This window comes from Ascaphus truei, chromosome 6 (assembly GCF_040206685.1).
Source record: "Ascaphus truei isolate aAscTru1 chromosome 6, aAscTru1.hap1, whole genome shotgun sequence".
NCBI classification, from domain to species: domain Eukaryota; kingdom Metazoa; phylum Chordata; class Amphibia; order Anura; family Ascaphidae; genus Ascaphus; species Ascaphus truei.
Genome location: NC_134488.1, coordinates 114,811,832 through 114,872,779, shown reverse-complemented (window position 1 = coordinate 114,872,779; position 60,948 = coordinate 114,811,832). Strand labels below are relative to the sequence as shown.

The window sequence follows — 60,948 nt, the reverse complement described above, 5'->3', positions numbered from 1 at the left end:
AGAACAGACTGGATTAAAAAGTGGCACATTTATAGAATACCCTCTTTATGTATATGTATTTATATTTGCTTTTTCCCATAAAATGTGCCTTATAGAAAACGCCCGAGCAAAGCCGGAGTGGTCGTGAAAGCTTCCAATTATATTTATTTGTACTTTTTTTTTTTTTTTTAAAGTTTGTTAATAAAATCAGCGTTTCTCAAGCGGGGCGCCATGTCATCTAAAAGGTGTGTTAGACTTACCTGTTGGAGTCACCATGGAAAGTCGTCTTTTGAAGTCGGGGTGTTTAAAAATCACTTAAAACTGAGTTGCACATACATACCGTAGTAAACACTATATTTACAATTGCCATTATAATGTAACAATTCGGCATTTTATTGTCACTTGTAACCGGTGTTATATCATGTATTATTTGTCATCGTAACTCTGTGCCCAGGACATACCTGAAAACGAGAGGTAACTCTCAATGTATTACTTCCTGGTAAAACATGTTATAAATAAAATAAAAAAATATAGGCACTTGAATGGTGACTAATTACTGTTGGAGTACTTTAAGGCTGAGTCCCCGCTGGCGCTGAGCGCGCTCATGCTTAGAGAGCGCTCCAAACATGAGCGCCGGGTGTCCTGCTTGTACGCGCGGGGGGTCGTTGCATGTAGTGGAGCGCGCGGGTAAGTAAAGTTTTTTTGTTTACCTTAGCGCCGATCGCGTGTGAGCGTGTGCCCGCGCACAATGCGTGAGCGGGGACTTATATAGATATATGTATGTAAGTTCCTGCCGCAAGCGCCGCCCGCTCAGCGCTAGCTAGCGGGGACTTAGCCTAATGATGACAAAAGAGGTGGAGATAATACATTGCACTTAAAAATGTATCTTTATTTTATTTTCTTAAACACAATATTTGTTTCGCTGACAAATTAAATGGATGGCATCCAGAAACACCTCCCCTCCTTAGCCTGGGTGGGCTAATGGATACAGCAGACCCCCAGACCTATGCTTTGTGTTATTATAGCCCTGGCAGCATGTCCCAGCAGGAACACTTCTGGGTTAAAGTCTCACCCACTGAGGTAGAAAAGCTTGTTTTTCCCCAAAGGCTGCAAAGGGGCCAGGAGAATGAATGAAGAGGAGGAAGAAGGGGTGCGGTGATTAAAGAAGGGGCTGGTATTGGGAGAAAGTCAAAAAAGGATTTGCTGCGCCGCATCCCAATGGGCCGCCCCTCTGTTAGCAAAGCATTCACTCCTCAGATAGAGGAGCACTTGGCACTGGGCACTTGGAGACACAGTAACTGATAACTTCAGCCCAGAAGGGAGTCCCCAGAACAAGTTACACAGGGCTGGCAACTTTCTCTCCTCATCACAGGACACAGTCACCAGCAGAAAGGTAAGGAAGGCAGCTTCACTCATCCCTTTGGTATTTCTCCGAAGCAGCTAAAACTACAGTCCCTAAAAGATCTCATCAGTAAGCAGGGGGCATCTCAAACTTCAACACCATGTTCACCCCGAAGATGGGTGCATTTTTAAAAAAAATCTCCTAGCTAAAATCACATTTATTTCATACTGCACAGGAGTGTTAATGGGGGACATGTGGGACGTTGTATGTATGTATTGTGATACTTTGCAAGCCCCTGGCACTTATACCATAGAGTAGTGAAGAGTTTCCTTTGTTCTCAGTTTCCCATGGGGAAGGCTGTGATTTAGGGGAATGTTGCCAGGCTCACTAGACGTTCTTCACACAATGATCCACCTAGCAGCATTGCATCCTCGTGGCCAGATTGGCTAAAAGGTGCGCTGGGCAGTGAACAAGGAAATGTCCTAAGGGGGTCAGGCTCTGCTCTGCAGGACCTTGTCCGAGCTGCCTGGTGAGCACACCGCTCGCGGGAGCTCACCGGACCCGGAGAGCCCTGCATATTAGGGTATGAAGCAGGGAGATGGGATGGAGCGGTATCCCCATGCTTAACAGTTTTAGAAAATCTGGAAAACAAGCGCAGGACCATTACTTTTAAGGCACTGCAACCACTAGGAGTCAGCAGCTTAATTCTGCATGCATGATCACAACCCATGGTGTAAACATGTAACAAATTAAACAACACACACAAATAACCTCCCCACACCCTCCTTTCCAAGATTGCCGTGCGGTACAGCAATAACTGCATTGAGTGCTTTACAAACAATTATGACTCATGCAGGTATTACAAATCTGAGAGAGCTGTACTGGCAGTGTAATAACTTAAGCACTGCATGCATTGGCTCCCTTCTCATTGTTTGCTTATTACTATATGCACTCATTACATGCTTATTATATGCACTCATTACATGCTTATTATATGCACTCATTACATGTTTATTATATGCACTCATTACATGCTTATTATATGCACTCATTACATGCTTATTATATGCACTCATTACAGTACTGTATGATGGATTCACCACCTGAAGCAAGGTGTGTATGTGGCTGGCACAAATTAAACACACACACGGTTATATTTTAAGTATCATTCCTTCTGGTGTGTGTGGGGGTGATAAGAACAATATGCTGGGGGAGGAATTAATTTCCATCATTCAGCTGCCTGAGGCAGAGAGAGTGAACTGAAGTCAGATGTGTTTTAATTAGAGTATGCATTGCAATCTGAACGCACACTACAGAATGTACCAATGATCAGCAGCCTGTGCACATTGTTTAATTGGTCGCTGGTTTTCATAATGCACAGCATTGCACAAGCTGCAGAGTATAGAGCCCCCCTCTCATAATGCACAGCATTGCACAAGCTGCAGAGTATAGAGCCCCCTCTCATAATGCGCAGCATTGCACAAGCTGCAGAGTATAGAGCCCCCTCTCATAATGCACAGCATTGCACAAGCTGCAGAGTATAGAGCCCCCTCTCATAATGCACAGTATTGCACAAGCTGCATAGTATAGAGCCCCCTCTCATAATGCGCAGCATTGCACAAGCTGCAGAGTATAGAGCCCCTTCTCATAATGCACAGCATTGCACAAGCTGCAGAGTATAGAGCCCCCCTCTCATAATGCACAGCATTGCACAAGCTGCAGAGTATAGAGCCCCCTCTCATAATGCACAGCATTGCACAAGCTGCAGAGTATAGAGCCCCTTCTCATAATGCACAGCATTGCACAAGCTGCAGAGTATAGAGCCCCCTCTCATAATGCGCAGCATTGCACAAGCTGCAGAGTATAGAGCCCCCCTCTCATAATGCACAGCATTGCACAAGCTGCAGAGTATAGAGTCCCCTCTCATAATGCACAGCATTGCACAAGCTGCAGAGTATAGAGCCCCCTTCTCATAATGCACAGCATTGCACAAGTTGCAGAGTATAGAGCCCCTTCTCATAATGCACAGCATTGCACAAGCTGCAGAGTATAGAGCCCCTTCTCATAATGCACAGCATTGCACAAGCTGCAGAGTATAGAGCCCCTTCTCATAATGCACAGCATTGCACAAGCTGCAGAGTATAGAGCCCCCTCTCATAATGCACAGCATTGCACAAGCTGCAGAGTATAGAGCCCCCCTCTCATAATGCACAGCATTGCACAAGCTGCAGAGTATAGAACCCCCTTCTCATAATGCACAGCATTGCACAAGCTGCAGAGTATAGAGCCCCTTCTCATAATGCACAGCATTGCACAAGCTGCAGAGTATAGAGTCCCCTTCTCATAATGCACAGCATTGCACAAGCTGCAGAGTATAGAGTCCCCTCTCATAATGCACAGCATTGCACAAGCTGCAGAGTATAGAGTCTCCCTCTCATAATGCACAGCATTGCACAAGCTGCAGAGTATAGAGTCTCCCTCTCATAATGCACAGCATTGCACAAGCTGCAGAGTATAGAGCCCCCTTCTCATAATGCACAGCATTGCACAAGCTGCAGAGTATAGAGTCTCCCTCTCATAATGCACAGCATTGCACAAGCTGCAGAGTATAGAGTCTCCCTCTCATAATGCACAGCATTGCACAAGCTGCAGAGTATAGAGCCCCCTTCTCATAATGCACAGCATTGCACAAGCTGCAGAGTATAGAGTCTCCCTCTCATAATGCACAGCATTGCACAAGCTGCAGAGTATAGAGCCCCCCTCTCATAATGCACAGCATTGCACAAGCAGCCGAGTATAGAGCCCCCTCTCATAATGCACAGCATTGCACAAGCTGCATAGTATAGAGCACCCTTCTCATATCGCACAGCATTGCACAAGCTGCAGAGTATAGAGTCCCCTCTCATAATGCACAGCATTGCACAAGCAGCCGAGTATAGAGCCCCCTCTCATAATGCACAGCATTGCACAAGCTGCATAGTATAGAGTCCCCCTCTCATAATGCACAGCATTGCACAAGCTGCATAGTATAGAGCCCCCTTCTCATAATGCACAGCATTGCACAAGCTGCAGAGTATAGAGCCCCCCTCTCATAATGCACAGTATTGCACAAGCTGCATAGTATAGAGCCCCCCTCTCATAATGCGCAGCATTGCACAAGCTGCAGAGTATAGAGCCCCCTTCTCATAATGCACAGCATTGCACAAGCTGCAGAGTATAGAGCCCCCCTCTCATAATGCACAGCATTGCACAAGCTGCAGAGTATAGAGTCCCCCTCTCATAATGCACAGCATTGCACAAGCTGCATAGTATAGAGTCCCCCTCTCATAATGCACAGCATTGCACAAGCTGCATAGTATAGAGTCCCCCTCTCATAATGCACAGCATTGCACAAGCTGCAGAGTATAGAGTCCCCCTCTCATAATGCACAGCATTGCACAAGCTGCAGAGTATAGAGTCCCCCTCTCATAATGCACAGCATTGCACAAGCTGCATAGTATAGAGTCCCGCTCTCATAATGCACAGCATTGCACAAGCTGCAGAGTATAGAGTCCCGCTCTCATAATGCACAGTATTGCACAAGCTGCAGAGTATAGAGCCCCTTCTCATAATGCACAGCATTGCACAAGCTGCATAGTATAGAGTCCCCCTCTCATAATGCACAGCATTGCACAAGCTGCAGAGTATAGAGTCCCCCTTCTCATAATGCACAGCATTGCACAAGCTGCAGAGTATAGAGTCCCCCTCTCATAATGCACAGCATTGCACACGCTGCAGAGTATAGAGTCCCCCTCTCATAATGCACAGCATTGCACAAGCTGCATAGTATAGTCCCCCTTCTCATAATGCACAGCATTGCACAAGCTGCATAGTATAGAGTCCCCCTCTCATAATGCACAGCATTGCACAAGCTGCATAGTATAGAGTCCCCCTCTCATAATGCACAGCATTGCACAAGCTGCAGAGTATAGAGTCCCCCTCTCATAATGCACAGCATTGCACAAGCTGCAGAGTATAGAGTCCCCCTCTCATAATGCACAGCATTGCACAAGCTGCAGAGTATAGAGCCCCCCTCTCATAATGCACAGCATTGCACAAGCTGCAGAGTATAGAGTCCCCCTCTCATAATGCGCCTCAGGGTTTTGCTTCCAGAGGTGCCTCCAGCGCATGTATTTGCATCAAAGAATTTAAGTGATCCTAGGCAAAAGATCTCAACACTTGTAGGGCTTTTTGGCATCAGTCTAGGACAGTGTTTTTCAACCAGGGTTCCTAAGAACGCTTGAGTTCCCCGGGCATCCCTAAAGGGTTTCTTGTAATTTCTAGGTAATTTTAAAATTGTACCAAATACAGAAGAATTTACAATGCATCTGATCTCAGACACGCTATTAGAGAGGGTTGGGGTTCCTTACAATGCATCTGATCTCAGACGCGCTATTAGAGAGGGTTGGGGTTCCTTACAATGCATCTGATCTCAGACGCGCTATAAGAGAGGGTTGGGGTTCCTTACAATGCATCTGATCTCAGACGCGCTATAAGAGAGGGTTGGGGTTCATTACAATGCATCTGATCTCAGACGTGCTATAAGAGAGGGTTGGGGGTTCCTCAGAATTTCACATAGGTTTCCTTAACCAAAAAAAGTTGGATACCCCTGGTCTAGGAACAGACGTACTGTATGAAGTAAAGCACGATGCTATAAAGCCAGTCAGAGGATAAGGGCTGAACAGTTTCCCCCTGCATGCAAAGCGCTCAGAAGTACAGCAGGTTCTCATTAGTGGGACCTCGCTATAATGAACGAACGAACAGGTTATGCGCGGGAAGGAAGGAGACTGCCTTTTACTCGCACACATTCACACAACTGTGAGCTACAAAGTGCATGTGCACACTGACAAGGGGATTTTTACACAATGTGCAAGATTTACCACTATACACAATTGGGCACATCTTATGTACAGAGCAGGAGGGCACGAGTTTTAGATTTGTGAACTTGGTGCAATTTACAGTCTGAAAAAGGGCAATCCCTCCAGGGACCAAAGTGAACTAATTCAAGGGCTCTCATCGGGGTAACGGATACCTCTTTTATTTGTTTTACCCAAATTTGACAATTTTTTATTTTAAATTAAGACTGGGGAGTCAGATTTCCTCTGGCTACCCCCTTGTGTGTGATGTTACAGGCTGTGCAAACACTTCATGAGTCTCCTTCCCCTGTCTAATAAGTGTCAATTTCACTTGATTCACAAAATCACTTGATTGACAAACACTGCCCTCTTCGGAGGCGCCTAAGAAATTCAACTGGCCGACTATGTGGGATTGCACCTTTAACAGTTAAAGTTGTTCTAAGGCTGAGTTCAGGGTGGATACAACTTGACGTGAGCGCACGATCGGCACACTGCAATGGTTTTAAACGAACCATGTCACATTGCAGCTTCTTGTGGCGGCAAAGTACAGTGTTGACGCTGCTTCATTTTGCAGCCATAACCGAAATTGATTTTTCGGGCTGCAGTCGCGTCACGTGAGGGGGTTCAGCGATCCAGCTCCGTGAAACGTTCGCCCCGCCCCCGCCCCGCCCCCAAACGCCGCGACCCAACTCCTGCAGCTAAGGCACAGATTGCTGGGCTGCAGGAGCACGCGGTGGAGGCGCGCACGGAAGCTTGCGTCCGTAGTATCCACCCTGAACTCAGCCTTAGAAGGGGACAGATTTGAAAGCTAGAAGGTAACCAGTTTGCTACATTGTGTATCTCTAATGAACTGTCTATTTTGTTTGCATATCTCCTGCCATAGGCTGAGCTTATAGTACTGGCTACAGCGAAGGCGACGCTAACCATGACATCACATGTCGCCATCGCTGTACCGAAAGTTGCACACTGGTGAGTGATGTCGCTGGTGGCAAGGGGTTATGTGATTGGCTGGTGCCAGTCACGTAGTGGACTCTTGCTGTGAACTACATTAAGTTGCTTTGTGGCTGCACGCCATCGCTGTTGCTAGTACTATAAACGCAGTCTAAGGCTACGGCCAGGGTGACGCTGAGTGCACATGCACGCTCAAACACACTACTACAATGTTTTAGTCCGGCGTGAGTGCGCACATGCCCGTGAGCTCACGGCGCTCAGCTGCCGGCAGAGACAAGTTAATTTGTTTCTGCCGCTCGCTGGCATGTCATGTAAGTAGTTCGCCCAATGAGGGCGAACCTGCAATGCGACATCATGGCCGCACCCCCCAACACGCACAAATAGCAAGACAGAAATCCCCCAAGAAAAATTAGCGCCAAGCTCGAGCGCCAGCGCATTCTCATTCACCCTGGCCGCAGCCTTATGCTAATATAAAGAAGAGGGAGGTCAAGCCACTTGGGATGCCCTTAAAAGGGGTCTAAAGTAAAGGAGAATAGCAAAAATGGGTGCTAAGGCTAATGGTCCGGTCAAGGAGTTACAGCCATAAGAATAAGGGTGTCAAGCACACCAAAAAATACAAATAAATGAGCAAAAAAAGGTAATTTAATGACTATAAAAAGTCAAGGATGCAGCCGTGACTTTTTATAATCATTAATTACCTTTGTTGCTACTGTAATGGATTTCTGGACCTTCCTGACCCACCCAATCTCACATTGGCCCCTGTGGTCTATCCAGTCTCCATTACATGGTCGTGTCTGGTGGTGCACCTGTTGGCAACAGGACTTCTGAGTCTCCCGCATGATGTTGTGTGGGGAATGTCAACCCAGACAGGCAGCTGAGGTAGTGTGCATGAGTCCTACCTACATACAGTGCAGCGCCTCCACCTCATAAGGATCTCTGCGTCCGCAAGGAGATGGTTCTGATGAAGAACGCCTCGGTGGTGCCTTCCTCTGTGGAGTAACCACCACCTGGTTTCCCTAACCTCCTCTGGTACCGCTACAGTGCCCTCACCTTCCTCTTGCTCTCCCCCTGAGGATATCCCTGAGGTACCGGTTGATCTTGAGTTGGACCCCAACCTTTTGGGCCTACTGGTGACCTTGACACTAATAGAGCTAGGGCAATCACTCGAACAGGATACCTGTTGCATATATCTTCCCCCACCCGACCCGTCATCCAACGTAAAACATTCCCCATAGTCCAAGTTCTCCCCAGTCCTTTCATCTGACGTGGCTCAGGACTCCCCAGACCACCCTTGGCTCGACTGTGACCCGTAAGCAACAGTGACAGGGGTAGGGGCTTTAACTATGGCCGGGGGTTGGGCATAAGGAAAGACAGCAGGCATCCGCGGGGCTACGACCCGCATCTCTCCACTACCTGGCCCGGTGCCATCGGACTGGCCTTCCGGTTCTTCCGTATCGCTGCTCCCAGGCTTCCGCAGGGCCTGCCAGCTTCTCCCGGATCCAGGCGATCGGGTACAGCTACTCGGTTGCGAGGACGCCGCCATCTTCCATCCGGCTCCGCTGTGCCCACCGGAAGTGATGTCATGGATCCCGCGGGACTTACCGCCGCCATCTTGCGTTGGGTTCCCAACCGGAACCTCTTCCTCCAGAACGACATCCGCTGCCGGAAGAGATGGTTCTGCTCTCCGCTCCGCTCGGGCCCGGACAAGTCCTTTCTCCGCCGTTGCCACCACCGGCGCCTGGGGAGGGTAAGGATGTCGCTTATTGCTCCATCGGCTCGGGATGGTTCCTTCTCCACCATCCGCGCTGGAAGTCACCACGGCTTTGGGACTCCGCCTCTCAGGTTGTTTCTGCACCGGCGACACGAGACTCTGCACCGCCGCGACACAGGTAAGTGCCGGTTCTTTCGCAGCACCGCTGTAGTGGTCCGCCGGTAGGCGCGTCACCACCGATGACGGGGTCGCTTGCTCCTCGTCCGAGGAGTCGAGCTCCGACTCAGGGAGTGGCACTCCCATCGGGGACTGCTGATGAGGTTCTCGGCTTCCACCTCGTGTACAGGCTCCTTTCTCCTCCGGCTCCGTCTTTATCATGAGGAGCAATCCCCATGCTCCGGGATCTACGGGTTCTCTCCAGGCCGCACCCGGGGCTTCAGCTGTTAGCATGGCTGTGTCCGCCCCCGCCTCCACGGTCTGTCTGGGCACAAGCGGTTGCACAGCCCATAAATAATGGATGCCGCACTGCGGGCATCTGGACGTGGTATTGACAGAACCACCCGGCAGCCGACACTGCATGCACAAACATTTGACAGTCTCTTTCCCCCCAGCTCTAAGCACCAGGAGGCCTCCTGGAGCCGAGTAGGGATGGGCAGAAATGTCCAAATCTTCCTCACTTTTGCAGGCCATATTGCTCACAGGAGACACTTTTTACAGTGGTCTTCCCAGTAGATCAGTTCCTCGCAACTGAAGGGCAGGGGCTGGTTTGTTAAATCCTCCTTCCGCCAGCTCCATCCTCATTAGACAAAGCTGGAAACCACTCCCCCTGGTTGATATTAGAGGCGGGTCCCACAAGTTCACAGGGTGACCCAGCACTGTGTCTGAGCTTGTTACTGTCCATGAGGGCGCGGCCACAGCTTTCGCGCCATACCTCCCATCAGGGTGGGGTTTTCCTTTTGGCGCCACTCCTGGCCAACTTTCTGCAATTTTAACATTTGCAGCATTTTCTGCACTCGGCCCACGCGGTCTCCCAGGGAAGCGGGAACCGCCATCTTGGTTTACATTGCCAATCACTTTAGCAACTGAGGTAGCTCTTTGCATAGCGCTCGCCGGCTGGCAAGCAGATCCCTCATTTCCTCCAAACACCACTACAATGTCCTCCATACTGTCCTCCAGGGTCTCACCCCACGGTCCCAAGCAGGACCAAAATGGCACGGCCACAGCCTTGCTGCCACTCCACAGCATGCTTGCCAAAGTCACTTCGGTAGCTTGCTCTTCAGTGGAACGCACACCACGTGCGCTCCCTCCATCAGCCTCCGTCCGCCATCTGGACCTTCCGCGCCGCGCGGATCCTCCATTCTTGCGGCCGCCATTTGGTTACTGTATTTGCTGTTATTGTACATGGAGCTCTGTGGGGCAGCTGCCATACCGATACAATAAAGATTGCCCGATGCACCACCTCGTGTACCTAATGTTGGTCTGACTCGTGTTGCACTACCTCAGGCTAGGCTCACACTCTCTGTGTATGCTGTGGCTAGCAAAAGCCTGTCCTGTTGACAGGTCTCTCAGCAGCGCCTCCAAATGTAATGGATTTTCTGGACCTTCCTGACCCATCCAATCTCACATTGGCCCCTGTGGTCTATCCAGTCTCCATTACATGGTCGTGTCTGGTGGTGCACCTGTTGGCAACAGGACTCCTGAGTCTCCCGCATGATGTTGTGTGGGGAATGTCAACCCAGACAGGCAGCTGAGGTAGTGTGCATGAGTCCTACCTACATACAGTGCAGCGCCTCCACCTCATCAGGATCTCTGCGTCCGCAAGGAGATGGTTCTGATGAAGAACGCCTCGGTGGTGCCTTCCTCTGTGGAGTAACTTCACACTCACACATGGGGTTTCTTGTGAACAAGGGCATCTTTATTGATGATTTAGGCAGACTGCCCCTCGCAGCAAACAGCTTAGCCGCTTATCTTCTTTAGCACTCTCATTTCAGAAGATCTGCCCTCCCAATGGAGTTGGATCACCTCTCCCTTCAGGGAGATCACCACCTGTGCGAGGTCCCTGGACACAGTGTAGGCCCTGCCAGCCTTACTGCTGCAGGTCTCACTACTTGCTGTTGAATCACTCTTTTAATTAGCACACGACCTTGAACATAAAAGCCTCTAACTTTGGGCAGTTCTGTGTCTTATATACCAAAGGAATGGCTCCACCTCCTGTGTCACTAACAATGAACACAAGGTCTGTTACCACTCCCATCATGTACATATGACACCTCACCAGGGTGTGAGGGCAAACCTCCATGATTGATGCTGGCAATCCTGTATACTTACCAGGTTTACTGCCAGCATGAGAGAGAACTGTATACCATTTTTAACACATGGCTACACTACTCATTGATTTTTTGGTGTGCTTGACTTTGCTTCTGCCTTCTGATAACATGAACAAAGTGATCGATATCAAGGTAGCAGACATTACATGAGCACTCTGTCCCACAGAATGGATCTATTGATTTTGTAATTTTTGTCCTCCCTTTATCAAGTAGAGCCAAATCGCGTTACTTTTAGCAACTAGAATATGACCCATGTACTCAAAATACTTACCCCATTTAGGGGCTGGTGTGTTTTCTTTTCCCTTTCTGGAAAATCAAAACAACTAGCAAATCTCATGGGCCAATAGGAAGCCACATTGGAGATGGTGTTGCGGCTTCCTATTGGATGACTGTTTCAATGGCCAACAAGTAACAGCGACAATTAAACAAGTATGTACAGTATCTCAGGACCTGGAGGGTCCACAGAGCTAACAAAAGCGCGGTCCAGCTATGGAGGACCTCACCTTTTGATGTGAAAAAGCCACAATGATTGGAATTAGCAGTATGGCTGCTTTAAACGGGTCTATGTATCATTTAAAAGTAGGTTCAATTCTGGGGTACAACAATTGTACTAGATATTGGAGATTTGCCCTTTACAGGTATTCTGGTTCTAAATGTTCAGGTTTTTGTTTTATCCAAAGCCAACTTGTTCTGCATCATGCAATATATGAACAAGTATATATTACATCATAGAATTACAATAAAATGAACCGTTGCATCAGCTGAAAGCAGGAATGACCAAATTAAAAAAAAAAAATCATTATTTTCAAATTCAGAAAAACCAGTAATAAAAATAATAATAATTCGAATTCCAATTCGTTTGCGGATGAGAGGGGGACAATTTTTAGTCTAGTCCCAAGCACTATATATACCAGGAAACCACCTTTCAAACACCCCTGTGCTTAAAATGGAGAACAGCTGGGGAATGTGCCACGTATATTTAAAGGACTCGTACCCCACAGCTAAAACATTTCCACAAGATCTATCCTGACAAGTCAGACATTTTGTGAGGAAGGTTGTATGGACAGGCCCAACAGAATCCACGCCCTCTTCTATGTAGGGCAGAAGTTCTAGCACGGAGCTAAACCAGCTGCTGGAAAACAATTGTCGCAACATACTTTTGAGCTCTGCTGCCACGTAGTACCGCTGAGGTCACTACTGGTGACATCATACTTGCGGAAGTTGGTCTTAACTTCCTGTTGGGCCCAACTTCCAACGCCGGTTGGCCTGCCCATAGCCCTCCCAGCCTTCTCCCCATAAAATACTGGGCAATTAAATGGAAAACAGGGACAATATCGCGTATATATACGGGACATCTGGCAACCCTAGTCATAATGACATCACTAAAGTACAGTGATCCAATACAGCGGAGTCTGCTTTAGCTGCTCCCTGGAAAAGGCGGAAACAGTCCTGCAAATCTTAATCACATACATGCAGGTCGGCTGGCAGCTGCTCTACAGGGCTGCCAAACAGTCTACTCCACTCAGCCTAATTACCTCAAAGTCCACCCTGCATCAAACAGTGCTCTAAGCAGAGACTCACAAACTTAGTGTCTTCATGTTTGGAGGACGAATGTAATGTCCAGTCAATGTAAGGCTGGGAACTACCCACATTGAGGGGAATATACAATTAGACAGCAACATTTGTTGCTATTCCACCATTGGTACATAGTATCAAGGCTTGGATACAGATCAGTATTTTTTCAACTGAATTTGCATCTTCTAGATCTGCAGCCAATTTATCACTAAACCACTGGGGAGATGTGCTGATCATTAGGGTCCTAATCTAAGCCCCCCTGTTTTGCCAGTATCGCTGTCACTTAATACCAAGCAATCGTGATAAGTTCGGCATTTTTTAGATGAACACCCCTGTTAGATTTCTCATGTACTGTATTCATTTTAGTATGCCTATTAAAGTTTGATTTGAGCATTTATCATATGTAATTCATTCCTTGTGGTGGAGGCCCCAGAAAGGGATCTCTGCATTCTTTCTGCGTTCTATGTACACCGTAGTACAATATGTTAATATTCTCTGAATATTTCCCAGATAGCACCTACCAATCTATACTAACATTTTGGGTGTTTTATAGCGGAGTTCCTCTCTCTTCATTTATTCTCTTTAGTTCAGTCTTATTAAATGTCCAAACGGATCTATAAACTCTCCCCTTGCAGCTTTAATCTTGTGAGCGCTTTGCTAACCTACGAAACCCCGCCGGATCTCCAAACAAAAAGGAGACGAGACAAAAAAGACACAGCGCACCGGGGATAAGTAAATAGAGAAATTGTATTCACAGATTCACGTTTGTGTTTGGCAACAGAGGCCGAGTGCACCGGGTCCCCGAACCAACCAAGGAACACTAAACTCCAGCAGCGGTCATCCACTGGCGCAAACCTCAACGCATTTCGCACACAGCAGTGCTTCCTCAGGACGATGTTCCTCGGTTGGTTCAGGGACTCTGTGGACTCTGTCACTGAACACCACCAATGAACCACGGGCTCTACCTGTTAGAGCTCCGTATCATGTTTTTAATTATAAGTTTCAGAAACAGTTGGGAATCTTTCAATACAATTTTCTTATTTACTTATCCCTGGTACGCTATGTGTTTTTGTCTTCTTTTGGAGATTCCGTTTTTGACAAATCTGTTGGTGGATAACAATGTATCCACCTGAATTTTTTTAGTGTCCAATGCGCCCGTGGATCAGATTTGGGTAAAAAAAAAAAAACGCGGATCAGATGTCGACAAGTTCACTTATCTAAAGAACTCACTCCTACAACGTGATTCTGTTTTTGAGGGTAAATGTCTCATTGGGCACTGCAACATTGTCTGGGTCTTAGTGGAAATAACCTAAAAGCTCATTCTACATTCTCTATGTATATCTAACCAGTGGGTAAACTGTGATGGTTTAGCATAGTAAAGAACATGGCATTTCTTATTCTTCAAGCTGAACTTAAAAAAAAGTATAGCAAGCTGAACTTAAATAAAGGTATATATGTATATATGTGTATATGTGTGTATATATAGTTACAAAGTTACATAGTAAATGAGGTTGAAAAAAGACATCCATCCATCAAGTTCAACCTATAGTAAATTTAGACAACAGATACTTTATCCTATATCTATACGTCCTTATTGATCCAGAGGAAGGCAAACAAAAAATCCCAGTGTCATATCATCCAATGATATCTCATAGGGGGAAAAAAATTCCTTCCTGACTCCAAGAATTGGCAATCGTATTAATCCCTGGATCAACATCCTTCCCACGTATACTTATTTGGTATATCACTGTATACCTTTCCTTTCTACAAAGATGTCCAACCTTTTTTTGAACAAATCTATTGTATCTGCCATCACAGTCTCCATGGGTAATGAATTCCACATTTTAACTGCCCTTACTGTAAAGAACCCTTTCCTTTGTTTGCTGGTGAAATCTCTTTTCCTCCAACCTAAAGGGATGACCCTGAGTCCTTTGTACTGCCCTTGGGATGAATAGTTCTTTTGAAAGCTCCTTGTACTGTCCCCGAATATATTTGTATATTGTTAAAATCTTATATATAAAATCTTTTAAAGATCCAATCATATGAAGCAGCATCTGTACAGTGTTAAAAGGAAGCAATTGGTCATTCAAATCAAATCACACCCATATACATATTTGAAAGTATTTTTTAAATTGATGTTTGTTATATTTTGTTTAACATTACAGCAGGAACTTTCATGAGGAAGGGGGGCAGGGTTTTCCGAATTTCTTCAACCTCCATTGTTCTTTGTAATAAAAATCAGAACTGGATGCCGTTTGCTCTGCAAATGAACCTACATTTGGCTTACCCTTTCCCCCCTCACCCCCACCCCCGCCAAACCCAGAGAAACCACTTTCATTTTTTTTAGAGTATTTATTTTAAAAGGTCCTCTACTTTGTATGTACGTATTTTTATTTTTATAGTGCCAACAATGTATTCAGCGCTTTACAAAGACAATTATAATACAATAAATGCATCAAAGTCAGAAAATAGAAAAGGAAATTGTAGGGCAAATACTAAAACATGGTCCAAAAACCTTTTTGTTCCAATAGTTATATCGGTTTAAGAAGTCTTTAAAATTGGAAGTGCAATATGAGTACTTCACTATTAGGGGAATACCTTTTTTATTTGCACTAACAATTGATATTATAGGACAAGCTTTCAAGAGCTCTCCTCTCTTCCTCAGGTCAGAAATACGGATTTACACAGATTCCAGGAGTTTTTAAGACAGATGTTAAAAAACCCCAAGATAATCTAAGGCAGATGAGGTAGAGAAGGAATGGCAGAGGGAATAGTAAATAAACAGACAGGGCAGTAAAATGTTTGAAATGTCTCGGATCGGCTAGTTGTTCCTTTGGTCCATGGATCAGTCTCAAAAAAGGCAAATCCACCACCTGGGATTTTTCCATTTATTTTAGAGCAATCCAAAATCCGTGGTCAGAATGTTAAAAATCCGGACACTGATCTGTGTGGGGTGTTGGGGAGTGGAATCTTTCTCCCTCTCCACGGACTAATCTGTGCATGGATGTTTTCAAATTCGTCCGGATTGTATCCAATGGTGGACTTGGATTATTTGCACGGAGGTTCAGTGCCCAATCCGGTGTGTGTGTGATTTGGTCTAGAACAAAAAGCCCACAAGAAATGGATTTGGACTGAGAGCATGTAGGACCATCCACCCATCAGTGAGAAGGGGGTGGGGGCAAAGGGATTACATTGTCCAACATTCAGGGAGAATTCCAAAGTGCGGGGAAACAGTTTCAGACGAGGAGAATCCGGCTTGTGCAGCCAACACAACACAGACAAACAATTTCTCCAAAGTGCAGGTTTCCTCTAGGACAGAGATAAATAGTAGATATCTACTCACAAGTTCATAATGCAGTTCTCCATTTAATGTGACAGCAAAGAACAGTGGAAAGACAACGTTTCAGGTCCCATACGGACCTTTCATCAGGTCCAACATTCAGGGAGAAAACATTACAAAACATTCTGACACCGGTGGTACATGCTCTAATTAAGCCCTCTCGCAAATGGAGTTGAGACTTGAAATCAATACTCCAGCATCCTGCAGCTGTGCCATACAACATTGCTATCAATTTAACTAAAGAGCTTTGACTTCTCAAAAACAAAACCCACCCATTGTTAAACAAGTTTGGAGATAAGCTCAGTAATAGCCAAACCATTATATTTATTATTCCAGGACTCCATTTCCACAGGCTCAGTACCACAAGATTGGCGTAAAGCAGATGTGGTGCCTATATTTAAAAAGGGAGCTAGATCACAACCGGGAAATTACAGACCTGTAAGCCTGACTTCAATAGTAGGGAAACTACTTGAAGGTTTAATACTGGATAATATTCAGGAATACCTAATGGAAAACAAAATTATTAGTAATAGTCAGCATGGATTTATGAAGGATAGATCTTGCCAAACTAACCTTATTTGTTTCTTTGAGGAGGTAAGTAGGAATTTAGACCACGGTAATGCAGTTGATGGGGTCTACTTAGATTTTGCAAAGGCTTTTGATACGGTTTCACACAAGAGGTTGGTGTTCAAAATAAAGAAAATTGGACTCAGTGATAATATATGCACCTGGATTGAAAACTGGTTAAAGGACAGACAACAGAGGGTTGTCATAAATGGAATTTTTTCAGGTTGGGCTAAAGTCGTGAGTGGAGTACCTCAGGGATCGGTACTGGGACCCCTGCTTTTTAACTTGTTTATTAATGACCTTGAGGTTGGGATAGAGAGCAAAGTCTCCATCTTTGCTGATGATACTAAATTGGGTAAGGTAATAGAATCAGAGCAGGATGAAATTTTTCTTCAGAAGGACTTGGAGAGACTGGAAACGTGGGCAGGTAAATGGCAAATGAGATTTTATACAGATAAATGTAAGGTTATGCACTGGAGTTGAGCTCCCCTGCTCTACGTCATTGAGAACATTTTAACAGCACAAGAAGTCATTTGTGCCACTACCTCAATGTAATAGAAAAATAGCTAGGATACTGGATAATAAATACAAGTTAGCCATACAAACAGCTCTGTGAGGTCGTGAGTGCAACTGGGGAAAGTTCAATCCCTTGCCAAACCACTTGTGAAAAGCATTACCTATTTGTGTCGCACTTTAATAGACCCATCAATTAATAACAAGGCCAGCTGGATATAAACTGGCATACTGTTCTTCAGTGCTGATGGGGACAGCAAACACATGCCTTTGAAAACGCCTTGCTGGCCTCTCCAGTGTTTAAAAAGTTACTTGCCTGCTAGAAGACAGAAGGGAACAGGCCAAGAAATTAATAACCAAGAGAAAATACAGTATGAACCAGCCCAAAACAACTCCGGGACGTGCAGTGTAAAAGTCAATAGCCGTAAAAGGACCTTGTTGCTCAACGCTGTTTACCGTCTGCCAAAAGGCCCGACAGCACTGATAAATTCCAGAGATGGATCTACTGTAGTCCCAGCCTGTAAAAAACATTGACCCTACAGTAACGTGACTAAACTTAACACATACATACATACCGATATGGGATCTTTCCATTGGCAAAAGGCACTTTCTGGTGCCGAGGGACACCTTACAGCCTGTTGAGTCAATGAGTTGTAAGGAGTCTTCCAATGCTGGAAGGAGTTTAAAGAGGAACCCCCGGGGGACACACTTTTTAAATAGTTTGAAGCAGGGGGTGTTCAGAGCTGAACCATGTTAATTTCAGCTCAGAAGGCTCCTTACTTCCCAAGATACTCACCTCAGAAGGGGAGCGATGGTAGCAGCCTAGAAGGGGCTTGTCAGGGCTATCAAAATCGTGGGTTTAAATGTCCTGTGGGCCAATAAGAAGCCGTGACATCATACCTGGTGTTTCTATTGGCCCAGGTGACACAGGACATTTAATCTGTGCAGAGATAGCGGCAGCACATACTGAGGTAAGTATCTTGGGAAGCGGTACTGGAAGCAACACGGTTCTGCTCCGGTGACCCCCTGTTCCCAACCTATTTATTAAAACCCCCCACAACAATGTGTCCCTAGGAATGCTCCTTTAAACAGCAGAGTATGGTTTGGTAAATACGTTTTTTTTATGGAGTACCATGGAAGTTCGAAGCCAGGAGGACACCACCCCGGTGTCTCCCTTTCCAGACCGCCCTGGTTTTCCTGTGACATGTATTGTTACTGGAGAGCTCTTGTCATAATTTGCCCTGTTGGCTTATTCTGCATATTTATATTTATCCTGAATTGCATAATATTACCCCTTATAGGATTTTGAGTTCTCTAGATAGGTGATCATGACAGCTTATTTTTTCTGGGTATGTATGTATGTCTTTATTTATATAGCGCCATTAATGCACATAGCGCTTCGTAGCAGTAATACACGTGACAATCATATAAATAACAAATAATATAAATAACACATAATGGGAATAAGTGCTTCAGACATAAAAGTAACATTTAGAAAGAGGAGTCCCTGCTCCGAGGAGCTTACAATCTAATTGGTTGGTAGGAAGAACGTACAAAGACAGTAGGAGGGCGTTCTGGTAACTGCGTCTGCAGGTGGCCAAGGTTAATGTATGAGGTGTTAATTATCAGCCACGGAGTTACTCATATGCTTCCTTAAGCAGGTGGGTCTTAAATGTGGATAGAGAGCGTGCTAGTCAGGTATTGATGGGAAGGGCATTCCAGAGGTGTGGGGCAGTTAGGGATAAAGTTTTAAGGCGGGAGAGGGCTATAGACACAAAAGGGGTAGAGAGAAGACTATGTACTAAGCAGTGAGCTTTTGCGTTCGGATAGGCATTTTGTGATCGTTCTTAAAAAAATGAAGCCAGAGGCGGGATTCACTAACAAGTGAAACACATTTTGTTAGGGCTGATCACAAAACTGCCCGATCGTGCGGAGCTGTTTTTCCCCCCTGTTATCGTGCTTAAACTTGTAAAGCACAATAGCTGATATGAAAAAAAGCCGCCTGTAAGAGCTGCATGGAGACGCTGCGTCTCCATGCCCGGCTCTTACAGGCGATCGAGCAGTATAAATATAAATTATAATACTAGTGTACATGAGCAGGTGGTCTCCTGAGCTGGACGGCATTGGTTTCAGCCTCGGGGACCCCCTACTTCATGAGATACGGGCCCCGGTATGGGTATCCCCTGTGCTTTTAAACCTCCTGTGCCACGTGACCGGGGGATTTAAATCCTGCAGGGGGATACCGGCACCCCATAACGGGGCCTGTATCTCATGAAGTAGGGGGTCCCCAAGGTTGAAACCAATGCGGTGATGAACAAAGAAAAGAAAGAAAGCTCCCTATAGTGTCTCACTAGAGAGCACCCTACACTTAAATTAAAAGTACTATTTTTTAATGAATTAATTAAAATATATTTATTGCAGCAAAATATACAACGAACCAAATGATTAAAACAAATTAAAAATGAGGGAGGTGTATGTGTGCTTATTGCTTAAGGCTCCGAAACTGAGGCAACCTGGTGGTCAGGTGATCGGGAATGACCAATCAGAGTCCAGCATTTGCCACCATTATAACTATACCCTAATGACTAACCTATTGAAGCCACAACGGTGAAACATATGTTGGGCAGGCCAGGCGCTACTACCAGGTGCGCAGGCTAGTTGGAGAGGTCTGGTGCTTTCCTCACTGTCAGAGCATTTCGGAGCCTTCGTCATGGGAAGCACAACGCTCTGACTATCTCCTAATTAGTTTATATTGTGAGTGTTAGACCCACAGAGTGTGGTCTGAGAGGGCTATGTTCATTCTTTTTTAAAGAGCATTTGGCTATCATATGTTATAGCTGTTCACCAGGACAGACCTATAGGCTCAGCTATTTCTGAGCCTGGTGGTCTGGTATCACTGTGTATGTGTATATAGTGACTGTATTCACAGTACTCCATTTTCAAGCAAAGCCATTGATACACAGAGCTCATTACCCTCTTAACAAACCAACACTCTCATCTACTTAGGAATAGTTGTCGGACGACCTAGAATTGTATTTAATAGCTACTACCACGGTTAGTATAATCATATAACCGTGGACATAAATAGTAATTAATAGCTATTTCATTATATACACTGACGTCTTTGACAATAAGCACACAGACACCTCCCTCATTTTTAATTTGTTTTAATCATTTGGTTTATTGTATATTTTGCTGCAATAAATATATTTTAATTAATTCATTAATAAATAGTACTTTTAATTTAAGTGTAGGGTGCTCTCTAGTGCGACACTATAGGGAGCTTTCTTTCTTTTCTTTGTTCATCACAGTATATATTCCCAGTCAGCACCACCCTAGTATTATTTATTGCAGTTCCAGTCATCACACAGGTTATCCATCTACCCTCCTCTGTGATGGTGTGCGAGATACACATTTGACCTCGTTCAGGGGTCATTTTCCTTGTGTGAAACCAATGCGGTCCAGCTCAGGAGACCCCCTGCTATCTACACTAGTATCAAAACACACATAACAATAAAAAACAATTCATTACCGTAGCGGCTATATTTCTATATATATATATACATATATATATATAGAAATATAGCCGCTACGGTAATGAATTGTATATATATATATATATATATATATAGAAAAAAGACACACAAAAAAACAAACAAACAAAAGTGATCTTCAAGGGAGTGGTGTTCCCCTCAAACAGGCTGCAAAGACTCTGGAGGACATTGTATTGGGACTGGTTTTTGTTTTTTTGTGTCAATTTATATTTTTTATATTAGTTTTTTTAAAATATGTATTAGTTGATGCATTTATATTGAATTAGCATAATATTGCACTTATTTATAACACTCATGGTCTAGTTTTACCTTAGCTTTGGAGATTTATTTTGCTATCTGTGTAGGTATAGAATTTGTAAGGGGCCACTTCAGACTTGTTTTATATATATATACAGCTGAACCCCCTTATAACGCTGTGCTTGGGGTCCAAAGAATCACATCGCGTTATAAGCGGATGGCTTTAGATATAATGTACAATTGTATGCATTGTACAATAAAGTATTTAAGATACCAATAATCGTGTTGTAAAGTATTCATAAATACAAAAATTGGGAGTCACGCTTGGATCGCGTTATAAGCGGATTTGCATTGTAACGGATCACGTTATATATATATACACAGCTCAACACTGAACACAGCTCAACACACACACACACACACACAATCAAAATTGCTCTATGCAATCTAAATCTATTGATCTATTTAGAAACGTATATATTTTCTAGTTATGTGGGACATTTAGAAGGCAAAGCATTCATGGTGTATAAATCACTGTATTCCTTTTATAGAGGGAGTTGCCCGCATGGCTTCTTGCCATACATCTACCAGTCAGGCAGGTGGAATATGGCCTTGGTTTTGCACGGTTATTGCTTTTAGTGGCTGGGCTAAGCTTGAGGAATTATCTGATCAGGTATAAATCCATAAGCCTGCTGACAGCAGGTTTTGTGTGAGAGGCACTTTGTTGTAGAGGAGATGAGTGTTAGAAGATAACAGGACTAGGCAGCTATTGCACCAGTGATCCCACCCTGGACTTCTCCATAACCAAGAGCCTGGGCTGCCCCTTGCTGCATCTCACCATGACCCTGACCAACGAGACACAGATAATCCTCACGGCTGTGGTGTGCTCCTGTTTGGCCTTTATTGTGCTGTTATGTCTCTGCTATTTCACCTGTCGGCTGGCAGGGTGAGTTACCAATGCAATGTAGCAAAGAGGTGCTTTAACCTGTGTGCGCTCATTTTGGGGTTGTGAATATGTACTTCTTCATCCAGCAGGAAAGGATGAGGAGAAAGGTGCAGTAGCAACCTGTATTGGGGATGGATTGTGGTGTATCAGATGAGATGACAGAGTGGAGTAGCAGCGAGACATTTAGGGCAGCGCTATGTGGTGTGGCTATTGGATAAGCAGGTAGTGTAGCATTAAGGAATAAGGCTGCGGTCCCAGTCATGTCTGTGACACGCGCGCCCGGTGGGGGGAGGCGCGTGCACAGCGCTAACCTCGATCTGCGGTCTCCAGGAGAGAGGGAAGCTTGCGACGGGAGGGGGCGTGGTCGGGGATTTGCGGGGGCCTGGCCATTACGTCACGTGGCTGGTTCGCCCTCATTGGGTGAACCGCCGGTGGGGGCGTGGCCACGCCTCTGTCGCAAGGTTTGAACTCAATTTCATTGAGTTGAAAAAACCCTGCAGTACGGCGCGGCTGCACCTTCAGCGTGACGGTGCGTACTGGGCCCAGCCCCATTGAGGGGCGGTGCTTACACGCACAGCGCACGCCGTGCCGTGTGCTGTGGCAGTTACTGGGACCGCAGCCTTAAGGTGTGTGTTGGTGGGAACGTTTTGGCTACTTTGTAGCAGGGTGAAGGTCAGGCTGTGCGCAAGAAGAAAATGTAAGGACCAAAACAGCCACATACTTAACATTTCAATGCAGAGTTTTATCATCAGCTTTATCATTTAGAAACAGTCTAGTGCAAGCAAACACACCCTGTTAGGAAAGAAACAGTTGCTCTGCATGCCTTTTGGCTAGTAAAATAAGCATCCGCCCTCAGGTCTGGTCATGTTAGATAAACCACATAGCTGAAGAGGTCAGCAAGATAGACATATACACAAAAGGCCAGAGATCAGCAAAAACATACTGAGCAAGTGTGAACACAGATTAAACCTCAAGTAAAGCATTCAATGGGGTTTATTTAACGAACACTGTAACATGCATGGAGCAAGTCTGAAATGTGACAAAGGTTTTCTCGCTCACAACTACCTTGCATCGTCAACATTCTTAAAACACATTTTAACGAAGCATATGGGTAGCTCCGCTGACTGATACTATACATCTCACATGCACTAACCATGACCCCCTGCAGACTCACTCACCAGAACACCCTCCTACTGTATAAGTTCTCCCCACTTACTAGTTATCACTTACATGGGAAGCTCTTCCTTTTCCTATTGTTTTGTCTGAAGCGCTTATTCCCATTGGGTTCAAATATTATGTCACGTGTATTGTGAAGCGCTATGTACATACATACATGTCAAGTTAAAATGACATACTGGGTTTGCAATAAATGATCAGCATAAAAGCCATTGGATAAGAGAAAACACTCAGGTGCATCAACTTTTCTTTATCAAGTTTTCCAACAGTGTTCTAAGCTGTTAAACACATCTTGCAGCATTTAAACTGCAGATAGTCACACATTGTGAGTGGAAAGGCTAATGAGCCAACAAAGTGCGTCATTTAACCTTCCAAAATTCTAGGAACTGTGGAACAGGCAGCGCCTGTGGCCTTCAACCTAGTCTTTATAATGCTTGTACAGTCATGCCAGAGCTAAGGAGGATGCTGCAAAATAATGTGATCAAAACCTTAGCCTAAAAGTAAACTCAAGCTGGATTACGAAATACAAAGGACAGTTTAGGAGTGCTCATTCTCCAAATAAAGACACCCAACACCAAGCCTTTGTAGTACAGCACATGGTAGGTGCTCACATTTGATTTCACTTGCCACGAGAAAGTTTACTTTTTAGCGGACCTTTAAATATACACCCATTTATCCTTTTGTATCCTCCTACTCCTCTACAATCCTGGGTGAGTACACTTGTCGAGCGCATGGTTCTCACCATTTACAGGCCGCCGTTATGATGTTCCCTGTACATCTTATGATGTAGAGGGAAGGCCATGCTAATTTTGCTAGGTTTTTTTTAAGGGGGTCATTGCGTTTAACGCCATTGCGCCCGCCACTCCTGTTTCCGTTACTGGGGGCTGATTGCAACCATGTGATTGCGATCCTGGAAAGTTGGTGATGCTCTACTGCCAGCAGAAAAGTTTGAAATATATGCTGGATTCAGCCATTCAAATCCTACACGTGAGGTGCTTAAGTTTTCATGGTCCCCATGTGGTGTTTAAAATCAAAGAATTATGGCAGATCCTTATACCTTTTTTTTAAAGAAGACCTCCAATGACTCAAATCAAATTCCCGCTGTGCCCACGGAAGAATACCACCGTTGTGAGTATCCCTAGATCACCGTCGCCACAAACATTGGTGGTAATCCCTGCTTGCTTGCACCCCTGGTAAAAGCTTGATAGATTGTATATCATTTTGCACCATTCATAGGGGTTAATTATCTAAGTTTTCCAATGGCAAAAAAGCAGAACAATTGCATCATTGTTTTCATTTAAAAAAAAGAAAGAATCTGGATCAGTTTTTTGACCAAGAGCTGCCTCCGTTTTTAATGTGGCAGTACTGAGATAACCCTTGTAGTGCGTATATAGATCTACAATTTAAAAGCCATTAAATAAAGACTGTAACGGCTCTTGAAAACGACAGAAGAAGTGCCCTGAAACTCTCACACAGATGCTTGCATTGCTTGAAGTGCTATACGTTGGTCATTTTTGTATTTCACACACATTCTCGGCCATGGTGGCAGCAATTAGCCGTTTCCATGATTAGGACTTCAAACATTTTCTCACTGATCCAACAACGCCAGTCTCATCACTTGCACTTCCTGCTCCAACAGGGCGGCAAACAGGATATTTGAACAGATCTGAGCCTGGATACATCTCGTCGGTGTTCCTGGACCCAGGGAAAGAGAATGGTAGTGAAAGCGTTGATATTGCTGCTGGCGGCCACGCTCTCGCGATCGGTCCCATTCCCAGGTAAGTGGTCAGAGATGCTTTTTTTGAGGCTTACTGGGAGGAAGAGGCCTCTGACCTGTGCCTTCAGGTTACGAGTATTAACACGGCCGGAGTTGGCAAGAGCCATATGTGGAAATATCTGCTCCTACTTTATAATCCTCCTCCAATATTAGATGGAATTCTTGCTTGCATGGACCATTAATATATGCAAAACCAAGTCAGTAGTTAACTTTATTTTAGGGCACTCCTGCATCTCGTTATACTTTGTACCACCATAGAATATTGAGGTGGGTCCTGGTGGAGCACTTCACCAGCTAATGAACTATGCAATAGTAATAACACTTGCACTGCAGTTTGCAATGTAGCTCTGGTGCCCTAACCGTAGACAGCACTAATGAGAGCTCTACAACAAATTAGATGCACAATTTGCCACTTGTGTAACTTTTCAAATGCTTAGAAGCTGCTATTTAGATGGCACATGATACAGATTTTATTGCACACAACACATTAAACTTGTATCAGAAAAAGTGTAGAGATAAAAATAAATAAAATGTAGTGTAAAGTCAGAGTGCCCCAAAGCAGATAAAACGTTGGGAGTCTTTTTTCTGTAATCTGTTTTAGATTATAGATGATACACGTAATCCAGGGGGAGCATAAAGGAGAAACACACAAAAGCACAGAAAATCTAAGTGCAGAGGAATTACCAGATGGGCAATAAGCTCCAAAACTTGGCTCGTATAGAGTGTCTACTTACAAACTGTAAGATTTATAACAGCAATAAAGGCCAAGGCAGTCAATCCGTGGTAGGTGTCAGTTCAGAGTCATCAGGGCAGGAGAGAGGAAAACACTGCATAGCACAGATCAACCAGATAAAAAAAGTTTTCATCTAAGTAAAAAATATGCACTCAGTCTTGCGGTGACGCGACGAAGCAGGGGCTGGAGACGGAGGTCTATCGGGAGCCACGGGACGGTGAGCTGGCTTGCTGACGGTCTCTCCTATACACTATTGCAGTGTGACATGCCCGGTTTTAATTGACACATTGTGAGTGCATATTTTTTACTTAGATTAAAACTTTTTTACCTGGTTGATCTGTGCTATGCAGTGTTTTCCTCTCTCCTGCCCTGATGACTCTGAACTGACACCCACCATGGATTGACTGCCTTGGCCTTTATTGCTGTTATAAATCTTACAGTTTGTAAGTAGACACTCTATACGAGCCAAGGTTTGGAGCTTAATGCCCATCTTGTAATTCCTCTGCACTTAGATTTTCTGTGCTTTTGTGTGTTTCTCCTTTATGCTCCCCCTGGATTTCGTGTATCTAATACAACATTTGGGACGAATGAAGACTAATCCTACCAGAGGGTCTGAGCAGGGGGTGAAATCTCCTTATTTTTGTGTTACCTTCATTGGGTTTATCACTTTATTCACACACGTGTATGATTTATGCACCTTAATTTTTATTCACTATATTTAAAGTATCCCCATTATTTCACTATATTCACAGTGATCACCTGTTTAGTTGTTTTGCGCCTATTTATCACTTTACTATCAGTACCATCTGCTTTAGATTATCACAGGATCTTCTGTGCCACACAGGTAGAGTGATCAGGCGTCCTGGTTTAGCAGGGCCAGTCCGGACTTTTTGGGGTGTTGTCTCGGTTTTTCAATCCTGTTGACCTCATGTGCGAGATCGGCACTTGTTGGGCGCTTGTGCATGACCGGCAAATGTCAATAGCACATGTGCATGAGCAGCCGGCAAGTGGCAATCGCGCGCATGCGTGACATTTGTCCCCGTTTTTACCTGGACAAATATGTTCACGGAAACAACTTCTGTTGCGGTGACAAAACTGTGTGAGGTCGGATAACTTCTCTACCTTTTCATCATTACCACCTGAATAAAACAAACAAAAAAAACACCATATTACCGCAGTGTTGTAAGGAGGTAGTATAATCCAAAAATAAAATCTCCATGATTGATAGGCTATGCTACAGGTAGCCAACTCCAATCTTCAGAAGCAACCAACATGTCAGGTTTTCAGGATATCCCGGCTTCAGGACAGGTGGCTCAGTCGAAGGCTGAATATCTTTAAAACCTGAGCTGTTGGTAGCTCTCGACTGGAGTTGGCAACCCCTGGGCTAGACTGACATCCTGTAAAAGGCTCTACAGATAAGTGACAATGTTTCCCTGTGTGTCTCAATGTCGTGTGTGCAGAGAAGGAGAAGAACCCTGATTACTGGCGGAACCAGGCCCAGGATACCCTGAAAAGTGCCCTGAAGCTACAGGACCTGAACACAAACATAGCAAAGAATGTCATTATGTTCCTGGGAGATGGTAAGAGTGCCAGAAAAAGGCAAACATTTATATGGTCAGGGCATTTAACCCCTACTTTGGGTGAAGAGCTGCAGCACTCATAGTAAAAGAGGCTCATGAATTTGCTATGGAGAGATGGTGACAATCAGACATGTGCAAGTTTGTCCTCATTAAAGGGACGTGGCATTTTCTAATGCAGGTATGGGAGTGCCAACAGTGACTGCTGCTCGTATTCTAAAGGGACAGCTGGCTGGACAACCTGGCGAAGAGACCCAACTGGAAATGGACAAGTTTCCACATGTTGCACTTTCAAAGGTGAGACCAGAATTGTTCTCATCGGTATAACACCAAATTCTACAAAGAAGCGCTTTCAAAATTAGATGGTTGCTCAGGTGGAATCAGTGAATAGGACCCAAGTAATGAGAGCAGGGAATAGAATAATGTCCAGTGACTATGTTTAGTTGTGGTCTAAAAAGATATATTTTAAATATTGCGGATGCGCCCCTATTTCCCAAGGAGTTATTGTTCCATGCAAAGAACTAGGAAGGGTACCTACCCTGCGGATATTGCCTCTGCACAAGAGACAGAGACTCAAATCCACAGACGGCTGGCAATGGTTGTACTGTAGTATTGGAAGTGTGACCATCCCTCCTGGAAGCAGTTTGTACTTCTCGGATGCTCTCTTGCACCGTATACATGGCCACTCAGATACGTCATGTTAGCAAATGGCAGGATTTAGAAGTGCTCCAGATCACTGTGCATTAGGTGAAACGGCGCTTCCATTGCAGCACCTGCAGCAGGTAAGTGACGCTCACTCCAAAAGAATGTCTACCGTTCCAGTTTCTATTTAAACTCATTGATAAGGCCTTCACCACACTGTATATTTATAACCTGCAGCAAAGAGAGAATCGTTGTCTCACCTTTGCCAGCATCAGAACTTGCACAACAAGTCTTTGTGGGGCCCTGAAAGTGTTCTGCTCTTTTTTCCTCTAGCCACACAGCTAAATGTGAATCTTCCTTTTCCACGGGAATCACACCCTTGACCTCATCAAATAATCTACTTGTGTGCTACTGTACCACATTTCTGTCCTGCGGCAGCCCCAGCTATTCTTGACTAGAACCCCACACAGGAGGTGGTGCCAGCAGATTGTAAGGCATTGGCAAGGAATATGGAACCCACAATATCAACAGTCCACCTACGTCTTCAGCACTGCAGGGTTCCTACTGTAGTACACAGCAGTGCAGAGCCCTCCTGCAATGGCATACTTCACCTCTCCACTGCTGGAGGGCACCCCATTAACTGGCAGCAAAGTGATAACAATTTAATCTGCATCCCTGATTTTATTGAAAAAATAAAATTAAAAGTATGCAAATAAAATACACTTAATTTAAAACACACACACACACACACACACACACACACACACACACACACACACACACACACACACACACACACACACACACACACACACACACACACACACACACACACACACACACACACACACACACTTTCCACTAACCCCGCTGCTGTTTCTGCAAGGAAGCCCGGATTCACACAGCTCAACTTTTGCGGTTTTCCAACTTGTATTACTAATTTTTGCTGCATTCAATCCACCTTATTCAGGTTGTGCCAAGCCCCCCACACCTCACACAGAAATTTGCAATGCATCTTATCGTGTTGCAATAATGAACCCCCCCAGCCCCTGGCCTTCCCCCCGACTCTCAGGCTGCTGGAAGCGTAATATATTTTGGAATGGGTGCTAGGGCCATGATAGTAAGTGGTGGGAGTCTTGGGGTCCAGCAATTTCAGGTTTCCCAGGTATGCCATGCGTAGGGTTACCAGGTTGCTTCTCCACAAATACTGGACACAATGGTGAAAGGTGTGATGCGCTCGAGACACACACACGCTCGAGAGACACACACCTCTCCGGTCTCTGTTCCATGCTGTTTCCTCCTTTCCTTGGCCACACCCTCCAGCTCCTGACACCTTCTTCTTATTGGCTGCTGCTGGGTAATGCAGCCAATCAGGATGGACGAAGTTGCCCAGCCCCCTACATACAGCCCATCTCAGGGAAATCCCATGGCCCCCCAAGCCGGTCAGGTCACTATGTCCAGAGAGGTAATACCGGACACATACATGTCCAGTATTACCTCTCATTTTTTACTTGAATGTGTGTTCAAATACAGGACAGTCCGGTTCAATACCAGACACCTGGCAACCCTAGCCATTCGTGACCCCGGCCTGTTCCTTTAGTACTGCAGGCTTACAGCAATGCTTTTAATGGAAAAAAAGCCAGTACAAGTCAGTTGACCACACTGCCTTTTGCAAAGATAGATAGGAAAGGGGGACTTTGCACCATCAGGTCCTTGCTTACAAACCCCATGCTGACATTACATAACTAAAACACACCTTGTGCCCAGTCTCCCCATACACTGCACTTGTTCTACAAGTTGTTTTTTCCTGCATTGCTCAGCTTAATATTACGGTTGAGGAGCTCAGGGCATTTAGCTGTGTGCTAATCTCTCTAATTGCTTGAAAAGGCAGATGTGAGCAGGCAGCACGGGGATGAAGTATTAGAATTAGGGATTAACCATTTAAACATTGTTCAAAGATTTAAAAAAAATAAATAAAAAAACAAGACTGCTAGCGTGTGCATATTATGAACATCGGCTAATTAACCATTCTCTGCGGCAAAGAAACAAGGAAAACACGTCTGATCGCCTAAAAATCGGCAGCACCACGTATAATAACGTATATATTATATGTGGCCCTCCTTCCCCCACTCTCTGGGAGGTAAGGCGTCTACGGTGTATGTGGTGCTTTACCTGTGGCTCACAGGAGGTCTGAGCCTGCGCCGCTGTGAGCCTGGGGTGTACCCGCTTCACTAGGTGACAGCGCCTCCACCTGCGCGGGACACTAATTAGATGGGATACCCCCACACAGGAACACACAATAATAACACAAGGCATATACTATAACCTTTTACTAAGAATATACTGTATATATATGTAACGGTATTTCTGGCCCGGCCTGACCCACCCAATCTCACATTGGCCCCTGTGGTCTAACCGGACCCCATTACAGTGTAGATATGCCTGATGGTGCACCTGTTGGCTACAGGACTCCTGAGTCTCCCGCATGATGGTGTGTGGGGAGGACCCGTCAGACAGGCAGCTGAGGTAGTGTGCTGAGTCTCACCTAGTTCCAGTGCAGCGCCTCCACCTCACCAGGGTCCCTGCGTCCGCAAGGGGATGATCCTGACGAGGAACTCCTCCGTGGTGCTCCTCTCTGTACACTCATTCCAGATAGATACACGAGAGGGTTTCTGGCTGAACTCATCTTTATTGACACGGCAGGGCAGCTGCCCTCCACAAGGAGTATCTTCAGCCGCTCATCTCGCCAGTGCTCCCTTTAGATAGGTATATCACCTAGATCAGGGATTCACTATTCCCGCAGGAATCACTGTCCTGTGCCAGGTCCCTGGACACAGCCTCCCATGGAGTTACTATAACATAACTGACAGAACTCTTTCAGCACTCAGGTAGAACTTTCCAGCAACTAACTTTGCAACACAGTGCTGTGCCTTATGTAAGCTTCTGAGGCTGACACACCTCTGACATCACTAACCATGGAGTCAGAGCATGTGACCAGTCCCAGCCATACACAGAGCACCCCACCAGGGTGTGAGGGAAAACCTCCATGATTACTGCTGGCATGCCCACACTTACCAGGCCTTACTGCCAGCAGGAGAGATGACTGTAGGCATTTTACATGACCGCTACATATATATATAGATAAACAGATAACGGCAACAATGACAATGGCAACCCTACTGGTTACAGCTATACCTCCGCCACGCCGGGCCTTATCCCACCATAACACCTGCCAGGTGCAACCCCCATAGTACTGGAGTGCCTGGGCACTTAACCCTGTAATGTCCACAAGCCACAAAGAGTATGTGTGGGATAGCGCGCTTCCCTTTTGTGTGTTGGCGCCCGTTGGTGCACTTAACAATACCTTCCTGGTCTCAGTCCAGGACAAACAGTAGGACCCCGTGGATCAGCGGCAATAAATCTGAACGTGCGCTCTGCAGTTTTTTTTTATACATATGTAATTAAGAAAACGTAGAGCCAAACACGTGCTGAAGAATTGCATAGGGCGTTAGGCCGCGACAGCTTTTGATGGAGCGATATGAGAGTTCTTCATAGTTGTACACAAGCTTTCGGGGCCTTGCATGGTCATTTCAGATAAAGTGAATCAACTATTCTCCCCATAACCCCATATTCCGAACACAGAGTGAAACGACAGGATCTTGTAGCACAAACTTTTTTAGCTGCGGCCCCCTTCCTGGGAGCTGCAGCGTTCGCGCCTCCCCTCCCCCGAAGGCACGGCTTCAAATGACGATGCGGGTCACATCACGTGACCCCACCGCCTCATTTGATGTGCATTGCCATGGCGATGCGTGACGTCACATGACTCCCGGCTGCCAGTAGGTAAGTAGAGGTTGCAGAGGCCTCACGCCTCCCCCGGCATTAAATTAAATGCCTGGGGGAAGAGCGTGGGGCCTCTGTAACAGCCCGCGCCAACCCTGCACATCCTCCCGCCTCCCCTGGGGGGCACTCCCCAGTTTGCGCACCGCTGTAATATAGCAGGCCAAGAAAATGGTAATCACTGTGGATCTTTTATTACATCAATTATGCTTTGAAGTTTAAAAAGATCTATATATTTCGTTTCCTCAAAATACAATTTGCCTGGGCTACTGCTATCTGTTATCTATCCACTGGTGTTCATGCGACTTCCTGTAAGAACTCAGTGTTTGAATATCTGTTATACCAAGCGCTGCACTAGAATAAAGCCAAATCCATGCTCTTCCTTCTGCAGACTTACAACACAAACGCACAGGTTTCCGACAGCGCTGGCACTGCCACAGCCTACCTGTGCGGGGTGAAAGCCAACGAGGGCACAGTGGGTGTGAACGCGGCTGCTGTACGGGGTCAGTGCAACACCTCCAAAGGCAATGAGGTGGAATCCATCCTTAAGTGGGCCAAACAAGCAGGTAAGCATTAGCCATGAATGTAGCCACTGCGCAGGGGAAACAGGAAGGCCTCTTACAGGGAGTCTCACCTCCAGTTTTAAAGGACCATGGATAACAAACTCTGCTTTAACTCTCCCCCTCCCCCCACCCCAAACCCTTATTACTACTGCAGTAAACAGAATTAATGGAGGGAAAGTAAACCAAAGAACAGTAGAAAGATTAGAAGGGACTCCTGCATATAAACACCCCCAGGTGCCATTGTTAATATGTTGATCTTTATATAGCGCCCACCATGTACTCCAAGCTTTACAAGAGAGACAGGAAATACAATTACAACAAATAAAATCAGACAATAGGAAAGGAAATACCTGCCCCATAGAGCTTACAATATAATATGTACTATCAGGTTCCATTTTTTTAAAATGGTTTAAAAAAACAAACAATCCCCCCCCCCCCCCCAACCCCCAGACTCCCTTTAATCAGTCTTCCGTTTTCCAGGAAAATCTGTTGGTGTAGTAACCACAACCAGGGTTAACCATGCCACTCCCAGCGCCGCCTATGCTCACTGCGTTAACAGAGACTGGTTCTCGGACAACGAGATGCCCAGAGAGGCTGTGGAGCAGGGGTGCAAGGACATCGCCTGGCAACTCATGCAGAACGTCCCAAACATAGATGTAAGTGGGATCTAACCAATGCTTCTCAAGTTTGTGCTCTTCCTGTGGAAACTATGCATCTTCCCTCCAGCAAACAAGTATCTTCTAAGCTCAGAGAGGTTACCAGAATAAACAATGCTGTGTAACCAGAGGAGCTCCTAACTAGGAGGAAGTAACGTAAAGAACGTCTTTGTGGGTTTGCACAAGGAGTATGATACATTATTGAATTAAATTGGTAGGTTAAAAAAAGTCTCCAACCAAGGAAACCAACAAACCGTGTATAGCCAACTCATTCTGACCAAGGACAAAGCATGGGTTCTCTACTCACTTAGTCTGCGAATATTTACTCACCTTTCCTGGAGTAGCCACTTTTTATCTCAATTTCAGCAGAAGCAGTTTCACTAGAACAGAAGAGAGATAGTCACAACTATGACATTTAGCAATGTACACACTCATCACAACAGGCTTTGAAGACTCTGCAGTCAGTGTCAGACACCAATGTAAAATTCTGTGACAAATACTGGAAGGTTATCTATATATTAATTATTAGCACTCTGTGGTTGGGTACATAGCCCTGAGATCATAGCAAGATCAGTGCAGTCTCCCAGTTTCTATGCTGTACATTTACAATCCCATTCCCAATGCTTTCTCTTGCATTCCTGTTGTATGCAAACAGATGTTATCTTGATATGCACATTCTTTGCCTTTAGTCCCATTGTCACGTACAGCACACCTGTGAGCACGTGACCTGCGTATGGGACAAGGGTTTATACAGAGCTTGCAAGCTGCCCCACTTTTCATCTTGCAAAGGTCCCTCAAATGAGTAACATCTCCCCTAAAACCGTCCCCATATACCACCTGTCACAAGCAGCACACAAGTGGGCACGTGATTTAGATATGCAATCAGGGTTAATACACACGGCTGCTCTAGCCAACTCCCCTTACTCTTCCGCAAAGGTACCTTCAATGAGTTAATATTAACCCCTTACTCAATTACAATCATATCTATACGCTTCCACCACCCGAGATAGTTACGCAAATAAAAGATGTAAAATTTATATTTGCTAGGCTCCCAGGTCCATGTTTATAAAAAAAACCTATGTACTTAACACACAAAAATCTGTTGTAGCAAAATGTGTCAGAAAATGTAAATACTCTCTCCAGAGCGTGTACTTAGTTTATTCAGAGCCCAAACCATAACTTTTTAAATGTTTTAATATATATAAAAATACAGTGCTTAGATTACAGAAAAAGGATTACAAGAACATAAAATTACAATAGATGCAGAACAGTTTATCAAAATAACAGATAAACAAACAGAAAACCCTAAACACTACATTACCATATATCCGGATTTTCTTCCAAAGAGTTCACTGGCTAAGTAAATATAGTTTAAAAAAAAAAGTAACTCTGACACAGACCCTCATTCTGACTACTGTAACCTCCTGCTGTCCGGCCTTCCTGCCTCTCACCAGTCTCCCTTACAATCTATCCTAAATGCTGCTGCCAGAATCACTCTACTATTTCCAAAATCTGTCTCAGCGTCTCCCCTGCTGAAATCACTCTCCTGGCTGCCTATCAAATCCTGTATCACACACTCAATTCTCCGCCTCACTTTTAAAGCTTTACACTCTTCTGCCCCTCCTTACATCTCAGCCCTAATTTCTCGCTATACACCATCCTGACTCTTGCATTCTGCTCAAGGATTTCTTCTCACTACCCCCTTTGTATCTAAAGCCCTCTCCCGCCTTAAACCAATCTCACTGACTGCCCCACACCTTTGGAATGCCCTTCCCCTCAATATCTGACTAGCACCCTCTCTATGCACATTTAAGACCCACCTCAAAACACACTTGCTTAAGGAAGCATATGAGTAGCCCCATGGCTGATAATTAACACCTCATACATGAACCTTGGCCCTTTGCAGACGCACTTACCAGAATGCCCTCCTATTGTCTCTGTACATTCTTCCTACCAACCAATTCGATTGTAAGCTCTTCGGAGCATGGGCGCCTTTTCCTAAATGTTACTTTTATGTCTGAAGCACGTTTCCCCTTTATGTGTTATTTATATTATTTATTATTTATATGATTGTCACGTATATTACTGCTCTGAAGTGCTACTGTATGTACATTAATGGCGCTATATAAATAAAGACATACATACATACATACATACATACATACAAATAGGAGAAGTCACGTGTTTAGTCCAAACACACCTCTGTTGAAATCTAGATTCCTAATACATAGCTAAGACTTAAATATTATTTTTCCCCATGGAAACAACATGAGCCCACCCCGTCGTATATCAGCTGTGAGATTGACAATTTTATGACAGAGTAAGAAAACACCTTTACAAACCAGCGTTTTAAACTTTGCCTCAGTAGATACGCACTCATACCTTTCCTTCACTAATACTTACACACACATGAGTCACATCAACACATTCAGGCGCTCATGCGGACGTGACAAGACTAAGCAGGACTGTCTTACCCCTAAACCTGAGCGACAAATTAAAATCTGTCTCCATATCAAAATTATATACCTCAGCATTTCTGTCAAGTCCCTGGTTCTATGTTTCATATCTTTGGGATGGTATAGGATAGCCACAACCTTCCAGGGATGCGTTGAAACCCACATAAACAGTATCCTGTTGATGTGTGTGTCAGGAAATTTACTTCCAGCTCTGCAAAACATATGTTCCTATCTCTAGAGCAGGGTTTCCCAAACTTTTTTTTTCCGTGACCCGGTTATTTTTTAACTTCTCCTTCGTGACCCACTAAAAATGTTATCGCCTATACTGGCCTATAGGGCCTGCACAGACACACACACAGCCACTGATACACACACACACACACACACGCACGCAGCCACTGACAGACACGCAGCCACTGACAGACACACACTGATACACGCAGCCACTGACACACACGCAGCCACACAGAGACACTGCTACACACACACATACACACACACACACTGCTACAGACACTGCTACACACAGACACACACACAGACACTGCTACACACACACACACACACACACAAACACACACAGACAATGATACACACACACACACAGCCACTGATACACACACACAGCCACTGATACACATACAGCCACTGATACACACACAGCCACTGATACACACACACAGCCACTGATACACACACACACACACACACACAGCCACTGATACACACACTGATACTGATACACACACACACTGATACTGATACACACACACACTGATACTGATACACACACACTGATACTGATACACACACACACACACACACACACACACACACACACACACACTCGCTCTCCCCTATATGCACACAGACACAAACAGTGAATTACAGGCAATGACGGATGTGGGTGGGTGGGAGGACGGGGCCAGGGACACTTGGGTGGGAGGCAGTGACTGGGTGGGTGACAGTGACTGGGTGGGTGGGAGAGAGTCACTGGGTGACAGTGACTGGGTGGGGTGACTTACCTTGCTGCCGGACGCTTTCCCCTGCTGCCCCCGATATCCCCTGCTTCCCGGGACGGAAGGTGGGCTTGGGGGCACGGGAGATGGGCTCGGAGGGGGTGCCATGGGAGGTGAGCTCGGGAAGCTGGCTGCGGGGGGAAGCAGGCCGCCGTAGGAGCTTATACTTCCCCCTCCATCCCACATAACGTGCGGGCCACAGAGGAGCCTGTACTTCCTCCTCCGTCCCATGTTGGGAGCGGGGGGGAGGAAGGGAGCGGGCCCTGCGCATGCGCGCGGGACCGCGGGGGGAATCGCCGCCATTTTTTTAACTTGAGCGGGGGGTGGGGGGGGACGGGAGACACCGCGCGGCCAGCCTCGCTGCGACCTGGCAATTTTGGTGCCGTGGCCCGGTGCCGGGTCGCGACCCACCATTTGGGAAACGCTGCTCTAGAGCAGGGGGGCGCAAACTTTTTTCCCTGCGCCCCCCTGATGGCTGTCCCCTCGCTCCCGTGCCCCCCCCAACCCCAACTTACCCGCGCTCCGGCGTAATGACGTCACGTTGCCATAGCAACGTGACGTCACATGACCTCGCGGCGTCATTTTGACGCCGCGTTGCCATGGCGCCGCAGGGAGGAAGCCGCCGGAGCCACGGTAAGTTAGGTTTACAGAGGCCCTGCAGCTCCCCCGGCACTTAATTTAAGTGCCTTCGGGAAGCGCGCGGGGCCTCTGTAAACCCCGCTCCCCCCGTCGGCAGTGTCGCGCCCCCCCTGGGGGTCGCGCCCCACAGTTTGCGCACCGCTGCTCTAGAGCATTTCAGTTTAACACTAGGCCTGGCTGAGGCGTTAACAGGCCATAAATCTTTATTTTGTACTTCCAACGCCCAACCCCAACTAAATTCCCTTAGAAGGCCATCCCCATACATTGTATTGTTACCCAAATTGTACCTTTTGAACCCCTGAAGCACCCGATGGATTAAAATACATAACATCTCATGATATTATCATGACACACATGTTCCAATTCAATAGGTCATTCCCAATGGACATTGAGGCACACAATACCCAGGTTTCCCCACAACCTTCTAAGCAGTGTGCGTGGTCAGGTTGGTGCGTAATTTTAATGAAGAGCCAAGAAATGACTGCATAACTTTATTGGCCACATTTTATAAATGGAAAATAATGTACCAGTCATGTCAATAGAAATGCTCACGGATTATGACATGCATCATAAAACGTATCAGGAAAGACCAAAGGACCTCAACAAGTGTACACTGAGAAGAGGGATTAGAGGACACGATAGACCCTGCAATATAGAAGTATATTGCACGGAATCATACTAAAATGGAGAGACCGCACGCTTAAATTGGAGGACAGTAGACTCCATATAAATTTGCACTGAAAAGGTATATGGAATAGCCTCCGAGGTGGACACTACCATAATAGAGTATTTCAAATCAATGGATTCAGATAAACCAACATTTTAGGAGAATTATCAGGCTATGAAAGAAGTCATAGTGCTTCTTCATATTTATGAAAGCTTTCAAAATCACTTCTATTCAATTATTTGTTGGGGTGCGCTTTGCTTGCTTTATACCATGAGCCCATACAGGACCCAACTAACAAGTAGTATGTCAAACTGCACTCTACTTTTAGGTTATTATGGGAGGTGGAAGAAAATACATGTACCCTAAAAACACCCCTGACGTGGAGTACCCCAAGGACGAGAAGGCGAATGGCACACGGCTTGATGGTTTGAACCTGACCAAAGTTTGGCTCGAGAAGAAACCAGCCAGTAAGGTAAATATTGCATTGGCAAATGTCAGGTTAACCCACTTCAGTTGTGAATGGATCGAATACAGACAAAGTTAGGGAACAAATGCCCATCTTTGCACCCTAAAGTAAAAGATCATACGAAACAAGACGGATCATCTCTTGATAATTATTCCTAATTCTTTCCAATAATTTTTTAGCATTACCTTCTACTAATGCCAACCAGAAAAATGGCTCCATTTTTCAGCACGTACTGGATTATAATAAAGTGTTATTCGATGAAGACCATGCATATTGGTAACCATCTTGTTATGCAGACCTTTCCAGTAGGGTCACACAAAAATCCTATTGGAGACTGTTGTAGTCACAAACGTTCCATCTGTCCCATAGAGGCTGTGATCTTGTGCTTTCTGTGACAATGGCAGCCTTAGAATGCGTCACTGAGGTTTGTGATTACATGAAAGCCTCACCTCTTTTAGACAGCCCAGATCCCAAATCAATGGAATTCCAGTGGGGCAGTTTCTTCCTTTACGAAGGAATTGCAGCACTATGGCAGAATACGAGACTCAACCAACAGATTTGACACAGCGTTTTCTATCAAGAGGCTACAGTAAAGGTATCCTTAGGAAAGCATATAAGAGGGCTAAATTTGCCACTAGACTATCCCTTCTTGCTCCCAAAATACAGACAGAATCACCAAAATCATTTGTGTTATTGGTACTTATAACCAGAAATAGCCCCATGTTCCAAGCATAATACAAAAACATTGGCATATCCTATTGCAGGATCCATTACTATGCCAAGTACTAAAACCAACTCCAATCCTGGTGAGCCGACGTGCCAAAAATCTTAACGATATCTTGGTACATAGCCATTACAAACCACCTACTATAAACACACGGCTAAACAGATCGCGCACTGAGGGGTCTTATACTGTAGATACTCCTCATGTAAAGCATGTAAATACATCACGCCATGCAAGGGATTTAACCACAGTGATCACACCAAGTCCTTTCATTGGTGAACTGTAAAGCAAATGGCGTGGTCTATTTGGCTGAATGCAGCTGTACAACATAATATGTAGGAAAAACCTGCAGTGAGTTTCGACGAAGAATTTTGGAGCATATTGGGAGCATAAGAAATAAAACGGATACTCTAATGGCCCGGCATATGAATGAAACACATGCTGATAACCCCTATGCTATTAGCGTCATGGCTATAGACAGGGGGTTTCCCAACTACAGGAAAGGAGATTGGGATAAGGAATTAGGGAAAAAAGAGGCACGCTGGATTCACACGCTGCATACCCTTAGTCCCAGGGGGGGCGCAAGAATTTCTAGTGGGGGGGAGGGGGGGTGAGGGCGGCGGTTACAGGGGGCTTGCACCCTTCTCAAGGCATTTAAATTAAATGCCGGGGAAGGCGTGAGGCCACTGTAACTCCCTTACCTGCTCTCTGCTGGCTCTTAAATGGCGCATCGCCATGGCAATGCAGTGTCAAATGACTCCGCGGGGTCATGTGATGTGACACACCGCCATGGCAATGTGACATCACATGAACCGCAGCGTCATTTGATGCTGGGTCCTTGGAGATGGGGGCGCGAATGCCTGCGGCTGCCAGGCAGCGGGCGCAGCTCTGGAAGTTTGCACACCCCTGCTCTACGTCACTACTACATCATAATAAATTACCTGGCAGCCTAATCAGGCATTTACTACTTTCTACCCGCGACTTACATAATCAGTGCCAGAATGGGAGATAGTCACACCTTGCAAACAGGTTGCCATGACAACCATGGGCTATACAAATGCCACTCTGCACCTTCACGGGTTACCTACGACTAAGGGTTTGAGAACGCGGAACGTACGTCAGGTCGGATGGATGATGTCACTAAGTCATCCACTCTAGTCCATTGGGGTTGTCGGTCAGGAGCGCTCGGGGGCTCCAGGTATGTTACTTAAATGCTTGTCGAGTAAACCGCTCGGTAAATACTGTTCAATACTGTGCTATGGCTGTTGCTACTAGAGCATACGTACCTTCTACTAAAGGAACAATCAGAGTTTTTATTGGCATATACTACTAATGGTAGCCAAGAATCAGTGCTAGGCCTGTAGATCATCAGATAAATGGAGCACAGTACACAAACTGCTACCTCAATATAGCATTTACCCATATCATGTACACATTGCAGTGCAATATAGGGTGCATCACTTCAACTAATTATGCATATTGAGAGTACTCTGTATTAAGCCAGCACATTCAGTGACACTGGGGTAAATATACCAAAGCATTAGCACTGATATAATGCTTTGCACCAGTGCTGTTTAAAGTCCACCACAGTTTACAGTTTTTACTGCATCTAGCAGACCAGTGACATTATACTAATACCTATCTGGAGAACAATAGGTTAATAACAACAACTGCTTCCCTACCATTTGTCTATAGTTAATTAAAGTATGCCGACCCCTGTTGCATTTATTTGATCATTTTGTAACAGTACAGGATCATAAACTAGCAACATTAAACATAGTATCCAACTAGCTAAAGATAATAGGCATCTTTATTTGTGCCTGAAGCACTTAAGAGCTGTTTTTGGGAATCTATGATGCTATTCACCCAACGCTACCATCATTCACATTAGTTATACAGACCTATTATACTGTACTGTATCCTTCGTCTAGCACTATCTTGACAACTAGTCTTATGAGGGACACACTATGATTAGTGCATATTATTATCCACATACCTCCAGACGTAATGTTCACCAGGGTTTAGGACTATTAGGAGTCCTTATTATAGTAATCTACGGTTCCACCCACCGCCCACTCTGACCCACCCAGATGATGTATTTACTTTGTCTGTCTTTTTGTGCACACTTATTTTAATATAAAATTAATAAAATTAAGTTTTCATGATGTCATATTAACTCATCTCAAGTGCATCATGCCCTCTTGTGCCTCCATTACTCTTTTAGACAGCGGGGTTAACATTTCTTGGCTCGAATCCGACCTGAATCCATGGGAAGCTGCACCAGCACCACCAGCAGCAGCAGCAGCAATCTATGGAAACCTAGAGAAAAGGACAAAACCTCAATAGACCTCCCTGCTACATACCAATGCTTCTATTAGTCATTTATTTTTTAAGTTGGTTTCCGAATACAATAATCTGCTGTTTAAGCAAGATTCAGGGAAAGTATTCTCCCCAAGTATTTAAAGTCTGGTACAGTTACTACTGTTTGGATCAGTATTTGCATGTACTGCCAACGATGCTCATGCTGCACTAGAACACTATAGGAATCAAAAAATAAAAAGTGGTTTCAAGACATGGAAGCTTCACACTTTTTTTTGTTTATTTCTGTGGCATAGAATATCTCTGCCAGATGCTAAAATACTGTGGAGACACACTGTACCCATAAAAGGTGCCAAGGGAAGCACTAGAAGCCACACAGCTGTATTTCGATTAGTGTGCATTGGGATAACCCAACACTCTTTTTTCCCCTTTAACCACTTTCTTGCCAGAAGCAACAACATTCCTGCGGTTCATATGGCAAGGTCTTACATGAATGACTCTGGGTAATCTGTTTTTAAGACGGTTGTGGGGAATTCCTATGGTTCCTTTCATCATTGGGAAAACCACATTTTAAAACATTTGTGTTGCCAGCTAAGCCTTGATGCCAAAGATTAAAGGAGGCACCTCAACACCTTTCCTCATAGCCATGACCGTAACTACACTATGCATAAAAAGTTGATAGCATTTCACTTCCCTGGCTCATTAGCAGAAAGACGGTCCCCTATTGTATTTCCCAAATCTTCAATCTACTTTTTGGTATTCCAGCCACCCACAATAACTGAAAACAGACATTGTCATTCTCATTGGAGAGTGATGGCTTTGTGGGCGAGCAAGGTGAACCAACTACAATGACCTCAAATGTACCAAATCTCGGTTTTCAAAGGCAAATTCTGTATGTAAGAAAACTTCCAGGTTGAAACACTAGACATTTAGTAAAGATTAGTCTTGCTGGTTCGCCAAATGAAGATTTTCTTAATTAAATGGGTGCAAATGAATGCCCCACCTTTCAATATATATCAAATAGTCCACGGCACGGTTCTTTTCTTAATTTAATCAGAGACATATAGAAAACATGTTTTACAGCATCATTTCAGTTGGTTGCATCATTTCAGGCATATAGAATGTAGTTATAGAGCGGAGAATCCTTCGTTTCATTGTTAGCTTGGTGATGTTCAATGATTTTGAATTCTATAAATTCAGACACACTCTTTATACATTCTCTCAAGCAGTCTAAACATAGCAATCACCTATTTTTCTCAGTGTCAGCTGAAAATATTCTTAGTAAATCAACAACATTAGAAATCTGTTTCTTCATTTAACAATATTTACTGTGACATAGTTTCTTCTAATTGTTCTGTCACTAAGTAACTATAGTTAACCCTATGTCCCTAAACTTTTAAGACCTAACTCCATTGTATTCTCTTTTACCAACTATCTATTTAACTAAACTTTGAATCCAAACTATTGCAATTTAGCAGACATTAAACATACACCTGGCTGTCTTCAGCTTATCTTTGCAGAGTCAGCTAATTTAATTCTAAATTACATATTTTAAATAGTTACATGCTGGACATATATGTATATAGAGAATATAACATAATTAATATTTAGGGTGATTTCAAGCCTATCGTCATTTAGCAAATAAATGGTTAAAAAAATAAATAAATAATTTAAAGGATGGAAATAGTTGGATTGTTATAAAAAAAGTTTGATTTCTTTTTACCTGCCCTTTAAAAATACACAGAAAATGCATATAATAAGTAGAACACAGATTAAATATAGCACTTAAAGTTCTGTCTATCTACAGGTCACTCGCTATGTCTGGAACAGGGACCAACTGATGGCTCTGAGACCTGCAGAGGTGGATTATCTTCTCGGTGAGTTTGAATATATACAGTAGAGGCAACGTTTATTCTAACATTTGCTGTAAACTAGCCGGGTTACATTCTGGGTATGTGCTGGGTATGTGCTGGGTATGTTCTGGGCTAGTTTGAGGCACGTTTAAGGCATTTCTGCATTGACTAATGACCCATAGGATTAACACAGCAGGGATCCCTGGCAGTCCAATTCAGTTTGAATGGGACTGCCAGGGACCCCCCGCTGTTAATCTGATAGGCCATTAATCAATGCAGAAATGCTGGGGCTAGTTTAAGGAAAGTTTAAGGCATGTATTCAGAATGTACCTGGGTGTTTCCTGGTTTTTTTGGGGAATTGCCACTGGTTTTTGTTCGAATAAGAGTTGCCTCTACTGTAGCGTCACAAACTGCTCTCCAAAGTTGCATACAATATTTTAATATGTAATGTCTCCAATGGGTAATGTCTAATGTATTGTTTATGCTAGTAGTTTAGCGAGTCAACCCAATGCCTAATTTAATGCTTGAATACTTCACCAAGAGAAATCAAACATCTCAAATATAATAAAATGTAAAGCTGAAAATGGAGTCTAAAAAGGGAGCGGGTACAAAAGGTTACTTAAGATCAGTTTCGTAGAATTGTAGATTTAATAGAGAATCCGTGCCATAGGTCTTTTTGAGCCAGTGGATATGCATTATGAATTGGAGAGAGACCAATCTATGGACCCTTCCTTGCCGGAAATGGTGGAGGTGGCTATCAAAATGCTGAAGAGGAACCCTCAAGGATTCTTTCTACTTGTGGAAGGTACGTGACAAACATTTAATATTAACTTCACTCAGGCATCTTTGCCCTTGGGGGAGCGGAATGTACTGAGAATAGTACAAGTGAGGAAAACAAATCATGTAGGCAATTTGACGTTTCGCGCGTTAAACAAATCGCACTATTTTATGTTCACTGAACATAAAACAGTTACTTCTTCGTTCTTACAGGTCTGACTGAAACGATTCAAGTTCCTCATTTGGGAGAAATCTGTACCATCATTAAAAAAACCACACAAAAACAAAATTGATATACCACACCAGCCCGAATTAAAGGGCATTAGGCTGCGCTTATAGTGCCGGCGACACAACGTCGCGGCAAAACAAATGTATTGTCGCCATCGCGTGCGCTTATAGTAAGTGTGACGTGAGCAAGCGACATGTCGACGCAAAATTTGGAAGCTGGTCAAATTTGATTTTTCAGAGGCTGTCGCCACATGTGACTACCTCTGAACCAATCAATGGCCAGGTCGCATGTGATGTCGCTGCAAAGCGAAATACAACTTTCGCGGACGGCGACGGGGGTGACGTCACCTGTTGCGTCGCCGTCGCAAGCACTATAAGCGTGGCCTTAGGAGTGCAGTGGAGATGAAATGCAATTTTTGGCATTAGCCAGTGTTTCGAGCCTTGGTTTACAAAACCATAGTTTTAGATGACTGGGGTGTGTAGTTCTGATCTGGAGGGGACAGGGGATGTAATAGCAGGGTTGGCAGTATATATGTGCATAAACTCAAGTGTTTATAGGGTATTTTCTTTCATTTTCAGGTGGTAGAATAGATCACGGTCACCATGAGGGAAAAGCAAAGCAAGCTCTGCATGAGGCAGTGCAAATGGATATTGCCATTGGTCTCGCAGGGGAGCTGACCAGAGAAGAGGATACATTGACCGTGGTCACTGCTGATCACTCCCACGTCTTCACCTTTGGGGGTTACACTCACCGGGGCAACCCCATTTTCGGTGTGTGTTCTTGCGTATCAGATTGCATAGCCTACCATCAGCTTAGAAGAAATGCTGCATTGCTACAGCTTAACACATTCCCGATAGCCAGAGAGACGTAATATGTCTGATGGTAATACATCATAGAATAACATGTTTCTCAAGGAATTATTATTGCATGGAGCCTATGGATTAAGAGCAGCAAGAGCCACCAAGGTCAAGCAACAGTTCAGGAGGTCAATTTAGGAACAGACCTATGCCCAGTGACTTTATAGAAAGCCTTCTACAAACTCCATGGCCTATAGGTATCATCTGTTGCGGTTACATAAACAAAGAATACAACAGTAAAAAAATAAATTAACTTGGCCACCTACTCAGCCCAATTCCCATCTGTTGTAAAACCACAGAACCTATTAGATCTTTGGTTGTCTTTCATATATAGGATTCAACCGTATGTCCATCCAAAGCACATGTATTCTTATTACATGGTTGCGACAGATCAAAGTCTCTGTGGATCTGGCCCCTGGATTATTTTTTGAAGACATTTCATAGACGGGTATTTGAGCAAATCAAAAATAGCACATGTCACATGTCTCAGACAGGTCTGCCTTTCGCCATTATCTCTTAGCAGTAATAGTATACGCCAAGGGACATGCCACCCACGACCATCCACTCTTCCTTCCATTGTAGCCGGTTTTGGCATGACTCCTTTTTCTGTGCACAGGTTTAGCACCAACGCTAAGTGACGTGGACAAGAAACCCTTCACTTCCATTTTGTACGGCAACGGTCCCGGCTTCAAGATGGTGGATGGGTCGCGGGAGAACGTGTCCACTGTCGATTTCAGTAAGTAATAAAACCTTTTGGCTGTTATGGTGGGCAAGTTTCAAATGTCATTTGAGAACACGCCACATGCAGCAGGTTCAAATAAATCTCTTCGCTGAAGTCACCTTGCTGGTTGCTGTAATCAAACCGGATTCGGGGTATTGACTACTAGAGCCGACAGTAGAGGTATTAGAGACAATGTTTCCCCCTTTAAAGTTAATTTGTTCACTCAAAATACATTATGTTATAGTAGGTTACATTGCATAGATTAATCCATAAATATTTCACAGAACATTGGATATTCACCCTTATTCAGATATAGCAGTGTGTTGTATTTCTGCCCTTCTATATATGGCGGCACAGATGTAGGCAGACTTGTCTTCACCCGGAGCCGCAGCAAGAAAAGCAAAATGCTGCAGCTTTTTGGAAACAAAATCCGCGGGCGGCTCTGGGTTTAAGGGCATTCGTCTAGATCACATCTCTCGCAGTGACGATCCCGGCTGCTGGGGGGATGGGACGGGGATGCTGCGGTTCTGTTTCCACTGATTTCCCTGCGTCTGGCGACACCACAAGAAAAGGGAACAAAAAAAGAAACCTCACAGAGAGTAGACCAGGAATGGCCAACTCCAGTCCTCAAGGGTCACCAACCGGACAGGATATCCCTGCTTCAGCACAGGTGGCTAAATCAGTAGCTCGGTCATTGACAGCACCACAAGTGCTGAAGCAGGGTTAGCCTGACCTGTGGGTGGCCCTTGATAATTGGAGTTGGCCACCTCTTGAGTAGACAATGAGATCTGAACAAGGTTCACAGACCAGTCCATCAAGTCTGACTAATAAACAGATATCATCACTATAAACTCCTAGTAATCAGTAAACATTAAAGGCCAAAGTTTTCCATCGTATGTTTATTTTTCAAACGCCGTCATACTGAACAGTTGGGGGGGTCGGATTTAACCGCTCTAGTTTTTTGTTGCTCTGTTATACTTTAAAATAAGCCCTAAAACCCATATTAAAAGAGCTGTTCAACCCCTCTCACATTCGTGTGACAGTCGTAAACTTTAGAGAACCTTATATGAAAATACGAGAGCTGTTTTTTGAGGAGGTCCTTTGTAGTTTGTATGGAAAACAGCTTTGTTCTACCTCCTGAAGTGGCGAGGACGAGCCAGGGCAAGAGTTGCCATTGTACAGAACAGCAGGCTCGTGTGTTTTGTAATAAAAAAATGGAAGATACTGCAGCACCCTTAAGGCCCTCCTGGGGAAAGCACTTCAAAAGTGTGACGGAAGCAGAGGGGAATTTGAAGCTAAAAGTCTAGCTGATAATAAATGTGGCAGAATTTTATAGGGTTGCCAGGTGTCCAGTATTGAACCGGACTGTCCTGTATTTGGATACTCTGTCCAGTAAAAAATGAGAGGTAATACTGGACATGTATGTGTCCGGGATTACCTCTCTGGACATAGTGACCTGACCGGCTTGGGGGCCCGTGAGATTTCCCTGAGCAGGGAGAGCGCAGGGCTGTTGCTAGGGGGCTGGGCAGCTTCCTCCATCCTGATTTTCTTCTTCTTTTTTTTTTTATTAAAATGTGTTACCAGGAAGTAAAACAGAAGGGAGGCTGAGCACACCAAAAGAAATGCAATAATTTATAAAAAGGTCATTTTATTGACTGATTACAGTCACAAACAATGGATTGTTTGTGACTGTAATCAGTCAATAAAATGAACTTTTTGGCAAAGAGTTATAACAATACATGGTTACATTAAAAGAACAGAGATTATACAGTCAATTCAAAGGTATTTCATGCACAGATAGATTTGGAAAATTGGGTACAGGGGATAAATGGCTGGTGAGTTTCAGATTGAAATAGAGCAGCTTTAACATCACCAAACATCAGCGAATGGCAGCAAACGGCTCACACCCTTTAGCTGCCCTTTGTCTGCGCCAAAGACTGATTGGCTGTTGCTGGGTTATGCAGCCAATCAGGAGCCAGGAGTGACGCCAAGCAGAGGAGGAAACAGCATGGAGCAGAGAGGTGAGAGGGGTGTGTTTGTGTGTGTGTGTGTGTGTGTGTGTATGTGTGTCTCGAGCGTGTTGCACCTTTCACCATTTTGTTCAGTATGTTTGAAGAAGCCACCTGGTAACCCAAGGCAGAAACCTTTGAGGAGCGCAGTCTCACCGCAGTTGTGCAAATCTGTCAAATGATTTCCTAAACAAATAAAAAGCCTTCATCAAACACAGGCTCTCAAGTGAGCACATACATTATGGGATTAAGGAAAACAGGTACAGTATCAGGTAGTGTCAGGTAGTGTCCAAGTTGTAGCTGTGAACCAAGGCTACTTAATATTTTAGGATGCCCAGTTTTAATGGTTTACGGTGCCAAAGTATTGGCACATTGCTTGAGGGAAGAATAAAGTAATATAACCTTCAACTAGGCCTCACATGCTGGAAACTGGAGTGGGGTGGGGTGGTCCACTTCAGTTTGGATCAGGCACACCACTCATTAGGGCACGTAAAAACAAACACCCCCCCCCCCCCGTCCCCCACAGTTAAAGGGATCCCTTCCTAGGACCAATGTGAACAAATGGCAGCAGCTTGTGTTATAGGTTAAAACGAGGTTCGACACCATTCCACAAATCAAAAACAAAATGTGTGTGGACTGTATTAAAGGTTCAAGCTGACCGTAGATTCAATGAACTAAGTCTTCTTGAGATAATGTTTGATTGTTGGCAGCACTATTTGTTTAGAGACATTAAGGAAAGAACAACGATTACCAGATAACATTCCAATGAAGGCAATATTGAAATATTTGTTTATTTAAGAACAAGCAGCAAAGTAGTAAAACGAGCTTTAGGGGGAATGTCATTTTTCTAAAGTGAGTTGATTTTTGTTGTTGCGTTAAAGACTCCTTTGTGAAGTACGGAAGCTAAAGTGCAAATGTCATTGCCATGTTACCAAGCAGTTTGTCTAAATATTAACACAGCAAGTGTGTAGCAAGGGTTTGTGCAGCGGAACTATAAATCTGCCAACTAGTTTTAGAAGCATGTTGATAGCTAAGTTGTCGCCATCTTTCTTTTACAGCTCACTCAAACTACCTGGCACAGTCAGCAGTGCCCCTGCGAATGGAGACACACGGGGGGGAGGATGTGGCAGTGTTTGCAAAGGGTCCAATGGCGCATCTTCTCCATGGAGTTCATGAACAGAACTATATACCTCATGTCATGGCGTACGCTTCGTGCATTGGCCAGAACCAGAATCACTGTAAATCAGGGGGGGCCCATCATGGCTCCGCGGCATCTCTGACCCTGATGTCCGCTGTACTATCCATCCTCTGTCTCCACTTCTTGTTTTAACTGGACCATGCAGATGCACAGCCAGAGAAGAGCTACCTCTTACTTGTCAAGCCTCACTGCCCCTCTACATATTACATAGGTGCTAGAATGAGATCGCCCCCGTGATGAGAACCAATACACAGAGACTACCGCTTCAGGATCCTTAATAGGAGAGGGTCATATATCGGCAAAAACATATACCATGCTCTCGCTTCCAGGAATTTCGTTCTTGGGAATGCATTTTAAAGCACTTTCTATTCCATTATTCTACATTTTTATAACTCTGCGGTGTTACGCAATTTCTCTTTTGAAAATGCAGAACATCGCTATACATAGCGAGCTCAATGCAAAAAAACCCAAATGAGTGGAAGTACTCACTTGCCTTAAATGGGTTAATACAGGTCATGGATGGATCGAGTCCGTATTGAGTCATTCTTTGCATCCATGGCAGTGAAGTGGTTAATTAGGGTGGCGGTATGGCAACTATATTGACATTATGCGATACTTGCCCTGGAAACCTTTTCCACTCGTCTATTTGTTTATTCTGACATTTTAGGTCCAAACGGTCACAAAATTTGATTGATATGTAGACCAGGGGTTGACCAACTCCAGTCCTCAAGAGTCCTTGAGGACTGGAGTTGGCCACTCCTGATATAGAGCTTACAGATTGAATATATACATTTCCAACATTGCATCTCCATTTTCTTGCACACAGCAGATATATTGAAAGAGGCAATGGTATGGGGTTTGAACAGCACTAATGGTTTAAAATGAAGCCTGGCACGAGATCAGGGCCCATGAGGCCCTCTACATGTAACCTAAACACAAGGTTTACATTCACCTCCTGGCTCAAAACTGGGACATTATAGTAAGGTTATGACCTGCACTTGGTAATGACCATTCCAGAAGAAGACAGACACTGCCAGTAGTAAATACTGTACTTTAGTGCACTCAAGTTCTCTAGTGAAGGGGTCCGTGTGTCTAATCACAGTAGACAAAAGAAAGCATTAAAAGCAGCCTGGTTATCAAGCTCTCTGTTCAATATGCTCTGAAGCGAGGGCTAAAGAATAGAAGAGTTCAGCACAGGTAAACGGCTACACCGTCTATTGAATAAGGGACTAAGGAAAGCTGTAGTCACAGTTAGAATGCGAGGAAGCACGATGGGAAATGAATAGCACACTATGAGCACAGTGTTTTAGGGGCTCTTACGAACGTCCTGTAATGCAGGGAGAATATTGCAGCCTCACCTGGGGCAGAGCCGGATTTGTGTGTGTTTGATGTTAAAGACTTATTCGGGTTGCGAACGTACCGTCTGCAATCTCTCCCAATCAGTTTCCGTCATTACATGTCCATATTACGCGAAGGGAAAATCTCTCGGTAGAGAATTGTCAAATATGGAGTAAAGTGGCTCAAGGAGCAACATTTTATGACAACAAGGTGTTGTAAGCCAAGTGTGTGTGTCTACACCTGGATGTGTAACTTTAGTAAAGCGTTCACAAGTTATCAGAAATTAGCTTTTTAAGCCTCCATACAAGGACACATAAGAGTAACATTTTGTATCAGCAGTATAAAAAATAAGCTGAGTAACATCCGTCCACTTTCCTTGGCAGGAAAGGATCAAAAACCTTAAATGTTTAGGTTTATGACGTAACCTGATTGGCATTCAACGGTCCATGGTGCATTTTATGTAAAGCATTACCTAAAGCCGTGCCATAATTGTAAGCAGAAGGTACATGGTTTGAATTACACACGAACCACTGAGCCATTGGGGTTATGAACTCCTCAGACTCTATTTTGCACACGAGGAAACTTGCGTTTGCAGTTTTTAATCTTTTCCATAAATGCGTATTGGAAAATAAACAAACCTTCTGCCAAAACCAGTTTTGAGTAGTAATTGCATTCCTTCTTAATTAAATCTACATTAATATGCTATATAATCTACTATTGCTCAAAAGGATTGCTTTGTCTTCAAGACCATCCACATCCTGATTAATGTCAACAACCAGTGTGTAGTAAACAAAACAGAATAAGGATACACACAATAGTAGGAAGAGGGTTTTTATGTTTTTTTTTTTTTAGACAAAGCTAGATTGTATTGTATTGTATGTCTTTATTTATATAGCGCCAAAAGTGTACTCCGCGCTTCACAAAGAATACAGTACAGGGAATTATAATAATACAATAAGTGCAGCAAAAATCAGACAATAGGAAAGGAAATCCCTGCCCCGAAGAGCTTACAATCTAAGAGGTTTGTGGGGAAACATACAGAGAGAGCAGGTGAGGGAATAAGTGTTGTAGATGGCAGTGCTTGGCCACAATGGGTGGTATAAGTGACTGTGGGACAGTAGCCACGAGTGCAGGATTTTGGGATGCTTGATTTGTGGGGCATGTTTTAAGGTTAGTCAGTGTTAACCATTTCATTTAACACCATTTACAGGGGAAGAGATGGCAGGGAGGTGTGGGTAAGATCAGGTGTGTATGTCTGGGTTCAGGCTTAGGGGAGATCCCCAGCAGCAGGAAGGAGTAGATAGAGGGTGTGAATAGAGGATTTGTGTGGGTGTTTTTTATTTAGGGTTAAAGAAGTTGTTGGGAGAGAGGTGTATAAATAATGGTGCAGTGGGGAGTGGGGAAGTTGGAGAGAACAGAAACGCTCACAAAGGAGTGAGGAAACAGTAAATAGAAAATGCAATAGGGAGGGCATAGTGAGATACAGGAGGAGAGACTGGCCAGTTATTGGGGGATAGGAAGAGTACAAATAATCACAGCTTTTTGAAAGTAAAGTTCTCACAGTTATAAAGTTGTTGTGTAGAGTTCGGATCCTCCTCAGTCTTTACCTCCAATTTCAACTCCAATTTTAACTCTGCTACACACTTAAATGTTACACTTTGATGTTACACAGCCATATGGCTCAAAGCCAAAGTATCCTGCCTTAAGTATGCTAAAACACAGCCATATTGACTAATAATTAAGGGAGGGGTCTGCCTAATCAACAGCCACACCAAATTGTTAATTACATTTTAGGATCTTGCAAATTGATAGTAGAATCCAGTTCACACATACCAATATTAATACATTTTAAAATCTGTAGCAATTGATAGTAGAATCCAGTTCACACATACCTGTTTGAAGAAATAAGTCAGAGTGTTAGTCCAGATAGATAAGTTAGGGCTATGTTCAGTGCTCTGAATCTCACCATCTTCTGTAATGAATGGTAGCATATCCCAGAAAGCACTGGCTCACAGTCAGGTTTACGAACCTGCACTGGAAGCCATCTTGCTATTGCCATTCATTTCTATGGTAATAGCGTGAGCAAAACGACATGGGTTTCTTAGTAAATCTGCCGCACACACCTTTTGGGTAATGGATGAAGGTGCCAAAGACAGAAACTCTGTGGCAGGAGCGTCATAAAAATAATGGATACCTGGTACAGGGACTTTCCATAAGAGAACAATTCCTTCAAACGTTGTGACAGAGGTTTGAGTTAAAAAAAAGTGAAAGTTAAAGGGGGTAGTTCTTCCTAAGAGCAAAGTTCACTAATATCAGTGACTTGTTAAGAGGTTAAAAATATTTTTAAGTTAGTTTGTAAACATTGTGGGCCTAGATTAGGGAGGAATTTCATATTCTGATTGCTCCCTTTTGTCTGCCACTGTTTTGTTCATTTGAACTTGGCACACCCTGTCCTCAGTGGCAAGGAAAGGGGGGGATTGGGGGTGTAGAAAGAAACCAACAATAACCCTGAAGCAGTGGCAGATTGAGCAAGATTTTTTATATGAAATGCACAGTCCCATTCAAAGCTGAATGGGTTAATAGCAGGTTAATAGGACATCCTATTGCCAAATCACACAGAAATTGGCAACAAATCCTCTAAAAAGACAAATGATTAGTCATATGAGGAAGCAGAGGTGAGAATTAAAGAGAATTAAAGAACGTTCTTTTATTTATATAGCACCACCCATGTACACAGCTTTACAGAGATTAGAAAATTTTTTATATGTACATATACAGACTAAAAATTCAATGCCAGTTACATTGTTATATTGTAATTAGGTTTCAATCCAGTATATAAAGACAAAGTGCTACGCATACAGTATGAAATAATAGGATATGATTCAAAAGGTTAATTAATATCTTCTGATAGATTCAGTCACATTAGGATAGGATTTTAAATTATTATGGGATTGCAGCTGTGTTGGATTGTCTAAGAAACGGGGACCCTGCAGGTGACATTTGAGTGACCATAGACAACTGAGGTTCGAGCTGATGCAATCATAAGAGGCTATGGAATTGGGTTGGCTTAACAGGAGTTCTAAGATCTTTCCGGAAGACATGACATATTTTGTTATTCCTTTGTATGGTGGGTGGGCATTTTCTTATCAGATATGACATCAATTTTAAGATGTAGGACCTTATCTGGTAATAGAATTAGTAGCAAGGGCTGACTGAGAGATATTATCTGGACAAATATTGTGATGCCCACACCTCGTTGCAGTCTCTTTTTGTCCCAGATTAAGGCAGGAAACGTAGTATTTCTCTATACAGGGTTTATTTACAAGGATAAATTATACACTAACAGGCCCACCGTCCCTTTAAGTCAAAACAAATAATAAAATAAATGCCTACTCCTCTAGGAGACTAACTATGCTTGCAGCTTCAGCCCCTACTAACTGCTTGGACAGCTAAGCTGGTTACCACTCCAAAACATGTCCTGGCATATGCAACAACATAGTCTTCAGTAGTTTAATATGTTACTTAGCTCTTCTCTTTCTGTTGGGGCTCCATGTAGTTCCATCAAGACCCTGTGAGAGCTCAGAGAATCTCTCCTCTGTAATTCCAAGGTTATGGACCAGATGTCCCCACTTCAGGACAGTCTCGTGTCCTTCCTTCTTAAGGGAGCTCAGCCCTACGAGAGTTTAGAAAATTTCTCCTCTGTAAGTCCAATGTTAAGGACAGGATATCACCGCTACAGCACGGTCTAGTGTCCTTCCTTCCTCTTCCTGGGATTAAGATCCAGGCAGTCCAAGCAGACTACGCGACCACATCCAGCGGGTCTAGTGGACTGTGCCAGCTTCCACAGCTGGGGAGAACTGTTCTCTGTCCCCCTTCTCTAGGAACAGCAGTCGCTCTCAGCATGGCAGCTCCCTGTGTCTGTCTTAAAACACTCCCTTGTTCATTCAGCAGTTTATCCTGATTATCTGCAGCAGAACTAGCTACTCTAAGGGAAATTAACTCTCTGTATACTGGAAAGTTCCATAGCTGCCCTATTCCAGTACCTAGAGACAGTGATGGCATCACAATATTCAGTAGTGTTTAGGATAGAGAAGGAGAGAAAGAAGGGTTAACACCAGGAGAAAGAAGGAATCAGGTTTAACATCATGATGTCAAGATTAAACATAAGGATTCCACTCAGGAATAGAATATGCAAACATTTTTGAAGATATACCTACTGTAATTTGAACATCACCGCCATTTTGTACTATTTTTGTATGTGAGTATTTATCTTCATAATAAACATTTACTTTTACGTGCTAAAACCAGAAGGTTGAGTACTGTTAGATGAGGAACATAAGGAAATGCTCTAGTACCAGGCTAGTGATATAATTAAATCCAGATTATAGGCAACATGGGTGAATCCATATTCATATAAGCAATTGAATGAGTATAGCCGTGAAGTCTACTCAAAAGCCAAGTGATCCCTGAAAATGTGATAAGTGATATTGTCACCAACCCTCTATTTCATTGGGAGTGTCCACTTCAAATGTGAATTTTTTATACTCACAATCACCACTTCAAAGACTGGATAAGACGTGCAGCTGCTGACAAAGGATCCAAGTAGCAAAGTAAAAGTAGTGCACAGCCAAAAGGAGTTAGGAGAGGATCCAATAATGCAAAAAAACTATTTAATGGAGAATCAAGGCATAGAGAATAACCTCCTTGAGTACTGTTATGCTGGAATAATCTATAGAAAGATGCAAAGGACATTAGAATACATAAGAGATGGGCAAAAAAAAAAACAGGTGTGAAAATCACATCATACCAGAACTTTACATTTCAAAACCAAAAACACCACCAGGCCAAGTGCCCATCACTAGATGTTTCTTGCCATAGCTTTAATTAAAATAATAATAATAATAGTAATAATTTCAGGTTTAATGTTTTAGCTTTCCCATTATTTATGAATTTCCTTCCTTTTTTTTTTTTTTTACATTTGAAAACATTTTCAATGCTTTAGCGTGACATTTTAGCTATTTTCTGGGCTGTGAAGAGTTCCCCCTCCTCCCCATAATTTGGTAACCAATACCAAGTAAATACAAATTTGGTAAAACCAAACGGCCAAAACTATGTTAGAACCAGGAATTCCTGCCCCAAAAGAGATTATAATCTTCCCACCAAATGCCAGACATCTAGAACTATAAAATGTGATAATCGGTAAATAAAAAAAGAAGCCCGTGTGAGCACATTTCAGACAGGTCTGCAAATCTGCTTTTCACCGTTATCTCTTAGCATACAGTGCTTCCACTGCAGCTATGGATTCTGGGAAATGACATGCAAATGAGCACCCAGTGTTATGCTTTGCTTCATGTCCATTTTAACATGGACCCCTATAAACAGCTTTTCACCACAGCCTGGGTTAAAGAAGTGCATAGCCAGTAAACCTACACACAGACAGCTGTTTCGACCAATTGGGTATCAGTGTGAGGCTGGTTACATTGGTTTTACAATGTGAAGCTGGAATAGGTTTCAATAAACATTATAAAATAATCAGAATAAAACCTCCTTCCTCAGCTCTGTAAACACAGATCTTGATCTATGCATTGCTTAACCCAGCGCTGCGCAAACTGGGGGGCACGACCCCCAGGGGGGGCGCGAGACTGCCGGCAGGGGGGCGCGGGGTTTATGGCAATGTGACGTCATGACGCCGGAGCGCAGGTGAGTGGGGGCTAGGGGGGGCGCGGGAGTGAGGGGACCGCCGGTAGGGGGGCGCAGGGAAAAAAGTTTGCGCCTCCCTGGCTTAACCCATTGACCCATTAACCCATTAAGAGAGAAGGAGTGGCTCAGTGAGTAAAGACACTGACTGGCACTGAGTTTGAAGCAGGGGAGCCTGGTTCAATTCTCTGTGTCGGTGACCTTGGGTAAGTCACTTTATCTCTTTGTGCCTCAGGCACCAAAAATATAGATTGTAAGCTCCATGGGGAAGGGACTGTGTCTGCAAAATGTCTCTGTAAAGCGCTGCGTAAAACTAGCAGCGCTATGCAAGAACATGCTATTATTATTGTCTGCTTTACAATCATTCACTTATCTGAATGGGTTGCAAGTTCGTGGCAGATTAACATGAGGTTCTTAGATCTAGTTTTTCATAAATCTGTTCTTCAGATGTATTCTAGTAGGATGAGGTAAAGGGAATACATAAATCTTGGGACATGTAAAATAAATAGATCCACAAACAGGGAGATTTAAGATTTCACGTCACAGGTACACGCTGCAAACTTTGTAAACATATATGCCAAGATCCCACAGCCAGTCACAAATATTGAATGTTCTATGTCAAAGGAACATTTTGCTGCACATCAATGAACGCAGTATATGGGATTCAATGCAGCAAATGTGAGCAAGGATGCTGCATTGGTGAAACCAGACAAAAACGTAAAACCAGAACGAACCTACACAGACACACAATAACACGCCATTAAGGAACATGCTATACTGCACTTCAGTGGGACAACCACTTCTCCCAGCCAAATTATCTCATAAATGATTTAAATATCCAAATCCTGAATGGAATGTTTAAAAGCATTCAAGAACAGAAAACATTTAATCTCCAAAATGATAATACACTAACACTAAAACAAGGGAACTTAATGCTGATATGGGGTTTTAACCCATGACCATACTTTTTTTGCCTCAATGTTTCTCTCTGCCTCTGTGAATTCTACAATTAACACCCTCTCTCCACCCTGCACACTGCGGATGGATGTGTGGTCCTGTGTCTCACTGTCCCCTTCATTCATTGATTGTCCTGTGTTTTTATTCCTTCTCTGCATCATCTGCCTTAGGCTGAGTCCCCACTAGCGCTGAGCGGGCAGCGCTTGCGGCAGTTACTTACATATATAGACAGTGTTCGACAAATAATTATAACCACACGCCCGTGGCGAGTGGATTTAGGCCGCTCCCAGATTGGGTTAACGCAGGGAAGAGGGCCGGCAGGCAGCTCTGGGTTAGCCCCTTCCCCTGATCTCCTCCCCCTCCTGCCCCTGATCTCCTCCCCCTCCTGCCCCTGATCGCTGCCCGGGGGTGCCCGCCTCTGAAGGGGGTCCGCTTCGGGGGGGGTCGTGCTTCGGCGTTGTCCGCTTTTGCGTGCTGCGGCGTCGGCTGCTTCGGGGGGCGGGGCGTGCTGCGGCGTTGGCTGTTTCGGGGGGGGGTGGGGGGGTGCGTGCTGCGGTGCAGGCCGCTTCGGGGGGGGTGGGGCGTGTTGCGGGGGGGGGGGTGCTATGCTGCGGCGGTGTCCGCCTCTGGGGGGGTGGCCCCTTGCAGAAGCCCTCCTGCCATGCGGAGGGCCCTGCTGCAGTGCAGAGGCCCCCGCTGCCATGTGCGACGCCCCCCTGCCGTGTGGAGGGCCCACTGCCGTGCGGAGGCCCCACTGCTGCCATGTGCGACCCCCTGCCTTTTGGGTGAGTGTGTGTGAGTGACAGACTGAGTGACTGTGTGTGTGTGTGTGACTGACTGAGTGACAGTGTGTGTGTGTGTGTGTGTGAGTGTGTCTGTGAGTGTCTGTGAGTGAGTGTCTGTGAGTGTGTGTGTCTGTGAGTGTGTGTCTGTGAGTGAGTGTGTGAGTGTCTGTGAGTGAGTGTGTGTGTCTGTGACTATGTGTCTGTGACTGTGTGTCTGTGAGTGAGTATGCGTGTCTGTGAGTGAGTGTGTGTGTCTGTGAGTGAGTGTGTATGTCTGTGAGTGTGTGTGCATCTATGAGTGAGTGTGTGTGTCTGTGAGTGTGTGTGTGTCTGTGAGTGAGGGTGTGTGTCACCCTCTCCCTGTGTCACCCTCTCCCTGTGTCACCCTCTCCCTGTGTCACCCTCTCCCTGTGTCACCATCACCCTCTCCCTGTCGCCCTCTCCCTGTGTCACCCTCTCCCTGTGTCACCCTCTCCCTGTGTCACCCTCTCCCTGTGTCACCCTCTCCCTGTGTCACCCTCACCCTTTCCCTGTTGCCCTCACCCTCTCCCTATCGCCCTCTCCCTGTCACCCTCTCCCTCTCCCTGTATCACCCTCTCCCTGTGTCACCCTCACCCTCTCCCTGTCGCCCTCACCCTCTTCCTGTCGCCCTCACCCTTTCCTTGTCGCCCTCACCCTTTCCCTGTCGCCCTCACCCTTTCCCTGTCGCCCTCTCCCTGTCACCCTCTCCCTCTCTCTGTCGCCCTCTCCCTCTCTCTGTCGCCTTCTCCCTCCCTCTGTCACCCTCTCTCTGTCGCTCTCTCTGTCGCACTCTCTCTGTCACTCTCTCTCTGTCTTTGTCTCTCATTCTCTCTGTGTGTGTTCTCTCTCTCTGTGTCTCTCTCTTTCTCTCTCTTTCTCTCTGTGTCTCTCTTTCTCTGTGTCTCTCTTTCTCTGTGTGCCTCTCTTTCTCTGTGTCTCTCTTTCTCTGTGGGTGTGTGTGTGTCTCTCTCTCTCTCTCTCTCTCTCTCTCTCTCTCTCTCTCTCTCTCTCTCTCTCTCTCTCTCTCTCTGTGTCTCTGTGTGTGTGTGTGTGTCTCTCTCTCTCTCTCTCATGTCTCTCTCTCTGTCTCTGTCTCTCTCTCTCTCTCTCTCTGTCTCTCTCTGTCTCTCTGTCTCTCTCTCTCTCTCTCTGTGTGTCTCTCTCTCTCTGTGTGTGTCTCTCTCTGTGTGTCTGTTTCGGTGTCTCTCTCTCTCTCTCTCTCTCTCTCTGTCTCTCACCCACACTCTCTCTCTCTCTCTCACACTCTGGATCTCTTATTTACCCTATATATCTTAACTGCCCTATATCTACACCGAAATAACCTTTACTGCTTTCTTCCAGATCTAACTTGTCAAGCTTCACACGGAAGACATCGGAATCTCCCCTAAACCAGAAGACAGGTAGGGAACACCTCCCCTCCAATGTATAACATTGCGGGAATGAGGGTACCTGGACATTGAGGGACTGTGGATCAGGTAAGATCCCAGGCGGGATTGCTGCTTTAGATATTGTGACTCGGGGGCATCCAGGCACTAGTTATGGGGTTCAGGAACATTCACACACACACACACACACACACACACACACACACACACACACACACACACACACACACACACACACACACACACACACACACACACACACACACACACACACACACACACACACACACACACACACACGAATTGTAGTATAATGTAATACAATAAATAAACTAATGTCAAAAACGAATGCTGTTCTTACTAGGAATTTATTAATTTTTTTTTAAAGCGGGGCTGGGGCGGGACTAGAGGCGGTGCTAGGTGGCGTGTAGATTTTTTGTTCGCCGAGTATATTTTTGGGTGATTTGTCGAACACTGTATATAGATATATGTAAGTCCCCGCTCACGCGGTGCTTAGGTAAACAAAAAACCTATACTTACCCGCACGCTCAACTACCTGCAATGCCCCCCCTTCCCCCTCCCCTGCACGCGCGTACAGGCAGGACACCCGGCGCTCATGCTTGGAGCGCTCTCCAAGCATGAGCGCGCTCAGCGCCAGCGGGGACTTAGCCTATAAGGCCTCATCCAGGGTTGCTGCTTTCTGGCGGAGGCGCGCTCCCGCTCAGCACTGAGTCCCTACAGTTGCAATGAGAGCAGCTTTAGTAGGGGCTCGCCTACGCTTCCGCAAGCGCACGGAAGTGTAGGTCTTACCAGAATTTTAAATTTCCCCGCTTGCCGGCACGCAGGGCCGGTCACGTGAGCGGTTCGCCCAATGAGGGTGAACCAGCTCCGTAACGTCACTGGCCCGCCCCCGGCCCGCCCCCTGATGGCGCGCAGGGAAAGCACCCGCAAGGCCAGGGAAAGCACCCGCTTTCCCTGAGCCTCAGCGCGCCTCAGCACGCCAGCAGGGAGCTTGGCCGAGGCCTTAGATGGCTCTCGTTTTTCTTTTTTACATCCATGTTATCTTTTGAATCTCTGTAAATCAGTATCGCTGACCTGAGGAAGAGAGAGAGAGAACTCTCGAAAGCTCGGCTTATAATATCTATTGTTTATCAAAATACAAAAAAAGTAAAAAAGTTATCACCTAATACTGAAGTACTCCTTTACTCAGCACCAGCGCAACTGGACTAACACAGCTATTTCTACTTAGTTCATGTCACAGATACAACCCAGATCCTCTCCTTGGAAAGTTCAAAGCTTTGTTTCTATGGGTATTCACATACGGATTTCCATGCACAGAATGTATTGCTTCATAAAGATCACTGCAAAAGAGAAAACAGAAAAATAACTGGGGGCAATCAGGCATAGGTCGACAAGTACTCTTTTTAGGGTCAAGAGTAATTGGGGGATTTAATATTACAAACTATGTGTACTGTAGTGCCGACGAGTATTCTAAAACAAATCTTGTGCAATCACCAACAAGACCCAGGTACATGCTGAGTACATCCCGGGTACATGCTGGGTGCATGCTGCAACATTTCTGTGACATTTCTGCAGACAGATTAATGGCCCATCGGATTAACAGCGGGGGTCCCTGGCAGTCCCATTCAAACTGAATGGGACCCCCGCTGTTAATCCGATGGGCCATTAGTCTGTCTGCAGAAATGTCACTGAAATGTTTGCAGCATGTACCCAGCATGTACCTGGATCTTGTTGGTGATAGCCCCAGATTTTCCACGGCAAGTTTAAGGCAAGTTTTAGAATACTCGTCGGCGCACCTGTATATGGTCGAATTTCAGGAGTACTAAATTTATTTCTATTTAAACATATAAATAATATTTACACAAATGTATGCATACACCACATCCTAAAGGTTTGTGTCAACTTTGAGATG

General features: G+C 44.7%; 1 protein-coding gene across 3 annotated transcripts; it reads left to right on the top strand.

Moving 5' to 3' along the window:
• Positions 1-1,212: 1,212 nt before the first annotated feature.
• LOC142497703 (alkaline phosphatase-like) lies at positions 1,213-50,820 on the top strand. 3 transcript variants are annotated; one of them, XM_075605872.1, is made up of 12 exons: positions 1,213-1,372; positions 24,753-24,891; positions 27,084-27,203; positions 27,382-27,497; positions 32,071-32,245; positions 32,723-32,898; positions 38,008-38,151; positions 42,996-43,065; positions 43,712-43,846; positions 44,626-44,817; positions 45,521-45,640; positions 48,693-50,820. In XM_075605872.1, exons 2-12 carry the CDS (start codon positions 24,828-24,830, stop codon positions 48,962-48,964), a joined length of 1,584 nt encoding a protein of 527 aa, XP_075461987.1. In that variant the 5' UTR covers positions 1,213-1,372; positions 24,753-24,827; the 3' UTR covers positions 48,965-50,820. The 3 variants fall into 3 exon arrangements, with proteins under 3 accessions (XP_075461987.1, XP_075461988.1, XP_075461990.1); XM_075605873.1 differs by lacking the exon at positions 1,213-1,372 and adding an exon at positions 21,716-21,937; XM_075605875.1 differs by lacking the exon at positions 1,213-1,372 and adding an exon at positions 24,222-24,241.
• Positions 50,821-60,948: the final 10,128 nt, after the last annotated feature.

Bases quoted from the DNA above. Each gene is read 5' to 3' on its own strand.
- LOC142497703 (XM_075605872.1), top strand. From the start codon at position 24,828: ATGGTAGTGAAAGCGTTGATATTGCTGCTGGCGGCCACGCTCTCGCGA. The intron at 24,892-27,083 runs GTAAGTGGTCAG...TCGTGTGTGCAG, and splicing joins GCGATCGGTCCCATTCCCAG to AGAAGGAGAAGAACCCTGAT. The intron at 27,204-27,381 runs GTAAGAGTGCCA...TTTCTAATGCAG, and splicing joins CATTATGTTCCTGGGAGATG to GTATGGGAGTGCCAACAGTG.